The sequence below is a fragment of the Triticum aestivum genome, chromosome 1D, assembly GCF_018294505.1.
Source record: "Triticum aestivum cultivar Chinese Spring chromosome 1D, IWGSC CS RefSeq v2.1, whole genome shotgun sequence".
NCBI lineage: Eukaryota > Viridiplantae > Streptophyta > Magnoliopsida > Poales > Poaceae > Triticum > Triticum aestivum.
Window position 1 is genome coordinate 413,033,814 of NC_057796.1, and position 72,089 is coordinate 413,105,902.

The 72,089-nt window shown below is 45.7% G+C and overlaps 2 protein-coding genes across 2 annotated transcripts; one reads left to right on the forward strand and one right to left on the reverse strand.

Moving 5' to 3' along the window:
* Positions 1-25,155: 25,155 nt before the first annotated feature.
* LOC123182493 (ribosomal protein L11 methyltransferase) lies at positions 25,156-27,482 on the forward strand. Its single transcript, XM_044595072.1, has 7 exons — positions 25,156-25,624; positions 25,702-25,785; positions 25,951-26,091; positions 26,311-26,376; positions 26,526-26,693; positions 26,807-27,136; positions 27,245-27,482. The coding sequence occupies exons 1-7, from the start codon at positions 25,280-25,282 to the stop codon at positions 27,341-27,343; spliced, it is 1,233 nt and encodes a 410-aa protein (XP_044451007.1). The 5' UTR covers positions 25,156-25,279; the 3' UTR covers positions 27,344-27,482.
* Positions 27,483-27,924: 442 nt separating this feature from the next.
* LOC123182492 (glyoxysomal processing protease, glyoxysomal) lies at positions 27,925-33,125 on the reverse strand. The gene is made up of 14 exons (XM_044595071.1): positions 32,980-33,125; positions 32,829-32,875; positions 32,556-32,736; positions 32,415-32,465; positions 31,938-32,012; positions 31,328-31,444; positions 31,119-31,250; positions 30,911-31,014; positions 30,332-30,417; positions 30,163-30,257; positions 29,396-30,089; positions 29,065-29,266; positions 28,690-28,778; positions 27,925-28,601 (listed from the first exon to the last, which is right to left on the reverse strand). The coding sequence occupies exons 1-14, from the start codon at positions 33,043-33,045 to the stop codon at positions 28,366-28,368; spliced, it is 2,175 nt and encodes a 724-aa protein (XP_044451006.1). The 5' UTR covers positions 33,046-33,125; the 3' UTR covers positions 27,925-28,365.
* Between the last annotated feature and the right edge of the window lie 38,964 nt (positions 33,126-72,089).

The window sequence follows — 72,089 nt, forward strand, 5'->3', positions numbered from 1 at the left end:
TACCTATCCCTTAATATAGCTAGATATGTGTCACACAAACTCCTTCTCCCTACTAGCAAGATGCCCATGCGTTGCACGGAACATCAAGATGCATTTGTATGAGAAGTTTATCTTGTGGGAGAAAAGGATGAATGAGGGAATGCCATATTTGCAAATGCGGAGAGGGGTGTGGGTATCTTTTTGCAAAATTGCCATAATTTCCTTCCTGTCCGTCGGATATAAATCGGATGGCCTATATTGCAGGATGGCAGGAACACATCATCACCAACTCTGCTTTTTTATAAGAGTAGAGATATGTGAGTGTCACTGCCCCCCCCCACACACCCGCACTTCCCAACACCGAAGGAGTAGGGTGACACCTCGATCTTGATACTAATCTATCGACTGGCTTCTCTCTCAAACATACACACACACACACTACCCGGCACCGAAGGAGTAGGGTGGCACATCGATCTTGATAATAATCTATCTACTCCTCTTTCAAACACACACACACACACACTCGCTAGTTGTGCCTCTGTGCCTACCGCGCACACTCTCGATACGTCTTTCTCTCCCCCCAACAATGATAGCAGAAGGGTGACAACTCGATCTGATCATAATCTGTCAATTGGTTTCTCTCTCAAACATTGTGTCTCGGTGCCACGCTCGGTAGCCCCCTCGATATGTAGACTTCTCGCGCGCGCAGAGCTGTAGTGACGATGACGCTGAACCCAGTGTGCCTTGTTTTTACCGGCCTCATGTGATAGTTTTCACCCTGTTTTCTGTTAATTAACAAGACAACCTTTTCTTTGTTACTACTAGTGAATCTGAAATCATTCGGGACAGACATAAAATATATCACTTCAACCCAATTATCGCAGCAACTATTTTAAAAGAAATTAGCTAGCTGCCCGTGCGTTGCACGGAACATCAAGATGCATTTGTATGAGTAGTTTATCTTGTGAGAGAAAAGGTTGAACGAGGGAAGGCCTTATTTGCGAACGTGGAGAGACGTGTGGGTATATTTTTGCACAATTGCCATAGTTTCTTTCCTATCCGTTAGATATAAATCCGACGGCCTATATTGTAGGATGGCACGCACACCATCATCACCAACTCTGTTTTCTACTCCCTCCGTCCGAAAATACTTGTCATCAAAATGGATAAAAAGAGATGTATCTAAAACTAAAATACGTCTAGATACATTTCCTTTTATCCATTTTGATGACAAGTATTTCCGGACGGAGGGAGTATTTGTCTTTTTAGAGATTTCAACAAGTGACTATGACCGGACCTTACCAACATACTCAAAAAAGTAGTCCATAATTTTGATGTTACCCTTTTTTCTTGGCGGTGCAGTGCCATCTGGATACCTCATAAATAAATTAAGGACAAATATGACCCCTTCCTGAAAAGACATACGGAGCAAAATGAGTGAATCTACACTCCAAAATATGTCTACATACACATCCATATGTGGTAGTCCATTTGAAATCTAAAAAGACAAATATTTAGGAACGAATGGAGTATATATAAGAGTAGACATGGAGATATATCTCCAGCATGGTCTACAACAAAAATGTGCTGGGCTGGTTAGCGCCGGATGCTCGCAACGCGATAACATGAGTTCGAATTCTGTCTTTTAACTTTATATTTTTATATTATATATTACTCTACTTATTTAATATATACTTCTTTCGCTACTGTACTGACAGTGGAACCCACAGAGTACTTAGAATACAAGATTAAGGATGGACTTGTTCCTTTTTAACTTCCTGTACGAAGCTGTAGCCACCCTGCAAGTCACGTGTACACTGTACATGCAATTAAATTTTTATAGAGGGACAATCATACAGGAAATTAACTCAAATGGATTGGATGTCACTCTATTATTTCCAGCATAAAGAGCATCTCCAACGGCAGCCGGCAAATTTCCTCCCACTTCCTTAAGCGGAGGACGACATCAAACGCCAGCGGCATACATTTTTACAACTCTAACCAACCAGATGAAATTCGTGCAAACACGGACTGATTTCATATAAGCATGAAGGATTTCGTATAAAAAAGCCGGATCTTCATATAAACATGATGGGTTTCATTACATTTACATGAACTAAGAGGTGCCAATCCGGCTCTCTTCTATAATTAATACTCCCTCCGTCCGGAAATACTTGTCCTAGAAATGGATGTATCTAGACTTATTTTAGTTCTAAATGGCCGCCCGCAGATCCCTTTGTCTTCCTCATGTCCGTCACACACTTGCGGGGTCGACGAAGGTCCTCGGAAGAGACGAAGCAGCAAAGAAACCACCTGAATCCGCGGTCGTCGCCTCGGCGGTGGCCTTCATGGGTCCCAAGTGGCGGCGGACTCCCGTGTTCTACTTCTCCTCGATGATGGCGGCGGACACGGAGAAGCTGGCCACCGACTCGTCGCTCTTCACGCACCCGGCTTCTGTCTCTGCCTGCATGGCGCTGCCGCAGGCACGGGAGGCGCGGCCACCGCAGACACTGGTGGTGCGGTACGACGCGGCAGCGATGGCGCCCGTACCGGCGTGCTAGCCGCCGTGCCGGCGTGGAGCAACTCGCCACTCCTCATCGAGCTGAACTGGAGCGGCGAGTTGCTGAACCACGCGCCTGCTTGGGGCGGCAACTGGCTCCGTCGGGCCAAGCGAGGTTGGTGAAGCACCGAGCGGCCTCGCCCGTATCTGGAGGGCTCGGCGGGCCACCCAGCCGGGTAATATGCCGGAGAACGGCTCATCGGAAGCCATCGGAAGAGTGGAGAAAATGGTGAAGGAGGAGATGGGGAAGCGGCGGAGGGGTGCGATTCTTGCCCGCTGTCTGTCTGGCCTCGTGTAAATGAGGGCGGACGGTAGGAGCTTGGCCGTCGTCTGGCCTCGTTTAAACTGAGGGCGGACGGGAGGAGCTTGGCCGGTCTTGCATTTAATTCCGGCCCGCTCATGAACGGACGTGTGGCAGGAGTAGGATTCTCGGTTTGCATGCAGGTTTAACGGAGGGGTTTAATGGTGGCACCGGGCGTGCAGCGGGCGGCGCAGTACTATTCGATTTGACAGCAGTAATGAGCCATCAAATCACAAAGGCCCTCGCCTCTTGTGAAACCGACCGAGCTAGACTGCCCCGCCCTCTAGCCTTTTAAAAAATGTATATACTCCACTTTTGTACAGTAGTAGTATCGATGGATTGCGCCATGGAGTAAAACTTGAAATTAAATAAAAGAGGTACATATAGAGAGCGCTCGTCGCCAAATTATGCATATAGTACTATTAAAAAGGCTTGTCACAATAACGGTGTCCAGCACAAGTGCACAACCCACCCCTCAAATAAAACTAAGCACCCTGGAATTCTTTGACAAAACTAAGCACCCTGAAATTCTTTGACAACTAAACTACTGGCTATATGATGTTGGCCATATATATTGTACGTATATAATGTGAAGAAACGAGTGGTAGTACTATACCTACTAAAAGATGAAATGTAAGAAATACTAGTATGTACGTACTGAAGAGTTAAAGTAATAAGAAGAAACATAACATAGTTCTGCTGGGGGCTCAGCACAACACACCCCTCAAATTAAATTAAGCACACCTGAAATTAAACTTTGCAACTATTCCGGTAGACACTGCATTAGAACCACCATGAGCAATGACACTGCCACCTTACTCGGAGTCCTCGTCCACGTCCTCGAGTTCGTCCTTGTCCCTCTTCCTCTTGGCCGATACTTCTTTGCTTGAACCGCACACTTGGCTGTTGCTCTTCATCCAACCCTTGTAGATATTGAAGCAAAGGTAGCCATCCATTGCAGCGTAGTGGATGTGGTCTATATCTAGTACATTCCGCTGCCATGCATGACGATGAAACGTGTATGGAGGTTTCTCCAGTTTACCGTACGAAGGATGAACCATGGCTCCTACCAGGGTCAGCATTGAAGGCTGACGAGAGGACACCAGCCGATTCTTCTGGAGGTCGAAGGTGTTGCCTACAACGAGGCCTATCCGACACAGGACTTCTTTGTCGTTACCAAAGTCTACAGTAACGAATTTGACTAGGTTGCTCTCGAGGAAGTCCTTAAAATCCTGGCACTCAACGTCGGCATGGCATATGTGGTAGACCAAGCATAAGTCATGCATGCAAACCTGGATCACGGCGGGCTTCTTCCTCTCTTCGTCCTTTAGATCCTTCTCTTGTCCCAGGACTGTGGTGTACTCAACATCTAGCCCAGCGACCCACTCATCATCCGAGTCTTCGAACATGCGTCTGAAGCGAGAAAGGCATCCTTTCACCGTCGCGGAAGAACGGGTGTAGATGACGTCGAACTCATCGCCGGTGATGGTTCTAACCTTGTACTCACCGCCGATCGGGGAGATTTGGGACGCCATGGATTTGGGAGGAGGGTTAGGATTAGTGGAACTGCCGTAATGTGAATGGACGGGACGACTAGGAGCGAACCGCCGTAGTATTGAAGGACGTGCGGGGACGAGTAGGAGCGAACTGCCAGCGTGCGAACGATGGGGTAGTGGCTTTCCATTCTCCCATGATACGGGCTTCCGAGAGCCCTTGGATCTGAGATCGAACGGTTGCATGGCGTGATTCTAGACCTATGGGTGAATATCCTATTCTGGAGGGTTATTCTGCAAATTTTCAGCAACTTAGCATGAGACCGTTTGATCTCAAATCCAAGGGCTGCCAGCAGCCCGTATCATGGTCGCGCCTACCACGACCGTCGCGTCGCTCGTGCAGTCGCGCCCTTGGAGATTTAACACGGTGTGTTAGGCTATCTGATGTTGGCATGTCATACATAGTCATCACTTAGTCACTCATACTACAACAAGGTTTTGGCTATAAGGTTGGCTATAAGTGTATTTTTTTTACTTCTCTCTATCTCTTTCTTCGTACTCCCTCCGTTCCATAATATAAGAATGTTTTTGACACTAGTGTAGTGCCAAAAACGTTCTTATATTATGGGACACACGGAGTACTAGTATTTATTGCATTGCCAAGGAGTGACCTCTTCCAATGAAATGGTGTTGCTAAGTTTGCTTCATTTAATTAGCTATAGACTCAAAATTGTCTTTTCACCTAGGTACACGCGCTTAGCACCGTTTCTTCCTTGGGTCACCAAACTAGTCTCTCTCTTCTTGATTAACTTGCCACATCAGACTTTATGCCTATGTGGCAAGCTTAAGCACCTGTAGAAGCAAGTAAGTACAATAGTGCGCTTTACATGGCATTTTTGCATATGTGGAGGAAAGAGAGGCAAGGAAAAAGTGGAGAAGTGGGCTCTCATGCAAGAGCCAGCCTCTACTACATGGTGGAGCACTGGAAGAGGCAACTGTATGGAGGTGGTCAGGAATCGGGAGACTCACGCATGTCGTAGCGCCGCAGTTAAAATGATAATGGCAAGTCAAATCACGGGGCCCCACCTGTCCATCAGTAACTCGCTGTCAAATCACACAACCCTACGTTTGCAGCAGCCTACTCCCTCGTCTTCTCGCGTCTCTGTCGAACTGACTAGGCGGAACTGCCCCGCCTACCGCGCAGGAAAAGCCCACGCAGTATACTCCCTCCGTCTAGGTGACCAAGGTGGAGAGGAAAATGAGAGAACTTAATGTTTAGTATTTGCTAAGGCTGGTTGTAATGGTACTAGCCTTAGCAATTTTGATGAGGTGTCATAGAATTAAATGAAGAAAGAGAGAGAGTTGAGTACTATGTGTCATACATGGCAATAAATAAAGTACTACATGATACTAATATATGATACATGGCGCAGGAGTACTAAGTATTATTAATACAGTTTTGCTAGAACTCATCTAGATGAGATATAATTTGGTCTCATTCATCTTTTATAGCCATTGGATGTGATGCTATATAAGATGCGTGTGTGCTGACGTGGGTTGTATTTGTTCTTGTGCAACGAACTGACCACTGCATGTCATGTTTGATAGTCTCAAGTCATTAAAAGCATACAAGCCCCACATCTCTTCTTGGTTGATTCCTCTATTTATGTCAAAAAATAAGAAACAACGTGAGAGTTAATGCACCATGCCTATGTGCTTACTATTTGGTTTTCGTAAGATGACTTAATACTCACCTAGACGGAGGGAGTATTTGATTGACAGCGGGCGGCGCAGTTCCCGATACGGCTTTAATGCGGACGAGGGAGGGAGTAGCGGTTCCTGATATGTTGAACGGCCAATGCATCCTCCTTCAATTAATGCATAAGGGAAGTAATGGGAGGAGGTCCGGGAAAAGAGGCTGCATGATGTGAATGCAACGCAGTTTGCCCTCATTGCCCTCATATAAAGGCGCCCCTCCATTCCAATGCATCTACCACATCGTACGCACCTAAGCATTTGCCTAAGAACCTACACTAAGCGCAAAAGAGCTCACTCCAGACCCATGGCGGCGATGCGCGTGAGCGGCCAGCGGCTGCGCCAGATGGTCCACGACGCCAGCCTGCGGCATGGCGCCGAGGATCGTCTCCAGACGGTGTTGGAGACCGGCTGGTGGATGGCCGCCGTCGACGCCAACTACGACTCTCAGTTGGACCAGATGATCGTTGCCACCAGCAACAAGTTCACCGTCCTCAAGAAGCTCGCGGACGACATCGCCGTACTCCTCCAGCCCGCGCGCCCGGGCTCCTCATTGCCTGCCACCCTAATCGGCCTCCATGGCCGGAACCTCTTTCAAGCACTGGTGGCCCTGCGACTGCCCGCCGATGCCACGAAGAATGTCCACCTGGAGGTCGCACTCGCCGCGAGGCGCCTCGCCCTGCAAGAATTCGTCGACCTACACATCCACGTGTATGAGCAAATCGTGTACATAGGTATCTACAAGGCCAGTGAGGACGCTACGATGTTGGCCTTCCTCAACCGGCTGGAAGCCTTGGATGCCTTTGCTGAGAAGCACCTCGACCTCGCCACAAAAGCTGCCGCTCCTTAGCCGCCGGTCGGTGGCCCGACGCACTAAGTTGAGGAGGAGGAGGTCGTACGTTCGTGGATCCATCTTTCTTATTGCCTTCTGTAACCACCACTGCGATCGCATCATCGTGGCCTTAATTCTTATTGTGCTGTTGCATTCTCATTCCAGTCAATACCGACATGTGCGATCCCTTTGCTTAATTTTATGCATCACTGTAACTAGTACTCCATCCGTCAATTTATAAGTTGTGCTTACCTTTTCCATCAACTTCGTGCAACGCGCGGGCATCTTGCTAGAAACACTAGAATATGTCTATATAATTCGTATGTGATAGTCCATTTGAAATCTCAAAAAAAGACAAATATTTAGGTACGGAGGGAGTAATATATTAGGAGTATATCAAAACAATAGTGATTTTTTTCAAGTTTGTGAACAAATACTACTATTCTACTACTTTGGATCCGTCGCAACGCACGGGCACATTGCTGGTAAAAGGAAAAGGCCTGCCGCGTTCGCGTCGCACCCCCACACGCCCGGGAATCGGGAGTACAACACGGCCCGTCCGGCATGACACATAGCTTAGGGAAGGTGTGTTGCCTAGCATTTTCACTTTCATGTGGGACCGCCGTTGAGCAAACCGACACCCCGCCCGCCGCCGGGTTGGAAAAAAGAAACAAGGGGAAGATCTAGTTGTAGCACGGAAGCCAAGAAATTTGGTGTCAGACGGGGCTCGTTGATAGAGTAGGAGCATTCCGTACTAGTACTACTCCTACTAGTACCAAGTTTGTACTCCTAATACTATATTACTAGTACTACCACTATACAACTAGTAGGTACGTGCACGGCACAACATCGTAGGAACAAAAAACGGGAAGATCTTGTTTTGGGTGATTTATCTTTTTTTCAATCAACGTAGTATGAATAATATGATGTGGGGGGCACCCATGAAGCTTATGTGGCTTGGTTGCATGGCTACGGAAGGTTAGAGAAAAATAAATAGATAATGTGTTTAGAGTGCACTCCACTAAATAGATATACTTTGGATCCATTGCAACGGACCGGCACATCTATATCTATACCCCTATATAGTGTGTGAAAAACTTTGAAAGTTGGTCGTTGGATGAAGCCAATCCGACGGTACAAAGATGGCAAATCCGAGCACTACTGGCCGTTGGATATCATCCACCAGATTCTGCCACATGTATAATCTAGAAGACTCCATGGTTGAACTTAATTCATGACTAACTTTGCCACAACTAAGCTTAGGCAAAGTTATTAGTTCTTCAAAATGAGAGCCACAAGTTGGCAAGCCTAAGGGATTCTTGCCACATTTTTTGTGTGTATCTCATGTGAGGCCTTAGTGTCGCTTGCCTAAGGTGTGGCTTGAACCAAACACTCACCTAAGTTAATCAAACTTGCCTAACCTTACATTCCACCAAATTTTGCCACATGTTAGAATCCAGAAAGCTCCACATGTAGAAGCATAATGCACAAACCACCAGAATCTCATGCGTGCAATGCACGTGTACCTTACTAGTTCTAGTTGGTAGTAGTAAGAAACAAATTCCAGTTTTGGCACGAGCTCGTACTGCGGGAGCACCACAAGGCCTGCCGCAGGAGTTACATTTCCCTCTCAGGGCCCACGGGACCGAACTTCAGTGGCTTAGTGCCCGGCCTATGAGTCAATGACATGCGGACCTTAAATGCGGCTGGCCCACATGTCATTCTCATGGTGGTGGCGTGGTTCACGACTCACTCATTCGAGATGAACCGACCGGCGGTGGCGTGGCCGTGGCGAGGGTGCCACAGCTGGGCGTCGGGGCGTTACGAGGCGTAGATGGCCACACCGGCAGGTACTACCTGTAGTACATAAGTACTCCAGCTGAGGATTGATGACCGGGACGAAATGTATCACAACCGCTGGATGAAAATTCGATGGTGCGGGAGTACGGATCGGAGCACAGCAGCGGAGCAGGCAAACCGCGTCCAATCGGGTGTGTCTGTGGTAGAAAGTTGATGGTCGCCGTAGTTCAGCTGGCCCGCATGTCATGCACACAAAGGCAGAGGAGCGGTGGGGCCGAGAGGAATGAGGGGCACGTCGGGGGGATGAGGATCCCCTGACACGAACAATCCTACCATTCTATCACTGACATGTGGGACCCATAAGCGTGGGTCCCACCTGTCAGCGAAGGAAAGGCAGGGCGAGGCAGTGATAGCCACGTCAGAGGATCCATGTCCACGTCGGGGGACGTCGTGCCGTAGGTTGGAGCGGCGTCGTGGGAATCGCGTGTGGGTGTGGTAGTGGTAGAAACAAGAAATGTGATGGTCGCGTTGGTTCAACTTCCATGGACAAGTTGTCATGTCTACTGACACATGTATATCAAAACTAGAGTGTTTATATTTCAAGCACGTGAACAAGTATTATTCTACTACTTTGGATCCATTGCAACGCACGGGCCAGCACATTGGTAGTAGTAGTGTCCATCTCTATCTCTAGAGGCCTTCCCTCATTCATCCTTTTCTCTCACAAGATAAACTACTCATACAAATGCATCTTGATGTTCCGTGGAACGCACGAGGATGTTTCCTTGGGGGTCTCTCCAGCGCGGCATGGCCGTAGTTGCAAGTTGACGCCCCTTGAGATGCCGACGTTGAGGGGCACTCGGATTTCCTCCGATGAGCAAGTAAGATGAGTTTGATCACATAGTAAATGCATTCTAAAGACTACTTCCGTGTCCATTTCCTAATTCTCCCCTGCCCACTGTTTCATAGGTTAGGCTCGGTGCGAGTGGAGATTGGCTTGCATATGTACGGGAGGGTACCAACATCAATTTGCACAACATTTACAACGGTGACACCGTTCCCGTAGAACCTCTGTCCAACATTGGGATCAGCCATGCAACGGGCCACCGCATGAATTGGTACGATGGAAACACGGTGAGATTGAATAAGATAGCACGAACCTTGCACATGCCGGTCAAAGGCGGACCATGCTGTCTGCGGCCGATTTGTTGCCGTACGAGTAGGAAGACGCTATGCTCCTTTCTAACCGCATCTTCGCGGTGACAAACCAGGGGACTTATTTTGTATGGGACACATCCTACGATATACTCCCTCTCTCCCAGTTTATTTGTTTTGAATCTTTTCGTTTTATAAGTTTCAAAATCAAATTTAGAGCTCCCCATCACATGTTGAGATTACAATGTCCATTAAATCGTTGCGTGCATGTATAGTAAAGAAACAAATCTCGAGTTTGGCACGAGTTCGTGCTGCGGGAGCACCACAAGCCCTGGCGCAGGAGTTACATTTCCCTCTCAGGGCCGTCGGGACTGAGCTTCAGCGCCTTACTACACCTACCTTTGATTCAATAACATGTGGACCCGATAGGTGACTGGTCCACATGTAATGCTCCCGTAGGCAGAGGGGCAGTGGGGCCAAGAGGGGTGAGCCGCAGGTCGGGGGACGTGTGGTTTCATGGGTTCGAGTGGCGTCGTGGGAATCGCGGGTGGCTGTGGTAGAAACTTGATGCTCGCCGCATTTTAGGTGGCCCACATGTCATGCACACAAAGGCAGAGGGGCGGTGCGGCCGAGAGGGATGAGGCGCACGTCGGGGGGCGTGGTGCCATGGGTTGGAGAGGCGTCGTGGGAATCGCGAGATGAAACGTGATGGTCGCCGTAGTTGAACTTCCATGGACAAGCTGTCATGTCTACGGACACATGCACTGCATACCGATCACTGGAAGGAGTAGCAGAGAAAGCTATATATGCGGATAAATAGTTCCTTATAGTCAAGCGGACCCACGCTACTACTCTGTTCCAAAGACATGCACACCATCGAAATAGTCCATCTATACCAATATACACCGAGAGGGAATATTTTTTTTACAAGAGAGGAAATAGTTCATCCATCCATAATGCCCTCCTGCTGGTGCAGCCTTTTCTTCTTCTTCTTCTTCTTCTTCTTCTTGTTCTCATTCTCTGTGGGAGACGGCTTCGCAACAAGCTCTTTGGACCTTGCAGCTATCTCGAAACTCACATGGGCATCGAGGGCAGCATATTTTATCCGCTCGTACGTCAAGGGATAATTCTCCCATCCAGACGACCTTAATGCCACCGTCTCGTCACCCTTCTGAAGATTTGTACCGAGCACAAAATTTGCTACGTCGAATAGGGATGGTGTCTGTTTATCACAATCTTCTACAGGAATTTTGATTCTGGTTTGTAGGTCAGCGATGCTTTTCAAATCAAAGTTGTACGGCTCCAGCTTCTGTTTGTCCCCTTCGATGGCTGCCCCACAGAAGTATACGTCCTCCTGAGACAAGAAATCGTGAAGCTCACCTGGTATGGAGGGCGAGTGTATGATGTGGTACACCAAAACATCATCTTCGAGGCACAACTGAAGGACGGCGGCGCGCTGGATCTTCCCAGGGGCATGCTCCGTGTACTCTGCGTCGAGACCGATGACCCTCGTCTCTACCTTTTCGAGGGAGTTGGATACATTGTTGATCCACTGCCGAACAACCCTTGGGTGGACGGTGACGGTGGCAACTATGCGCATCGAGCCTTCGACGAGGACATGTTGGATGCTAAAAACCTGCATCTCGATCTCTTTCGCCATTTGGAACCGCTGGAATGGAGGGCTATGGTTTGGAGAATTAGGATTAGATGGCTAGTCTAACTGAAGTAGTAGATGATTATTTAAAGAGGTTAAAACAATGTGAACGCAGTGGGGTTTGGATGCAAATGAAGACGAAGGGGAGGTGAAGAAGCCGAGGAGAATCGGTTCCCCATGGAGAAGTAAATGGGAGAAGTGGCGTGCAGGCAGTTGATTAGACGGCTAGGTAGACTAAACGAAAAGGCTATGCGGGTAGACTGATGAGTCGTACCTATTCGTGTACGTGCCCATCCTTCCTGATAGGTGGGACCTATGCAAACAGATAAAAAAATGTGTCGTAGTTTTTTTTTGAGCGCGTGAGTGGGAGACACAACATTCTCTGGTTAAGGAATACTCCCTCCGTTTAGGTGAGTATAAGTCACGTTATGAAAATCAGGTTTTCCCAAAACCTTTAGGCGTGGAGCATTAACTTCCTGCTCGATCCCCTCCCAGCCTCGTTAGCCAGCGTTCTCTTCCTCTGCTGCCGCGTTCTACCTGTCCATTTTTCCTCTTCTCAAGTGTGGAACGATCTGCATGCCGTCCTTGATGCACCAGAACGACCACTGCATGCATCGCGGCAGGGCGTTGATTGGGCATGCACGAGAAATTGGTTCTGCTCGCAATATGGATGATACCTGAACGATGAAGTGAACAGGCATGCTAGCACGGGAGACCTATTTCCGCTATACAATACTGGAGTACTCATGTTCCTACTACTAGTAGTAGTACAACTGTGGTACACTTGATGGTCAAAATACTATTCATCCGGTCCTCACAGTGACGTGACAACGCCCTGCGCCTGACACTAGTCCAGGCGGCGTGTTCGGGTTACCAAAGTCAGCCTCACCCTGTGCACTGTGCAGTCTGTCACTGCCACTGTACAGCACATTGGCGCCTCGCCTCGTCTCCCTCTCCGCTCCCATAGCACCACTCCATCTCCATCTCCGTCTCCGTCTCCGTCTCCATCTCACTGTGCCCCCGTGTACCGTTGCCTCATTCGCCTCCCCCAGTACCACTATTCCCTCGCTAGCCGCTCCAGCACCGACATCCTTCTCCCCGATAAATCAAGCCCCCTTCCAAACTCCACCATGGCCGAACGCGAACCGCGCAACATCCATATGAGCCACGATTGGAGCAATCTCCCCAGTGACTCCTCGACCTCTGTTGTTCGTGTATGGACATGTTGAGCGCCCTGCGGCTGGCTGCATGCTCGAGGGACATGCACACGGCCATCATCGAAGCGAGGCCTAAGCTTTTCAAGACACCCTGCTTGCTGCTATCTGGTCTTGCGAGATTGGCTCACCATGATACAGAGGCGTGCATGATGCCCCTCGACTTCAATCCGATCTCCATTAGCCGAAACTTCTTTGCAGGTATGTAGTGGGTCACCGTACATCATTTCCCTCGACATCGATCCGATCACCATCGCCCGAAACTTCTTGGCAGGTATGTACTGGGTCGGCTTGAACTCCCACTGGATGGCTGCCTTCAGAGAAGACGGTAAAAAGTTGGTGCTCGTGAACTTCTAGACCTCCCATGAGATTATCCTTCCTCCGTTGGATTATATAGAGTATTACCATCGCGGTCCAAGTCATCTAGATTACTACATCAGTTGGACGGACCTTGTTTTGCAGAAGATTGTAATCTGCCAAGTGCCCACACGACATGCGAATTACGCAGACTTCAAGCTAATTGCCTTGTTCGACCGCGGACTCGCCTATCTTTACGCCAGTGCCTTCTTTAGCTGGAGACAACTCGGCTCGCAGTGGATCATCGTCAAAGCTGATACACACTTCTGTGATGCTATTGAACACAATGGCATCATCTACGCGATCGACAAAGCAGATGGCACCACGTATTGCTGGGACGGCGCGTGTAAGTTGTTTCCGTCTCATGTTAATGATGACGCCATGACACTGTTTGAACTTTTTGTGATGATTGGCATATCCCTGTTTGAGCAGAATTTGAGTAGAACTATGGCAATGTATTAGAGACGCCGTAAATCAGCTATATTTGGAATGAGTTAATTCATGCGATTGTGACCATGTCATTACAGCCAATTTGTACCCTGAATAATCAAACGGTTAGGAATATATGGATATTATCCTTATTTTACAGTAATCTATATACTACTACTAAATATGAGTGTGTATCAATGGCCATGTTAGTTTCCTCATTTTCATGATGTAGAAACATGCACCACACTGTTGGTTTCATCTAACCATACATTAGGGAAGTAAATGTGCATATGGAGAACTCTATATTTGGAAGTAGTGAAATCCTGCAATGCTTACCATGTGTACATACCTATATTCACCCTTCAGCAATCAATGGCTAGAATAATATCCTCACAAAAATTTTGCCCACAGAACACGAGTATATAACAATGCATGGTCTGTTAGTTACCTTGAAGAATTTGTTTGTGAGGACAAAACATGATTACTCCCTCCGTTCCCAAATATTTGTCTTTCTAGAGATTTTAACAAGTGACTACATACGGAGCAAAATGAGTGAATCTACACTCTAAAATATGTCTACATACATCCGTATGTTGTGTCTATTTGAAATGCCTAGAAAGACAAATATTTGGGAACGGAGGGAGTACATAACATGCATGACATGGTAGTTTCCTGTGAAGAATCGATTGTGAGATAACATGAGTATAACCATGCAGGGCACTTCTATATTTTCGAACCCATTATACATTTCCCTGTATTTTCCTCCCAGTTCCAACATGGACATATCAATGTTGTTTCTTGCATTATCCTACTCATACTCTCAACAATGCTGATCTTACATTAACAATGCCTGTCCTTTTTGATATGATGCAGTGTACCTACAGTTACTGCCCTTTGTAATCACACCACCTTTGCCAAAAACAGGGAAGCACAACTGGTTCCTCGCTCGATCAGACGACGACAAAAGACTGATGATCATTCGGACACATGAGCCGGAAAAGTTATATTGCAAAAACCTCACTTTATACAAGCACCGTGTAATACGTGAGTATCCGGACAGTGGCTGTTACGTCTATGAGCAGGATACCATCTTGTTGGGGCCTTTAGGATTTTTTAGTTGGAGGCGGGTAAACAGCCTTGGTTCATACTCTCTGTTTCTCGGACTCAATTATCCGATTAACCAGGAGATCACCGTTGGCAAGGACCTTGATGACAGAGAGGCTCTGTTTGCTGTGGAAAACTGTGTCTACACGGCGAGCCCTAGGAGTTCGGGAGCAAACTCCCCTGATTGTCAACGATACAGCCTGCAGCCAAAAGAAGGTGAGAATGACAAAGGCATCCAGATTAACTTTGATCCTTGGATGTCTCAATTACGACAGGCAGTGATGTGGTTCAAGCCTTCAGGTTGATAGGTAATTGGGCTGTTGCATCAAAAGGGTGGAGTACTGGTGTCTCCGGATCACTGGTCGCTGAAGCGGGGCTGCAAATTATGATGGTGTTGGATCATCTCTTCGAATGACTTTGTTGTCTTTGCTGGTGGTTCTGGATGGGTAGTTCTTTCTTTTGTTATGCATATTCCTTGTCATTTGGTCATCCTCGTATATGTCACTCTTACTATGTAATAGTTGCTTCTCTTTAGAATGTCATTCTCGTCTGGATCACGAGAGTCTGAGCGCTGCAGATGGGTGCATTTTGGTGGTGTAGCAAGACTTCTTATGAACTATCATGTCTTGCTGTTTATGTCAGTAGTAGTCACTAGTCAGTGTTTGAATGTTGTATATATCGTTGTTTCGAACTGTTTATTGTCTCGAACTACTGGTGGGCTAAATGAGGGCATCACCATTCTCCAGTGTTCAGAGTATATCTCCTTTTTTCAAGTTATATAATTTGAGCTCAGTGTCTTTTCGATGATGTTTGGGCCAGTGAGGTGTCGTTGAATATGGGCCGAGTAGTAATGCAATGCCAAACAGGTCAATTATGACTCTCAGACCGGGCTCTCAAAAGATCCTGAAAAAAAAGAGGTCGGGCTCTCCAAAAAAGAAAGAATAAGGACTCTTAGGCCGACATGTGGGCACCACCGGTGTTTTCGTGCGCTTGCGCGCCGAGAGCATATTGGCGCGTGCTCGAAATTCATGCTACCTTTTCATCCCCAGTCTCCCGTCCCTCCCCCACCTCTGGAATCTCGATTCCTACTCCAGTTCCCCCAAATCCCCCTCCTGTACTCCCTGTACTCAAGCGCACTATCATGTCGCCGGTCAACGCGGATCTCCGAGCCGGAGATCCTGAGGTCCGTCCTGCCTTCGGTCGCTGCGTGCTGTCGCTCAACAGTGGCATGGTGGCGCTTGACGACCAGTTTGCCGGCAAAGTGCTGATGGTAACCATCAACGGCGACCGGCCTCCCGTCTCGCCGGACGACCTTGTCAAAGCTCTTGGCATTGCGCACGGCATCCAAATAAGTGACTTGCTCGTCGAAGTCTGTCTGCCACCGGCTGATTTCTTCGTCAGGTTCCGGACAACTTTCGACTGCAGTCGTGTGTTCGAATCTTCCCGGCGTTTGTTCTGCGATGGCGCGCTGGTGAGCTTTGATCGGTGGCACCTAGGATGGGGCTCGGTGCCCTCTGAGCTTGAGTTTTTAACAAAGCTTACCTTCCACGGCATGCCTCGACGTGCTTGGAACAGCGAGTCCATGAACGAGCTTATCAACGACCTTGGAGGTGAGCTCGTAAGTATGTTTGTTCCTCCAGACAGCTGGGCTCTGACGGTTATGGCATGGATGAAGAAGCCGTCCACCATACCAAAGGTGATTGGTGTTGAGATACCGGTGCAGGAACCGGGGTTGTACTATTAGTCGCCACCAAGGCCGCCGCGGACCACGTTAGGGGTGTACCTGTATCGAGTGTTCGTGCATGTCGAAGAAGTGGTCAATCCATCAATCGAAGTCCTGCCGCCGCCGCTGGTGCCAGGGTCCGTCGATGACGTCCATTACAGGAGTCAACGTCAGACTTTCCCCGTGTTGCTCGGAACGATGGATGGCACAGGGCCTACTCCATCGCGCGGCGGAGGCCACAGCTTCTTTGGGAGAAGAGGCAGGGCTGGCTGCCTGGATGTGCTCTAATTTGAGGTAACAACTGAATCTTGTCAGATACTAGTTAAATCCGAGATATGGGTGTGAAGCACTGATATGCCAGTACATTTGATTGTGACCTGTTCTAATTTTGTACCTGAACTTTTTTTAGAAAGGGATGTACGTCAACTTAATGTGCTAGTAGAACTTATTGTGTTGTCTGTCTGTTTTCTTTGCACAACATTCAAGATATTTCCCCGTCATTGATAAAGACGATGAACCGTTATGTATGACTTCGTTGGTTTCAACATAGCCCTTCCCGTAGCGATCCACTGCTTCCATCCTGATTGTGCCGCCTGCGTGAAATTTTTGTATGCAAGTTCAGTGTGCTATGATGTTCTATATGATTGTGTCAACTATATAAGTTTTTACTGAGCATCAGCAATGCACATGGCTGAAAGATGTATTTACGAGCATCGACCGATGGGTCTCTCTCTCTCTATCTCTCTCTCTCACACACACACGCACACACACGCGCACACGCACAAGTGGGACCCGTTGAATTATTTATTTGCTCGTGACAGCTTTTAATTAGGTTCCACTGTAATCTAACTTTTTTCTTAAGTTATTAATTGAGCTCAGTGACTTCAAAAAGTTGTATAGAAGCCTTGTTTGGGCCTTTTCGGCGTCGCTGAATGTGGGCTGAGTAACCATGTTAGGTTGTACTGTACTACACAAGCCTTTTTTTTCAACATCAGCAATGCAACTGGGCCGACAGTTGTACACAATATCCGGGTCAACTTGTTATTCTCCGCCCCGCTGGGCTGCAAACTTTCCTAGAAGGTATGCATTAGGCTTAACAAGAAAATGGACTTTAAGCAATAATAAATGGGATGTAATTATAATAACCGGACAGTTACTATGCAACAAACACGTAATTAGTTTGAAAAATATATTATTTTTGGAATTTGAAAATTTTAATTTCATTACTTGTTGCGCGCGCAATATTTCGTTGGATTTTAACGTAATACAACTTTATTTTGAAATTATATTTAACCTGACAAGAAATTTCGGATAAAAATATTTCGGATCCCATCAAAATGTGGAAAAAAAATTTGAATTCTGTTTTGAGCGGTTGTTTGAAATTATTAATCGTTGTCCTAGCTAGAAGTTGGGCTGTACTTTTAACAAACTGTAAATGGGCTATAGTAAATTCCATTAGAATTAAAAAATGGGCTGTACATTCTTACAAATCGCAAATGGGCTATATGTTCTCTGCCAAATCCGAGCTGTGGGCCTACTAAGTTGACGCGTACCAAGGGCTTTGTCAACTTAGTCAATATAAACGATTCTAGCTGCAGTGATCGTACGATGTCCATCCAACGGCCGTAGTGCTTCTTCAACCTCTGGTCTTCTTGCTCCAGCCGCCCAAAGCAGCGACGGTCGTGTCGCGTGCTCCTGCCTCCCGTGGCCGGCTGTGATGCCGCGGAGGCCTCACCGCCCCGTACTACTCCCACCGCTGGCCAGGCCATCCCTCTACTCACCCACACCCCCTGTTATTCTGCGGCGACGGCAGCCTCACACCGCAGCCGAACCAGTGAACCCTCGTACTCCTCTCCGCGCGGGCTTCCACTGGTGCGTCTTCCCCGGCTCCGTGTCGTCCCCTTCCTAGGCCTCGCCGTCGTCCAGACCACCGCCCTGGTGCTCTCGGCGCGGCGTGGTCAACGACCGACTTCCATCGGAAGAGTACTGTACGTGGAGAGGCTGACAGCTGGGTCCAGGCGGCCGCAAGGAAGTGCCTCCTTATTACGCGCAAAATAATTATTCCTCCACCTGACAGCAGGGACCCACCGGACGGGCCACCTTATTTCGCGAAAAAAACGTTTCCCCCCTGACTGCTGGGACCCACCGGACGGGCCAGCGTATTTCGCGAAAAAACGTTCCCCCCGCTGTCAACTCGGACCCACCGGAAGTGCCTCCTTATTACGCACAAAAAATGAATACTCCCCCCGCTAGCTGGGACCCACCATGGTGGGAGGCTGACTTGTGGGCCTACTAAGTTGACCGGGAGGGGGGCCTACTAAGTTGACTGGGAGGGAGGCCTTTGTGAACTTTAGTCAATATGAACGATTCTAGCTCCAGTGACCGTACGATGTCCATCCAACGGCCGTAGTGCTTCTTCAACCTCTGGTCTTCTTGCTCCAGCCGCCCAAAACAGCGCCGGTCGTGCCGCATGCTCCTGCCTCCCGTGGCCGGCTGTGCTGCCGCGGAGGCCTCACCGCCTCCTACTATTCCCACCGCTGGCCAGGCCCTGCGGCGACGGCAGCCTCACACCGCAGCCGAACCAGTGAACCCTCGTATTCCTCTCCGCGCGGGCTTCCGCTGCAGCGTCTTCCCCGGCTCCCCGTCGTCCCCTTCCTAGGCCTCGCTGTCGTCCACCGCCCTGGTGCTCTCGGCGCGGCGTGGTCAACGTGGTCAAGGAACGGCTTCCATCGGACGTGGACTGTACGTGGAGAGGCTGACAGCTGGGTCCACGGCCGCAGCAAGGAAGTGCCTCCTTATTACGCGCAAAATAATTATTCCTCCACCTGACAGCGGGGACCCACCGGACGGGCCACCGTATTTCGCGAAAAAATGTTTCCCCCTGACTGCTGGGACCCACCAGCTACATCTTCGCACGCAAGGAAGTGCGTCCGGGCAAAAAAAAAGATTCGCCCCCTGACAGCTGGGACCCACCAGCTACATCTTCGCAGGCAAGGAAGTGCCTGACAGTCGGGACCCACCTGGTCGAAGCGTACGTAGCATTGTCATTCTGGTCGCGAACGTGTACGTACATACTGGTCGATGTAGAGGCGCGCACGTGTCGTACTAGAGGCGCGCACGTAGCATGTACACGTACGTCAAGCGGCCAGTGTGCAAGAAAGAAAATACGGCCACGTACGTACATACGGGCAGGGTCTCGAACGCCTACTCGCGCATACGTACGGCCAGGGCTCGTGTACATGGTTGGGTCGGAACGGAGAAACAGCGTCGTCGTCGTGTTCATGGGGAGCCAACCGGCTGGGTCGAAACGGAATGCATCGTCGTGTTCATCGGGAGGGCTTGAACGGAAAAGCCGATGGAAACGAGGCCTGGCGTACCGCAGAACGGAGGAAACGGCCTTGTGTTCGACCGGCCACATTTGAAACGGGATCCTGTTCATCGGGAGGGGTCTGGCGTACCGCAAAACGGAGGAAACGGACCTCCTACGGTCGAAACGGGGGTCCTGTTGATCGGGAGGGGTGTGGCATACCGCAAAACGGAGGAAACAGACTTGTGTTGGAGCGCTACGGTCGAAACGGGGGTCCTGTTCATCGGGAGGGGTGTGGCGTACCGCAAAACGGGACTCCACGGGACACTGTTCATCTCCACCGTCGACCCCCTCCAGCCTCCACGGGCTACTGTTCATCCACCGTCGACCTCCTCCAGCCTCCACTTGCGACTGTTCATCCACGGGCTCCTGTTCATCCAGCCTCCAGCATGCGCTACTCCACCGGCTACTGTTCAACCAGCCCTCTCCACGGGCTCCTATTCAACCACTCCTCCACGGGCTACTGTTCATCCAGCCCTCCACCGTCTACTGTTCATTCTGCCCTCCACGGGGTGGTCCTATTCATCCTGCCCTCCACGGGGTCCTGTTCATCCAGCCCCAACCGGCTCGATCGATCGGGGTCCTGTTCATCCAGAGGCAACACCACGGGGTCCTGTTCATCCATCCCCACCGGGAACTGTTCATCCAAACCCCCCCAGCAACGCTCACTGTTCATCCAGAGGCAGCATCAATCGGCTTCAGTTAGCAGCAGTAGCGAAGGAATCGCTCGATCGGGTTCAGTTAACAGCCATCGATCGATCGCTCGGGTTCAGTAACGCGTAGCCTGCAGTGCAATCGCTCGGGTTCAGTTAGAGCCCAACGCCTCACTCGGGTTCAGTTAGAGCCAACGCCTCGCACACACGCGCGTACCTGTACGAGAGAAACGCGCATCGCTCGGCCCCCGACCTCCCACCGTAACCGGGAACTCCCCGAAATTTTCCTCGCCCTCGCTTCTACCACGGTTTTTTCCGTCATGGACGGCCCAAATAATGTCATGCAGCTGCGTCTCCGGCCCGCCCAGGATGAAAAGCCCATTTTCTGTCATGATTTTTTGTCATAGAAGTAGGAGCCCACCACATCTATGATGATACCGGGTTTTGTCACAATTATCGTCATAGAAGTGTCATATGTATGAGAGAAATTTTTTTCGTTCGGCCCAAAATGTCACGGATGTGTCTTTTTTTTGTAGTGTCATAGGATACCCAAAGGAGACAGTTGGGTACACCTTCTATCACAGATCCGAAGGCAAGATATTTTGTTGCTAAGAATGGATCCTTTCTAGAGAAGGAGTTTCTCTCGAAAGAAGTGAGTGGGAGGAAAGTAGAACTTGATAAGGTAATTGTACCTTCTCCCGAATTGACAAGTAGTTCATCACATAAATCGGTTCTAGTGATCTCTACACCAATTAGTGAGGAAGCTAATGATGATGATCATGAAACTTCAGATCAAGTTACTACCGAACCTCGTAGGACAACCAGAGTATAGTCCGCACCAGAGTGGTATGGTAATCCTTTCTGGAAGTCATGTTACTAGACCATGACGAACCTACAAACTATGAGGAAGCGATGATGAGCCCAGATTCCGCAAAATGGATTGAGGCCATGAAATCTGAGATGGGTTCCATGTAGGAGAACAAAGTATGGACTTTGATTGACTTGCCCAATGATCGGTGAGTCATTAAGAATAAATGGATCTTCAAGAGGAAGACGGACGCTGGTAGTAGTGTTACTATCTACAAAGCTCGAATTGTCGCAAAATGTTTTCGACAAGTTCAAGGTGTTGACTACGATGAGATTTTCTCACACGTATCAATGCTTAAAAGTCTGTCCGAATCATGTTAGCAGTTGCCGCATTTTATGAAATCTGGCAAATGGATGTCAAAACTGCATTCCTTAATGGATTTCTTAAGGAAGAGTTGTATATGATGCAACCAAAAGGTTTTGTCGATCCTAAAGGTGCTAACAAAGTGTGCAAGCTCCAGCGATCCATCTATGGACTGGTGCAAGCATCTCGGAGTTGGAATATATACTTTGATAAAGTGATCAAAGCATATGGTTGTATACAGACTTGCGGTGAAGCCTGTATTTACAAGAAAGTGAGTGGGAGCACTACAACATTTCTGATAAGTATATGTGAATGACATATTGTTAACCGGAAATAATGTAGAATTTTCTGGAAAGCATAAAGGAGTGTTTGAAAAGAGTTTTTCAAAGAAAGACCTCGATGAAGCTGCTTACACATTGAGCATCAAGATCTATAGAGATAGATCAAGACACTTGATAAGTTTTTTCAATGAGTACATACCTTTGACAAGATTTTGAAGTAGTTCAAAATGGAACAGTCAAAGAAGAAGTTCTTGCATGTGTTGCAAGGTGTGAAGTTGAGTAAAGACTCAAAACCCGACCACAACAGAAAATAGAAAGAGAATGAAAAGTCATTCCCTATGCCTCAGTCATAGGTTCTATAAAGTATGCTATGCTGTTTACCAGTCCTATTGTATACCTTAGCATGGTTCTGGCAAGGGAGTACAATAGTGATCTAGGAGTAGATCACCGGACAGCGGTCAAAATTATCCTTAGAGGACTAAGGAAATATTTCTCGGTTATGGAGGTGATAAAAGAGTTCGTCGTAAAGAGTTACGTCGATGCAAGCTTTTTACATCGATCTAGATGACTCTAAGTCTCGATCTGGATACATATTGAAAGTGGGAGCAATTAGCTAGAGTAGCTCCGTGCAGAGCATTGTAGACATAGAAATTTGCAAAATACATACGGATCTGAATGTTGCAGACCCGTAGACTAAACTTTTCTCACAAGCAAAACATGATCACTCTTTGGGTGTTAATCACATAGCGATGTGAACTAGATTATTGACTCTAGTAAACCCTTTGGGTATTAGTCACATGGAGATGTGAACTAATCACATAAAGATGTGAACTAGATTATTGACTCTAGTGCAAGTGGGAGACTGAAGGAAATATGCCCTAGAGGCAATAATAAAGTTATTATTTATTTCCTTATTTCATGATAAATGTTTATTATTCATGCTAGAATTGTATTAACCGGAAACATAATACATGTGTGAATACATAGACAAATATAGTGTCACTAGTATGCCTCTACTTGACTAGCTCGTTGAATCAAAGATGGTTATGTTTCCTAACCATAGACACGAGTTGTCATTTGATTAATGGGATCACATCATTAGAGAATGATGTGATTGACTTGACCCATTCCGTTAGCTTAGCATTTGGTCGTTTAGTATATTGCTATTGCTTTCTTCATGACTTATACATTTTCCTATGACTATGAGATTATGCAACTCCCGAATACTGGAGGAACACTTTGTGTGCTACCAAACGTCACAACGTAACTAGGTGATTATAAAGGTGCTCTACTGGTGTCTCCGATGGTACTTGTTGAGTTGGCATAGATCGAGATTAGGATTTGTCACTCCGATTGTCGGAGAGGTATCTCTGGATCCTCTCGGTAATGCACATCACTATAAGCCTTGCAAGCAACGTGACTAATGAGTTAGTTGCGGGATGATGCATTACAGAACGAGTAAAGAGACTTGCCGGTAACAAGATTGAACTAGGTATTGAGATACCGACGATCGAATCTCGGGCAAGTAACATATCGATGACAAAGGGAACAACGTATGTTGTTATGCGGTTTGACCGATAAAGATCTTCGTAGAATATGTAGGAACGTATATGAGCATCCAGGTTCCGCTATTGGTTATTGACCGGAGACGTGTCTCGGTCATGTCTACATAGTTCTCGAACCCGTAGGGTCCGCACGCTTAAAGTTCTATGACGATCGGTATTATGAGTTTTTGTGTTTTGATGTACCGAAGGTAGTTCGGAGTCCTGGATGAGATCGGGACATGATGAGGAGTCTCGAAATGGTCGAGACGTAAAGATCGATATATTGGACGACTATATTCGGACATCGGAAAGGTTCTGAGTGATTCAGGTATTTTTCGGAGTACCGGGGAGTTACGGGAATACGGGAGAAGAAGTATTGGGCCTCATGGGCCAAGTGGTGGAAGAGAGGAGGCAGGACAAGGCAGGGCGCGCAGCCCCCCTAACCCAAACCGAATTGGACTAGGGGGCCGGTCCCCTTTCCTCCTTTCCTCCCTCTCCTTCCTTCTCCCTCTCCTCCTTCCTTTCCACCTCCTAGTAGGAGTAGGAAAGGGGAGTCCTACTCCTACTAGGAGGAGGACTCCTCCTCCTGGCGCGCCCTGCAAGGGCCGGCCAGCCTCCCCCTTGCTCCTTTATATACGGGGGCAGGGGGCACCCTATGACACACAAGTTGATCATTGATCTCTCTTAGCCGTGTGCGGTGCCCCCCTCCATCGTAATCCACCTCGGTCATATCGTAGCAGTGCTTAGGCGAAGCCCTGCATCGGTAGCTTCATCAACACCGTCACCACGCCGTCGTGCTGAGGAAGCTCTTCCCCGAAGCTCTACTGGATCGTGTGTTTGCGGGACGTCACCGAGCTGAACGTGTGCTGAACGCGGAGGTGCCGTACGTTCGGTACTGAGGATCGGTCGATCGTGAAGACGTACGACTACATCAACCGCGTTGTCATAACGCTTCCGCTTACGGTCTACGAGGGTATGTAGACGACACTCTTCCCTCTCGTTTCTATACATCACCATGATCTTGCGTGTGCGTAGGTAAATTTTGAAATTACTACGTTCCCTAACATCCCCCCCCCTCCCGCGGGATGGGCCAAACTTAATGTCGACGGCTCCTTCTGCCCGGAGACGAACATGGCCGGAGCGGGCATGGTGCTCCGGGACAGCTCGGGCTCGATCATCTTCTCGTCCTGTCGTCAACTACGGAGATGCGCGGATGCACTTGAAGCGGAGTTGGCCGCGTGTATGGAGGGCCTAAACCTAGCACTCCAATGGACGCCTCTGCCGGTGGAGCTTGAGACCGACAACCTAGTCGGAATCAATATGTTGAGAGGCAACACTGTAGATCGCTCTCGTTATGCGATGTTGATAGACCAGACCAGACGCCTCTTGAGGGGAAGAAGAGAAGTGAGACTAGCTCATATCTCTCGGGATCAAAATAAAGTTAAGTCATTTCCTTGCAAACTTTGGTAGAGTAGAAGAGCGCACTGTTGTGTGGCTCGGTACCGGTCCAGGTGTTGTGCCTGATCTCTGTAAGCAAGACTTTCAGTTTGGGTAATCAATAAAAGTTTTACCCTTTGCAAAAAAAGAAAAGAAAAATGAACTCTACATTAAATTATTCTTGCTTGTTCTTTTGCTTTCGCAACCGAAAAGACTCTACATCAAAAAGATCCAAACCGGCCGCCGTAGAACTGGCGAAGCAAACAACTGAGAAAAAGAAAGGGCCACGGCAGAAAACTGAAACGGGCCCTCGGCTGTACTGTAGCCACCGAAGCCACACGTTGCAGCACACGAAAAAACAAAATCAGCCGTGCTCCTCCGAACCCGCGCTCTACGCTTGGGGCGCACCGCACCGAACCGTCCGTTCCGCTCCGGCTCTCGGCGAGTGAGCCGCCGCCGCCACCGCCGAGATGCTGCCGCTAGCGCGCGCCCCACTCCGCCGCCTCCTGCTCTCCTCTCCCCTTGCCCTGTCGCTCTGCGCCCCCTACACGACCGTAGGCCGCCGCGGCCTCGGCGGCGGCGGCGTCTCGCCCCTTCTCCTGATGCTCTCCGCTCGCCCCTCGGCGTGCCGCGTCGGCGGGGGCTCCCCGGCCGCAGGGGCACCAACCGGGGCCTCCTCTCGAGGCAGGAGCTTCTGCGCCTGCGCCGTCAGCGTGGACGACGGGGCGCCCTCCAGCTCCGCCGCCGGCAGCGTCTACGACGACGTGGCCGCGCCCTACCTCTCCGTCCGCATCCGCTGCCGCAAGGAGGACGCCGTCAGTATTCCCGCTCTAGTTCAGAGCACCAAGTCTCTATCAGGGTTTTCCCTAACAGAAGTTCCATGTGTCTCCAGGAACTGCTGTCCGAGTCCCTCCTGTGCTTTGGCGCTTGCTCCGTCACGGTGGACGACATTACCGACGCTGCGAATCTTGACGAGGTGAGTTCATTCTCTCTGCATTTTGGGATTCGGTCGGATGATTTCCTGTGGTTCTAGCTAACACAATCTGAACAAGTTTTCAGCCTTACTGTCCATGGCTTGCTTGTTACAGATGATGCACAAGATTTGTCAAAGATCTAATGTGTGCAATCGTGTGCTGTGCAGATCTCCATAACCACCATATATGCACACGGGGAGAACGTGGGCTCAAGCATATCGAATGCTGCAAGCTCAGCTGGCCTGGACTACAGCCCAGCGTATGAAACCACTGTAGGAAAGCAGTGCGATTGGGTGACACTCGTGCAGGTTAACTAACACTCGGTTCTCACTTCTTGGGGTCTTGATATTCTACTTGTGCAACTTTTATATACATGATGATCTGAGAGTGAAAAGTCCATTGTTCTGTTTTGTGCCTTCATGTGACGAACGAATGCGAGTATCTGCATCATACTGATACGGCATGTCTGCAAATACACTGATTTTGGTTGGCAGATACTTGAAAACATTACTGTTATATGTCTGCAGGAAACGTATGAGTCTACTAAAGTTATCGATGACCTTTGGATCATTCCTAAATGGAAAACTCCCCCTGTATGTCTGCTGCATACACCATGCTCTTTTCCTTTTAATTTCTTTATTTATTTATAGATAAGTGTTGTTTTCGTTTATCTTCATCTACTTGAGTGCTTGAACTGAGAGTTACTTCGTCATGTGCCATGTCCATCTTCCTCCATCCACAGGATCCGCAGGCCACAAATATCATTATCAATCCAGGTCTGGCTTTTGGAACTGGGGAGCATCCGACGACCAAATTGTGCCTTCTTTTTCTGAAGGAAGTTATTAAGGGGGGTGAGCATGTCATGGACTATGGAACAGGCACCGGAGTGTTGGGTATTGCAGCTCTGAAGGTGCAATGTTTAAAACTGTTCTTGTTTACTACCAGCAAATGTTTTTTCAGGAAAAGACATGAGCAATATGCCTTGTTTCATGCTCTCATTGTTGGCTTACACTACAAATGCAGATGGGTGCTGCTCTATCGACTGGTATAGACATCGACCCTCAAGCTGTAAGATCCGCTCGTGAGAACATGCTGCTGAACGGTATGGATTCCGACAGAATGCTGGTTCACTTGGTACCGACAGGCGCCGAGCCTTCATGCTTCTCAAGTAGCATCGACAAATCAGAAGAGGAAAAGCCCGGCAGTAACCTTGAGCTGAAGTCTTCAAAGGGGACGCATGACATTGTTGCTGCAAACATACTGCTGAACCCCTTGCTGGAGCTGGTCGAGGACATAGTTGGATTTGCGAAAACCGGTGGAACAGTTGCCGTTTCAGGGATATTGTGTGAGCAGGTAAAAGGAATTTAACTATTTCCAAAATTTAACATGTCATTCAGAGCTTTGTTTCTTGGTTACGATGCTTCTCTTGGTACCTCACCAGTTATATCTCGTCTAATATAGGTTCCGAAGATCGAAAAGGCTTACTCCAGGTACTTGGACAACTTATCTGTATCTGAAATGGATGGATGGGCGTGCCTTCAGGGAACAAGAAGAGCATAGATTTATGCATTTCCTTTTTCTTCTTCTTCTTACATTGTAAAGGCAGATTGACCTTATTTTCCCGACTGGTGAAGGATTTTTGCCCCTACAGGAGGAGAATGTTTTGGCCTTAACAATTTGAACCATTTTGGTAGGATTACTTCGGTATTGTCAAACTATACTGTTCATTGTTTTCAATGCCCCTTCGGAGGTGTGATGCCTAACTGCTGCTTCTGGCCCACATGTCACTGACCCAACTGCATCTGCAGTTACGGCACTGAAGCTCAGTCTTACATCACTATCCGGCGAATGATAAGAGGACGTGTTGTTCACAGTGCATAAGTGCAAATAGCACATGGATGCTAGACAAACACTGTATAACGTTATTTCGCAAAAAAAATAACACTGTATAACGTTTGTTTCGTGCGCATCATTTTTATCACTACGATAGCGTGAGGAAATGTGTGGTAGTAGGATATCAAAATCCCAGATTGGTTCTGAGGACAAACCCAGATTGATTTTCATTATGAATTCAAAGGTTAAATGAATCAGAAAACATGTCGATGGTTTCAGGCTAACTGCAGACGCTAAAAAAGCATTGGTAGTACAACTCACGCGCAAATGGTAGAAGATTATCTTTTCAGTTAGTACAACCTGTATTGCTTCCAGTATCCTCGTACACTTCCTGAAGATATGTCCACTATCTGGAATCAAATTCAGCACACTATTGTAACACCCTTCTACTTGGAAACAAACTATACATGAATCAACATGCATCCTTTGGGGGGGGGGGAACTCATTCATTAGCGGCAGGCCTGGTTAGCAATCTCAATCTGTGAGTATGCTTTGAAGGCCTTGTAGCGGCAGGCCAAATCTTGTAGAACTTTCAGTGTTCAGGTTACCTGAACTTCGCCAAATTAGAGCCTGCCATTTTGGTGCTCAGGCTACCCGAATCCTTAGTTTTTCATTCTTTTCCTCCTCTGTACTCCTATGTATTGAGGGTACTAGTACTATCCATTTGTGCTTTGCAGAAATAATCCCATCTAAATTTTACTGGGAATCTTGTGTTTAAGGAAAGCCTCCAAATCACTTATAGATGTCAAACCTTCTTTCTGATTGGCAAGAAACTTTGAGAACTCCGAAACTTTCCCCTCTCCGCTCTTCCCAGGGGGGCTACTGAGAAATGGGAGAGATGATGGTGCTTGTGCCAGTGCCCACACTGATGAGAGCAATTCATTTGGTTTATCCAGCTGCTCCAAAATTGTGTAATCTCCATTCGCTGTACAAAAGGGGAGAAGGTTGACAAAAAACTCCTATATACCCTGGAAGACTCAGTTGACAAAAAAGAAGATGATTTGAACAAGCACCTGCATACTTGAAGACCATTTCCAGAGATTTGCAGGGGATGCTAAAATTCAGACGAGGTATTGTGCTCCCACCGCCATGCTTAGCATTGCTGCATATGTTAACAGAAGAAATAAGTGAATGGAAACGAGTATGTTGGGCCTTTGCCAGAATCTAGAAAACTAAGATGACTGCAAAGACAGTCTTACGGTCCCCAGAATGAAGGACAAAGGGAAGTGGGTCACTTTATAGGTGAAGCAGGAAAACACCAAGACAGCAAAGCTAGTTCCGGAATAGTACAAATCCACCAAAAGAATGGGTAATACTGATACAAACTGCATGCAATTTGACAGTGGTGACGTGGTGTCCACTAATACTGTTACAATGTTTGTGCATACCTTGTTATTAGTCCAACCATTCGACCATGTGAATTGACAATTACACCACCACTAGATCCAGGATGAACTGCCGCTGTTGTCTGCAGCATTACTGGCAGGTCCATATTGTCTGTCTGCACATTGCTAGGCAGATGAGAATGTTGAGCTGATGGAATTTGGACAACTTTCGAGACAACCCCAGAGGAAAGGGAGGAACATAGACCTACAGCCAAATACCCAAATAGCAACGTTATATTAAAATAAAGCAGTTAACGTACATGGCATATATTAAGCATCAATCTGCTGTAGGAACTATTTTGGAAACTATGGTTCTAAGGCTTATTAATATTACCTGATCGAGGTCCAAGAAGACCATGCCCAACAACATATGCAGACGACCCTGCTGTCGGACAAACAAATTCTGGTCTAATTGCACAAAATTCAATCGCGATCTTTTCCATTTGAAGCAAGGCAACATCAAGCGGCCCCTTGGAGATAAACACCACACTAGCACTACACCACGTCTGTTTCTCCCCATCATCCAAACGAACAGATATTCTCTTCTCTCTCTTGGAACCCAAATTAAAGAATGAAACCTCATGCTTAAAAGAATCTTCATTGGACATCTTGCAATGCTGTGACTGCAACAATTTATTTTCTCCATGTAGATATTCTCCAGCAAGTGAGGTGGTTTTATGTTGTAAACCTAAAGGTGAAGTTCTCCCAAATCTCCAAGGCTCCAAAAGATGAGCATTTGTCAGAACTAAGCCATTCTTGTTGAGGAGAATACCTGAAGCCCAAGTTGTATCACCAACCGTGACAAGAACAACCGAGGATATGGCCTCTCTGAGTGAAGGTGGAATGCTATACTGATTAAGGTCATTAGCTGAATTAGAGACAAACCTTCTATGATTATCCATGCTACATGATTCCACCATTTTACTGTCTGCACTTTTGTCATCAAGTAGTTCATTTGAGACTTGCTCAATTAGTTCCAGTTTGTTTCTGCTCCATGCAGTGCATATTCCCTCCCATGTAATCACAAGCTGTCATGCAGATACCTAAGTTCACATATCTTTTTCATGTGTAAAAGTATATTACAGACACCAGTAAACTCACCTGAACTTGTATGTTGCTGCCTCTCTGTCTTAATGGCTTCATCAGCATCCCCACAAGACAAGAATTTTTATCGAACACTGGAGCACCTTCCATACCTTACAATATTTGAAAATTTATTAACAGCTGACGTCATAAATGTATATCCTAACAGAGATAGTGATATCCATACCAGGAAGACAGTGGATGTCGGCCATCAGCAGCGCGCTCCTGACAGCGCCTGGAGGTAAGCAGTTTGCAACAGCACCGACTGATATACTGCTTACATAATAACATCAATATTATGAATTAATTTGACAATACCTCTTTGTTTTAGAATAAATGTGACATAATAAAGTGGATAATAGCATGCATGTCTTTCCGAAGGCAAAAACTAGAGCGGCTAATTGACAATGAATAAGCCTTCACGGCACATGCCTCAAACAGAATTAGACTATCCCTGTGTTTTTAGCTTCAGTGAGGACGTGCAAAGAAAAATTAAAGAGCAACACTTCAGAGTTTAGTATTATCTCCATAACAAATATGTAATGGCATCAAGTTTTCAACTGTTTGAAGACTCCCTCTGTAACTAAATATAAGACTTTTTTGCAGTTCAATTTGAACTGCAAAAACGTCTTATATTTAGTTACAGAGGTTGTATTACATTGATCAATAACATAAATCATGTACTCCATGTTCTAGCTGACTGAACTTACAAATACACTAGGTCCTATGCTTATTACTGAACTTAAGCAGTAGAGATAAAAATTACCTGTTGAAGAAATGGAATGGTGACAGGATGCCAAAGGGAGACCCCACTACCAGCAAAGAGTCCCCTCGCTGTGGCGTCGGTGGAACGTTGATATGTCTTGCATTCTGATCATCATTGACCAAGATCATCAACTCGATAAAAACTAAGTGCATCTTGTTCTTAGATGCTAAAGGTCAGTGAAATGAAACTGCATCATAATGAACCTTACACTTGATGTTAAGGCTGAGACTCCTAGTATAGCAATTCTTGTGGCGGACTTGGCTATTGTTGATGGGTCAACAGACTCAGCATAGACATTCTTCCTGTTATACTCAAGGGAGGATCCGGCGTCATATTCAACCTGATAATGGCTGATAACGGTAAGTCTTCCTTCGCTATAAATCAGGGCAGGCAAGTTTAGCTTGATGAATAGACAACCTGCTTCTGATTTACATCGGCCAGTGGCCAGCCAACATCCCATGACGAGCTTCCAATCAGTGAACCATCATATGTTAACAAGGATGATACAGAATCAGCAGATGCTGGGACATCAACCTAAAAGGGGAAACTGAGGTGCTGAGATGACAATGAATCATATTTTTCCATCTAATGCCATATATAAATATCTAGAACCTTGTAAAATATTACGAAAAAGAAATGCAGTTCTGATTATAATTATTAAGTCTAAATTCATGATTACTCTTTCTGAGCTCAAAGAACATCCTTTAAAGCCAAAAAGCATTTAAACAGCTATTGCCTCCATTGTTGTAATCATGTATGCCCAGTTGGTACACCTCTCGTATTACTAAGTAGCACTTCCTTTCAGTGAAGAATCGCACAAGCACTGCCCATTCTTATAGCACTAACGGGCAGTTAAAGGAGGGACTCTCCCCCCTTTAGCCTGCGGTTTTAATAGCATGAAACGAAAATCTACAGAGTTTATGTTGCTCAAGACAAAAGTCCCGATGAAGTAGTACTAGAATCTGGGTAAACAAAAAAGTAATAGTAGCAACAAATATACGTTTTCACATGGAAAAGAAACACCCACCATGGCAAGTAACTCAGCTGAAAGCCACTGGGGAGCTCCAGAATCTCCACGACTAATGTTCCCTGATTCCTCAGCCTGCATATGCCAGGAAAAGATCAGGATTTCAGGAAAATCTTCCTAAAAGTCATTCAGGATGGATATTCTCTGTGCAGTTCTTCAACACACAGAATTAAGAACAGGATATTTAATTTGATCTGCTAATCCTACAGCCCTTTACAATACTGTCCCATTGATCTGAAGTCTTAATAACCCCCCAAAAATATGCACCAATCTAAGCATCTGCCTTAATTTTCGCTCTTATGTGGCGATGGACAGCTTGACACAATTTATTGACCCAATTTCATTAATATGAATTCACATATTTCTTTCAAGGAGGCACTCAATAGACTACGTACTGTGTGATGCAAGTGAGAATAGTTAGCACATTACAATACTGGTATACAGCAAAAACACAGGGTCCCTGCAAAAGTTCCTCACCTCAACTAGCACATCAAGACGCGCCTCCGGTACTAACCTCGGCTGCAGTTCCTGCAGGCATTCCATCAAGCAACCAGCAAGTTAGCACCAGAATCACCCCAATCAGACATGAGTGAGTGAGCACGATACACCACAACCAACCTCGCTGGGGCTATCGCGCTGCTCCGCGACCAGGAACGCCTCGACGAGCGACGCGGCCGTGAGCGCGACGCCCCCGGCGTGGCCGTGGGACGCGCATATACGGGCGAGGAGCGGCGGCGGGTCCGCCAGGGCGCCCGGCGGCAGAAGGACGGCCGACGCCGACAGCGTGGTGGACCCCGACCTGGAACGAAACCAAGGCAGGTCACGCGATTAGGCTCGAATCCGGAGAGGAAATTGAGGAATCGGAGGGAGGGAGGGGAGCGGGCGCCGTACTGGTGGAGGTGGAAGGCGTGGCGGCGCATCTTGACGGCCTTGGGGTCCTGGAGGAAGCGTACGGGAGCGTGGCGCTTAGCGAGAAAGCTCGGGAGGCGCTGGTACGGGTTGAGGAAGAGGAAGATGAAGAGGGCAGGGGGTGGGTACTGACCGGGCCGACGATCCGCGCCATCGCCGAGAAGCTCCGCGCGGCGGCGGCGATCTCGCGCGGCTCCATGGTGGCCGCGGGGAGCGGCACGGTGGCGTCTTCCCCTGCGCTGACTTTGTTTGCTGGTTGAAGTGGGAACTGGACAAACGACGACTACCGTTATCCAGGTATACTCGTGCGGGTTAACATTCCTGCTCTTCCCCGGCCGACTTTTTTTTCCCTCAACAAACCGTACACCCGTGTAGCCCTACCCTTTTTTTTTTCATGAAACGGAGGCAAAAGGATTGCCTAGTTGATTAATTCGGAAGAAGAGAATTGTCCAGATAATTTATAAAAAACCGGATAAAAACAGATACAAACAAATGCATTCAACAACACCACGACCGCGTAGACGCCTCACCAAATGCTCCCAACATACAACAACCACAACCCTCAACACTTCTACAATGCGGAACCACGGGCGAGAAAACCGACAACGACAACTCGTAAGGCCAAAGCCACGTCAACGACATGACAAAGTGATTACTATCTATCATGAAATCGCGGTTCCCTTTTGCATCATCAATTATAGGAACCTCTGGCTGCTCACTTGACAGGAGAATCTTGTCTTTTACTCAAGGTCGCTAGCGTGTCCACCTTCATATGCTCCACTGATAGACTCAAACACAACTCCCTGAGCTCGGGCATGATCTGCATCACCGGAGCCACGAGCACGACGATGGACTCGCCCTCAGTGGAAGACAACATAGGAGGGGAGGTAGGCGTCGATGATGAATTGTCTCCAACACGACGGGAGAAAGAGCCATATAACTCCACCCTATCCTCTGCGGAGCAAACACCGACCGCGCAGAGAGAATGCAATGACATAGAGGTCTGCAACATAGTCGACACAAGGAAGAGTCTACTCAGAGTAGCCTTCGCTCGCTCCAAAAAGCTCCCAACACGCGCCAGACAGCCTTGCATCAACACAGTCTGACCAGCTAGAGCGGACTGCAGAGAAAACACACGTCCAAGACCCACGGCGAAGTGCCTTGGAGGGCAACGCGGATCTCATCAAACCCTCACATGGAGCAGGAGCGAAGGCGATGCACGACGCCGAGGCGAGACTCGGGTGGCACATCAAGGCATGGTAGTGAGCTTAGAGGACACCATGGGTTACAGCATCTGCGCGCATGGTGATCATTTTCTAAACAACGGGAGCACGGCAACAGATCTTTGCAAACAGACGCATGATGCCCATGAGCAAGGCATCTGTAGCATCTACCGCAGAGCCAAACGAGGATGGTGATGAAGTCAGACGACACGTGTCGCACCACGGTAGCACCTCCAGCCAACCCTCATTTTGTGTCCGTGTTATGCCCCACACACATCCCTCCAGAGTCAAGGGCCCTTGGTGGACGCCGACACTGTCTGGGGAGCCAACTCCTCGCCATCTTCTTCATCGTCATTAGCAGCGGAGGCCCACAACACCGCTCATGGTGGCAGCATCACAGCCAGTTCCTCTTCACAACCAATGTCGTCCCCAATGGCCGAGACAACTGGGGCTAGCTGCAACACACCCGAGGCGGCACTGACAATGGGATAGGGGCGGCAGGCGTCGGGGCCAAAGCAGTTGTCGACACAGGCTCGGAACTGGGCATGAACATGGCCTTCACACCCCATCCTACCTACTGAAACTGCAAGCTGGGGGCAGTCGCCGCGGGCGAGGGAGAACGCCAACAATCAGGATGGAGCCTGCAGCCAGTGCGCACAACACAGACAACGAAAGGAGGAGGGTGCAGGAGTGGGAGGTGCCACTGCAGTGGCGGCCGCCGTGAAGGATCGTGCGAGCAGCATTGCTGTGTGAACTAGGAGAAGGGGTGCCGCTGAGACAGGCATGGGAGAGGGCTCCGGGGGGCACCCGGATCCGGTCATGGTGGCCGCAATGGAGGATGGAGGCCAGAGATCCAGGCGATGGTGGCGCACGCCTAGCCGCCACTTATGTGGATGCGAGAGTGCCATAACTTCCAACGCTTGACGCCGAGCCAAGCCTTGCAGAAGAGAGAGGGCAAGTAGGGGACTTCGGATCTGGCCTGGTCAGCTGTAGAGCTAGCCGGAGAAGGGAGATCGAGGCGATGCCGCCAGGGGCGCTCACGTGACGTGGGTGCTGGCGCGGGAGCCCAACAACAATGCTCTGAGTTCCACATAAAAGCAACAATGCTATGCGCTACTTGTATTTATACGAGTCGAAAAACAATAAGACAACCTAGATAGCACACGTACAAATACATAAATTCTGCAAAGTTCAGATATTGTTCTCTAGTGATTCAAAGCGAGCATACTGCTCTAGAAGAAGGGATGATGACAAAAACTTCCGCTAAAGATAAACAGTTGTGGACACATCTATGGAAGCTCAAAGTTGTACCCAAGGTACATGTGTTCTGGTGGCGGGTGCTACGTGGTATTCTACAAGTTCAAGGCATTCTAAAAACACACACATTGCTACTTTGGCTCGGTGCAAAATCTGTCTTATTGTAGATGAGGATCTGATGCATGCACTTGTCAAGTGCAATCATGCGAAGCGATATTGGATGGAGGCGAGGGAGTGGCTTGAGATTAAGTTGCCTGAACTCCATCCCACTACCTGGTCTAGAGACATTCTTTGTAACCTGTGATTTGATGATTTATATGGGGCAAAGATCATAACAATGATGTGGTCGATTTGGACATCTCGAAAAAATATTACTCATGATAAAGCTAGTATGGATCAAGCCCATTCCATGAAGATGACCAGGGAAATGCTTGTGCTACTTGATATTCCTATTGCAAACTCTAAGATCTTACCTGGACATGGGTAGCGACCACCTGAGGCCGAGTGGACAAAAATTAATACCGACGTTAGTATTTCTTCGGAGGCACATATGGGAGGTATGGGAGGTGTAGCTTGATCCTCCACTACTTTTCTCGGAGCCTGGAGCAAGCCATGTTTGGGTGTCACCGATCCTAAGGTAATGGCGATTCGTGAAGATGTGGTATTTGCTCAACTAGGGGCTTTGCACGAGTATTCATTGAAATAGATAGTTTAGAGGTGGTTAATCTCTGGAACTCGCGCTATTCTTCACCCTTGGTTATAGCGCCAGTTTTGTTAGACATTGAAGGGTTAACTTTTAGTTTTAATTCCTTGTTGATTCAACATGTAATGAGACACTTTAACTTTCCAGCCCGCCTATGTGCACACCATGCATGCATGCACTCGGGAGGTGTCTGATTGTTGGATGGAGTCCCCTCTGAGTTTTCTGGTTACCAGCCTGATGGCTGATCATGCCAGAGCTCTTTTATCTGAATAAAGCCCTTCAATTACCACAAAAAAGCACACATACAAATATGGAAATATAGGGAGGATACAAGCCATATAGCTGGCTCCGCCATACAACATAGAAGACCCCAAACAAAATGATTTTGCAACACTTTCCTTGGTTTTCTCTCCTTTCGACTATAATGCTGTCAGTTTCAAAGTGCTAACTGAGATTTTTTGTAAGGAGTGACAAATGAATTTGATAATCTACAAGCGACCTATCCATAAGGCTAAACATTATACATATCCTCTACGTCTTTCTTAGATAAAATGTGGGGCAACCTTGACACTCCAATTGCGCTCCTAAGCTCGTCATGATAACCCTGAATCCCAACCTTATCTTCTCTGTTATTGATTGAACCTACTTATTCTCTAGATCAAACAAAGGATAATTTCTCAGAGATGTACTCATTTGTGTCCAACTCACAACTTAAAAAGAATGATAATGCCATATGACACTGAACTCACAATTTGATAAAACATACAATTCAATTCAATGCCACTATCTCATCTGTATGTACATTCATTCAAAGCCTTAAATGATGATAGTATGCTGATAGTTCATACATAGGAGAAAAGGGAGAAAAGCGACAACGATTTCAGATGTGCATACATTATCATCTAGCTCATAGATAAAAAATTCAGTAGAGATGAGTAGTCGGCCTAACGGCAGATGGAATTTTGTTTTCCCCCACCTTGCACATTCGTCAGCACAACACCATATAGTACTCCCTCATTCCCAAAATGTAAGACGCTTTTTGACACTATAGTAGTGTAAAAAGGTCTTAGATTTTGGGATAGAGGAGTATATTTTTCTTGAACTGCACATGTATCAATATTGTTTAATACCACCAGCATCAGAAATGGACATAAGTAGGAACACAAAATAAAGAAGGTTGCAGAAATCTTTGGAAAACGAATCAACGTTCACAGTAGAGCTGCCCAACAGAGCGGGCAGCATGGGCTCTGCTACACCACCACCTCCCGGAGGCAGTGGTGGTGGAGGACGTGCCCACACATGGGGAGCACCGCCATGTGCGCGCTGCAACAGAAGTCTGTAATGCAGATCATGCAAACCGTGTTGATTGCCCCCTCCAGATGGAACCTGGCGAGGGGTATCTTCAGTGCTCACAGCGCCTTCTCCAGGTTGACAAACTTGTAGAGGTGGTGATATAGGCCTATTAGTCTATGTAATGTTCTTTACAAAATAATATCCAATATGATAGAATTCTGATTAAAAATCCATCTTGATGATACTATCTCTCCAGTTCAGAGTGCGTTTGTACCTAGTAGGCTCATTACAGATAATAGTCTTTTAGCCTATGAAAGTTCAGCGTCAGTGGCGGAGCTTGACAAAGCTAGTTGGGGGCAGAAAAACGCAAAATCTGAATTTTGTGGGGCACAAAACATAGAACTATCACAAATGTGCAAAACTAGGGGGGGCATGCCCCCCTCGTGTTGCACTATGATCTTTTATTGCAAGGGAAAATAAACTTTGTATGAACTTGTGATGGTAAATAAAGAAAAGCGATGGACTACATAATAAAGTTTTCTATCACAAGGGGCAATATAAAGTGATGTTCCTTTCCATTAAGAGCTTGCACATCCAAATGAAAAAGGGCATGACAACCTCTGCTTCCCTCTATGAAGGGCCTATCTTTTACTTTTCAGTATTTACTTTTATGCAAGAGTTAATAATGCTCATCTCTATTCCACTCTTAATTATTCTCCACTTGGAAAGCATCATGTGGTAGGGAAAGATCCAGGCACATATAACCAGTTGGATGTAGGTAATCATGGGTTATTATTGTTGACATTATCCCCGAGAGAAATAAATTGGGAGCTGAAACTATAAACCCCCATCTTCCTATGTGTTTGACTAAAACTTTTTGCTCCAAAAATATGTAGTGAGTGTTAGCAACCATGGAAGACTGATAGTTGAGTATATGAATTTGCTAAACATAGCTCTTACATAGACTCTTTCTGAAAATATTGTTTAATATCACCAACATCAGAAATGGATATAAGTAGGCACACAAAATAACAAAGGTTACATAAATCTTTGGAAAACAAATCAAGTTCACAGTAGAGCTGCCCAACAGAGCGGGCGGCATGGGCTCTGCCCCGCCACCACCTCCTGGAGGCAATGGTGGTGGAAGACTTTCCCACACATGGGGAGCACCGCCATGTGCGTGCTGCGACAGAAGTCTGTAATACAGATCATGCAAACTGAGTTGATTGCCCCCTCTAGATGGAACCTGGCGAGGGGTATCTTCAGTGCTCACAGCACCTACTCCAGGTTGACAAACCTGTAGAGGTGGTGATATAGGCCTATTAGTCTATGTAATGTTCTTTACAAAATAATATCAAATATGATAGCATTCTGATTAAAAATCCATCTTGATGATACTATCTCTCCAGTTCAGAGTGCCTTCATACCTAGTAGGCTCATTACAGATAATACTCTTTTAGCCTATGAAAGTTCAGCATCAGTGGAAGAGCTTGACAAAGCTAGTTGGGGGCAAAAAAACACAAAACATAGAACTATCACAAATGTGCAAAACTGGGGGGGGGGCACGCCACCCTGTGTTGCCCTATGATCTTTTATTGTATGGGAAAATAAACTTTGTATGAACTTGTAATGGTAAATAAATAAAAGTGACGGACTACGCAATAAATGTTTCTATCACAAGGGGAAGTATAAAGTGATGTTCCTTTCCATTAAGAGCTTGCACATCCAAATGAAAAAGGGCATGACAACCTCTGCATCCCACTTTTATGCAAGAGTTAATAATGTTCATCTCTATTCCACTCTTAATTATTCTCCACTTGGAAAGCATCATGTGGTAGGTAAAGATCCAGGCACATATAATCGGTTGGATGTAGGTAATCATGGGTTATTATTGTTGACATTTTCCTCAAGAGAAATAAGTTGGGAGGTGAAACTATAAACCCCCATCTTTCTATGTGTTTGACTGAAACTTTTTGCTCCATAAATATGTAGTGAGTGTTAGCAACCATGGAAGACTGATAGTTGTGTATATGAATTTGCTAAACATAGCTCTTACATAGACTCTTTCTGAAAATATTGTTTAATATCACCAACATCAGAAATGGACATAAGTAGGCACACAAAATAAAAAAGGTTACATAAATCTTTGGAAAACAAATCAAGTTCACAGTAGAGCTACCCAACAGAGCGGGCGGCATGGGCTCTGCCCCGGCACCACCTCCTAGAGGCAGTGGTGGTGGAAGACTTTCCCACACATGGGGAGCACCGCCATGTGCGCGCTGCGACAGAAGTCTGTAATGCAGATCGTGCAAACTGAGTTGATTGCCCCCTCCAGATGGAACCTGGCGAGGGGTATCTTCAGTGCTCACAGCACCTACTCCAGGTTGACAAACCTGTAGAGGTGGTGATATAGGCCTATTAGTCTATGTAATGTTCTTTACAAAATAATATCCAATATGATACCATTCAGATTAAAAATCCATCTTGATGATACTATCTCTCCAGTTCAGAGTGCCTTCATACCTAGTAGGCACATTACAGATAATACTCTTTTAGCCTATGAAAGTTCAGCATCAGTGGAAGAGCTTGACAAAGCTAGTTGGGGCAAAAAAAAAACAAAACATAGAACTATCACAAATGTGCAAAACTGGGGGGGGGCATGCCCCCCTGTGTTGCACTACGATCTTTTATTGTATGGGAAAATAAACATTTTATGAACATTTAATGGTAAATAATTAAAAGCGATGGACTACGTAATAAAGGTTTCTACCACAAGGGGAAGTATAAAGTGATGTTCCTTTCCATTAAGAGCTTGCACATCCAAATGAAAAAGGGCATGACAACCTCTGCTTCCCTCTATGAAGGGCCTATCTTTTACTTTTCAGTATTTACTTTTATGCAAGAGTTAATAATGTTCATCTCTATTCCACTCTTAATTATTCTCCACTTGGAAAGCATCATGTGGTAGGGAAAGATCCAGGCACATATAATCGGTTGGATGTTGGTAATCATGGGTTATTATTGTTGACATTTTCCTCGAGAGAAATAAGTTGGGAGGTGAAACTATAAACCCCCATCTTTCTATGTGTTTGACTGAAACTTTTTGCTCCATAATATGTAGTGAGTGTTAGCAACCATGGAAGACTGATAGTTGAGTATATGAATTTGCTAAACATAGCTCTTACATAGACTCTTTCTGAAAATATTGTTTAATATCACCAACATCAGAAATGGACATAAGTAGGCACACAAAATAAAAAAGGTTACATAAATCTTTGGAAAACAAATCAAGTTCACAGTAGAGCTACCCAACAGAGCGGGCGGCATGGGCTCTGCCCCGCCACCACCTCCTAGAGGCAGTGGTTGTGGAAGACTTTCCCACACATGGGGAGCACCGCCATGTGCGCGCTGCGACAGAAGTCTATAATGCAGATCGTGCAAACTGAGTTGATTGCCCCCTCCAGATGGAACCTGGCGAGGGGTATCTTCAGTGCTCACAGCACCTACTCCAGGTTGACAAACCTGTAGAGGTGGTGATATAGGCCTATTAGTCTATGTAATGTTCCTTACAAAATAATATCCAATATGATACCATTCAGATTAAAAATCCATCTTGAAGATACTATCTCTCCAGTTCAGAGTGCCTTCATACCTAGTAGGCTCATTACAGATAATACTCTTTTAGCCTATGAAAGTTCAGCATCAGTGGAAGAGCTTGACAAAGCTAGTTGGGGGCAAAAAAACACAAAACATAGAACTATCACAAATGTGCAAAACTGGGGGGGGGGCATGCCCCCCTGTGTTGCACTATGATCTTTTATTGTACGGGAAAATAAACTTTGTATGAACATTTAATGGTAAATAAATAAAAGCGACGGACTACGTAATAAAGGTTTCTATCACAAGGGGAAGTATAAAGTGATGTTCCTTTCCATTAAGAGCTTGCACATCCAAATGAAAAAGGGCATGACAACCTCTGCTTCCCTCTGCGAAGGGCCTATCTTTTACTTTTCAATATTTACTTTTATGCAAGAGTTAATAATGTTCATCTCTATTCCACTCTTAATTATTCTCCACTTGGAAAGCATCATGTGGTAGGGAAAGATCCAGGCACATATAATCGGTTGGATGTAGGTAATCATGGGTTATTATTGTTGACATTTTCCTCAAGAGAAATAAGTTGGGAGGTGAAACTATAAACCCCCATCTTTCTATGTGTTTGACTGAAACTTTTTGCTCCATAAATATGTAGTGAGTGTTAGCAACCATGGAAGACTGATAGTTGAGTATATGAATTTGCTAAACATAGCTCTTACATAGACTCTTTCTGAAAATACTGTTTAATATCACCAACATCAGAAATGGACATAAGTAGGCACACAAAATAAAAAAGGTTACATAAATCATTGGAAAACAAATCAAGTTCACAATAGAGCTGCCCAACAGAGCGGGCAGCATGGGCTCTGCCCCGCCACCACCTCGTGGAGGCAGTGGTGGTGGAAGACTTTCCCACACATGGGGAGCACCACCATGTGCGCGCTACGACAGCAGTCTGCAATGCAGATCGTGCAAACTGAGTTGATTGCCCCCTCCAGATGGAACCTGCCGAGGGGTATCTTCAGTACTCACAGCACCTACTCCAGGTTGACAAACCTGTAGAGGTGGTGATATAGGCCTATTAGTCTATGTAATGTTCTTTACAAAATAATATCCAATATGATAGCATTCAGATTAAAAATCCATCTTGATGATACTATCTCTCCAGTTCAGAGTGCCTTCATACCTAGTAGGCTCATTACAGATAATACTCTTTTAGCCTATGAAAGTTCAGCATCAGTGGAAGAGCTTGACAAAGCTAGTTGGGGGCAAAAAAACACAAAACATAGAACTATCACAAATGTGCAAAACTAGGGGGGGGGCATGCCCCCCCTGTGTTGCACTATGATCTTTTATTGTATGGGAAAATAAACTTTGTATGAATTTGTAATGGTAAATAAATAAAAGTGACGGAGTACGTAATAAAGGTTTCTATCACAAGGGAAGTATAAAGTGATGTTCCTTTCCATTAAGAGCTTGCACATCCAAATGAAAAAGGGAATGACAACCTGTGCTTCCCTCTACGAAGGGCCTATCTTTTACTTTTCAGTATTTACTTTTATGCAAGAGTTAATAATGTTCATCTCTATTCCACTCTTAATTATTCTCCACCTGGAAAGCATCATGTGGTAGGGAAAGATCCAGGCACATATAATCGGTTGGATGTAGGTAATAATGGGTTATTATTGTTGACATTTTCCTCAAGAGAAATAGGTTGGGAGGTGAAACTATAAACCCCCATCTTTCTATGTGTTTGACTGAAACTTTTTGCTCCATAAATATGTAGTGAGTGTTAGCAATCATGGAAGATTGATAGTTGAGTATGTGAACTTGCTAAACATGGCTCTTACATAGAATCTTTCTGAAAATATTGTTTAATACCACAAACATCAGAAATGGACATAAGTAGGCACACAAAATAAAAAAAGTTACGTAAATCTTTGGAAAACTAATAAACATTCACAGTAGAGCTGCCCAATTGAGCGGGCGGCATGGGCTCTGCCCCGCCACCACCTCCCGGAGGCAGTGTGGGTGGAAGACCGGCCCACACTGTCACATCCCTAGTAATGGTATGACCTAGACTAGCTAGTCATGGGTGCATCATGTTTAAATTTCAATGAATTTGAAATGGGGACATGTGAAAGCCTGAGAGATCATTTGTGAAAATGACCAAGATAAAAATTGCTTCAAATGGGTCCAAGAAAATGTTCATGTTTCTCTCTGAAAATATTGGCGAGAGGTAAAATTCATACCAATATTTTTAGAAGCTCATAAATATTTATTTTGGACATTTGAGTTAATTCAATAATTATTTGCATTGGAGTTATATTTGTTATATATTAAATATAACTCCAATAACTCTGAAAGTTTGTAAGTGGCTTTGAATACTTTTTAAAAGGTCACATAATAATTTTCAGAAGTTTATGAGATGATCTGGTATTTAAGTAAAATCAAAACCCATTGCAGAAAATAGAAAACATAAATAAAATGAAAACTAGAGAGAGAGAAGGACATACCTGGCGCCCCACCGCAGCACAGCAGAGGCCGAGCCCACTGGCCTCTGCCAGTCACCACCAACCTCCCGCCAGGAGGACCAGGGCGTGTGCCCGCCGCGCCCTGGCACACGCTGGCCACCTCCTCCCTGCATGCTTCATCCCCGATGCGCCTAGGCGACGCCACACACTCAACCCCGACACCCCTGGCCTCATTCCCTCCTTCTCGTCTCTGTCTCGCAAGAACAGAGGAACCCGAGGGGAGCTCGTCGCCGCCGCTCGCTGTTCTCGCGTCCACCGGCCCCCCTCGCCCCGTGACCGTGACCAGAAGCTCCGCCATCGATCACCACGCCCCCAAGCCGAAGAAAAGGAGCCGGAGGGCTCTGCTTCGTCGCTAGCGTCCTTGTCTTCCTCCTAGCCTGCCATGGATCTTCGCCGATGATTCTTCGCCGTCTCCGCTTCCCCAAGCTCGCTAATCATCTCTACGTGACCGATGTGAGCTCCTGACTTGTTTCCCCCTATTAACGCACTCGATAGCGCCCCCTAGCCACGTCTGTCGCCGAACCCGAGAGCTCATCGTCGCCGGCCATGCTAGCGCTGTCGTTGCAGCCATTGAAGCTCGCATATGAGCGCGTAATAATGCTCAGTATGCCCCCAGGATCCTAACACACTCATCCGCTACTCCTGCCGCATGCTGCATCGCCGTAGCCATCGACAGCCGAACTCCGGCCGTCGCAGATGAGCTCGCCGCCGCCTACTTAGGCAACCTCCGACGAAACCAAGGGCACCAGAGGATGCGCGCGTGCACCAGCTTCACATAGGACCAAACCGCAGTCGATTTGGTCAACTATGGACGATTTTCCGAGCCGGCCCGGAGCCACAGACCTCGCCGGTGGCGAACCCCTGGCGAGTTTGACCCTGGTTTAACCACTGTTTGACTCCCCGTGAGTCACTGACATGCGGGCCCAGCCCGGCTAATTAACCTAGTTTAGGTCTAAACCTAATTAGTTTAATCTATGATTAGTACTAACTAAACCGGGATAGTTAGTTAGTAACTGACACGCGGGACCCACTGGTCAGTTTGACCTTGGCCGCTCCGTTGACCGCTGACGTCAGCATGTGTCATGCTGATGCAGTAAATCATTTACTGGATTTTGTTTAATTCTAAATAACCAGAAAAATCCAAAAAATGATTTGAACTTCAAAAAATCATAGAAATAATCTGTAACTCCAAATAAAATAAATTATATATGAAAAATTATCAGAAAAATCCAATCTTTCCATCTGTACTTGTTTCATGCATGTTTAAACAACTTAACATTGCTGTTCAGATCAAAACATGATAATGCACTTTATAAGTTCATAGTTTGAGTTTGAATTTGAACCTTTGGTTCAAATCAACTCAAACCCTTCTGTTGCTAGCTGCATTAGCTCAAATCACAGCATATTGCCATGTCACATTCATGCATCATATTGTCGCGTTGCATTGATTGTGTTTCGTCTCTGTTGCCGATAATTGCCCCCCTTCATTAGATGTTGTTCCGGCGATGAGATCGATGACACCGATGAAGAACTATACTATCTTCAAAAGTGCCAGGCAAGCAAAACCCCCTTGTTCATTCCGATACAATCCCACACTCTCTCGCTCCCACTCTCTTTTACTGCATTAGGACAACAACGATTCAATTGTTACATGCTGCGGTAGTTGAACCCCTTTTCCTCTGCATGACCTGTCATTGCCACAGTAAATAGATGAAACCCACTAGCATGAGTAGGAGTTGTTTGAGCCCTGATGTGCCTACTCATTCATGCTTGTTTGTCATGCCTGCTACTGCTTAGAGTTGAGTCAGGTCTGATTCATCGGGGATGAATTGGAATGTGGTGAACATGTCCTACTGTTGAGAGCTAAGTGTGTGAACTCGATTTGGTAAAGGTACCGGTGAGAGGCCATGTAGGAGTACATGGTGGGTTGTCTCATTGAAACCATCCTCAGGAACTGAGTTATGTGTTTGTGATCCATGAACAGCTACTACCACACATTGGGTTCCGGTAACTCGGCCCCTCTCGACTTATTAATCAACCTGATCTCTGTCCAGGAGTTGCAACTAGTTTCTGGTGTTTTTAGGTAGTGTTAGTAGTCTACCAAGTGGCACCCGGTACAGGTGGGCTTGGGACAGACTAGGCACAGTGGCACGGTGTACCAAGTGGCACCCGGATGGTGGGCTTGGGAACCCTACTCACATCGTTTGGGGCCGTGAGCGACACCCCGGCCGGATCTCCTTGCGGATGGAACCCGAATAGGCGATAAACCTGGACTAGAGACTTGTGTGGTTAGTCAGGTCGTGGCCGACTCCCTCGCTAGGCTTCCACTTGAAGGTTGCCGAGATACACGACGTGTACATGGTGGTAAGTGGCGAGAGCGTGTGTGAAGAAGTACACCCCTGCAGGGTTAACATGATCTATTCGAATAGCCGTGTCCGCGGTAAAGGACTTCTGGGTTGCCTGTACAGTTCATAGACAAGTGAAAGTGGACACTCTAAAATGCGCAAGATAAGCGTGAGTGCCATGGATGGCGTTCTCGTAGGGAGACGGGAGCGGATCCATAGTGGTGTATTGATATGGTGAATTTGTGGACTCGTGTGCGCCACCTCAAAAGAGTTACTTGCAGTCGTAGACAGGATAGCCACCAAGTCAAAGCTGGCTTGTTGCAGTTAGACTCCACCACCCCCTTTGTTGATACTTATGCATATGTAGATAGTTTTGATGTAAGTCTTGCTGGGTACATTTGTACTCACGTTTGCTTAATTTATGTTTTTGCAGAGAGACTTCAGTCTCGTTAGTAGTTCCGCGTGGACTTTGATGTTTAGCTTCTAACCTCAGCTACGAGCTTGTACCTTGGGAGGGTCTTGTAGTTAGTCAGGCTTCTCAGCCTTTTTCTTTTGTAGTTGTCTGTACTCAGACAAGTTAAGCTTCCGCATGTGCTTGTTGCTTGTATGCTCTGTATGTTGGGTCATCAGACGCATGTTTGAAATATCTGGCTCTTCGGAGCCTAATGAATAAATACTTGAGTCGTAGAGTTATGTTATGATGCGATGTTGTATTTACACATATCGAGCATATTGTGTGTATGATTGAAATGCTTGGTATGTGTGGGATCCGACAACCTAGTTGTTTATCCTTGGTAGCCTCTCTTATGGGGAAATGTAGTCTTGTGCTTCCATGAGCCATAGTAGTCCGCTACAGCCCGGTTCACTGGAGTCCTGCTAGCCCAGCACTACTGCTCCGGAACACTTGACTGGCCGGCATGTGATTCACTTCGTTCCTGTGTCTGTCCCTTCGGGGAAATTTCACGCGGTGAAATCCGGAGTCCTGCCTAGCCTGCTACGGCCCGGGTTCCCGGAGTCCTGTTAGCCCAGTGCTATAGCCCGGATTCGCACGCTGCTGACCGACATGCTCGATGTTGATTCATGTATGCCTGTCCCCGTAAGTTAGCACCACTTTGGGTTCACGACTAGTCATGTCGGCCCGGGTTCTCTGTCATATGGATGCTAGCGACACTATCATATACGTGAGCCAAAAGGCGCAAACGGTCCCGGGCCATGGTAAGGCGACACCCGTGGGAATACCGTGCGTGAGGCCGTAAAGTGATATGAGGTGTTACAGGCTAGATCGGTGTGACTTAGAATCGGGGTCCTGACAGCTTTGGTATCAGAGCCTGACTGCCTGTAGGATTACCAAGCCAAACTGGTCGAAGTCGTGTCTAGAAATGCTTTAGTTATATAAGGGAATTGATTGTGGAAGGGAACGTAAGGCTCTTTTTACTCCTTTACCTTATGCCCTTCTGATCTGAGTCAACCTCTTCTTTTCTACAGGGATTAAGAACTAGGCTTTCTCATCTTCTATCAGGATCACGTGTTACTAATCCGTAGACTCATAGGATTGATGGATTCAAGCCTCAGTTCAGTTCCTACTACTTCCTTGTATTGTCAGTTGATCTCAGAACCTTGATATTGCGATGTTAAGTGGTTATGCCACCATTTTGCAGGATGTCTCAAATCTTTTGAGAATTTATAGCCATTATGCTGTCCGAGTCACCCCAGGTTTCTAAATAGTCTGATGCATTTGCAAATCCCTTCTTTCCGTTCCTGATGTCCCTTTGGGCCAGTTCAACCACACTAATCGGTGAGTTGAGGTACTCTATTGCCTCGACATATATGTTGGAGCTATTATTATGACCCTAGGTGTTTTAGGGAGTCACCTAGTAATCTAGCCATGTTTTGTGTTCCCAGTGTGATGATTCTAGCCATCATTCTCGAAAGCATCCTGTGATGCCATTTAGTTAGCAGGCCTTCTATTTCTGGGTTCTTAAGCCCAAGATTCACTCTACTTACCTCATGTTGATGGTTTTTGCTAGTTCCTTTAGGATATTAGTAACCTTTGCAATAGTCCTCGAGGTCCGTGGTATTTCCTTCTTCCAAATACCATGAACTGCTTATGGCAGAAGTTCTCCTGAACCAAAAGATCACAATGAGAGTGCTCTTGATGAGTTCTCCATTATAATTGTGACTCTGCCACTCCTACCTTTCTGCATGGGTTATCCAGAAGAAATATGTTGAGCTTGTTTGACATACTAAATCTATGCATCCGCAACTCAGAAAACCATATGTTCCTTGAGTTGTATCTCTTTAGTTGTATTCTGACCTCTGTCTATCAATTGATAGCCAGGACTAGTTGTGCATTCGTGTTATCGATGCCTATTATTCTTGTGGTCCATCAAGCCATTCTATTCCGGAATGACTAGGAGAAACAAACTCTAGCACCTCATCCATTTCTTGGACTGGTCAAAGTAGTTGTATCTCGCAGATCAAAATGCCAATCCAGCTTTTGCTCTGTTCTACCTCGGAGTATTACCCCATTTATGTCAGGATTGTCATGAGAATTGCACCATCTCTCATGAATTCTTGATGCAGTGATACTTCTTTCCATCATTTTTCATTCCTCGGTTCCGTGTTGTCGCAACCGGAATGCCGACAAGTGAACCATGATGTGTGAAATCAATACTCCTAGAAACCGTGTTTCTTGGTAGTTAATGGACATTAATATCATTCTTAGCGTGTTGGTTATCGACACTATACTAGGATTGATCGTGCTACCTTGTCCTTATTTCTGGTGCACTCTTCGATCTTTGAGTTAGGATTGAATCCCTTGCTCTTATGATCATGTCGTCTTGCCTTGAAAAGCAAGATTATTCTCGAGCTTAGGGACATATCGGTGGTTCGTGATTTTCCGAATATCTTCTCGGAGGTATCACCAGGTTGTCACCTGATCGCTATGTTGAGTTCGTGATCAAGTTGGTTTCTTGTAGCCACCCTTTTCTCCAAGAATCTGTGTTGGATACCCCTGGGCTAGTTGGTTAAGCTTAACAACAACTTGGAGAGTTGGAAGATAAAAGCTTGTCCGACCACGCTCATCCCTAAGGGATATCTTGTATCTGTGTTGAAGAAAGATGATATCTTCATCGATTGATCCACGTGATCAATTGTCGGTGCTATTGTCTTATCAATCCTTTGATTTGAGTGTGGGCCATCGTCAAATCAAATCAGAACCAACGATGTTCGTAATGTTGTCTTACTCGTGGTTGATCCCTCGAGCATACACCATTACATCTTTTGGTCTGACCAATGCTATCACCGTGTTCACATGATGGTGGAAGTCCAGTGATATGGAAATTCTGATGAGTTGCTGTTGAGCCCATCAGCAGCATTTTGTCTCCCCCATGATTCATGTTGAACATTACACTAGTGTTGGAAACTTTATAAGCATTGCCCTCATGTCCCGTTCATGAAGCATATGTCCGGTTGAAAGATGTGACTTCCTCTAGTTAATGTGCATTTGAAGCAAGTTGCCACCGTGAATTCAAGAAAGTTTGTTTTTGCTTCCTCTGGAATCATCCCAAGTCAGTCATGCATATGTGCGAAGTATTCTGTGGTCTGGAGACTTGCAACCTTCATTCTATATTTATACATAGCACACCAAGCCACTGATTGATTTGTTCAAGGAGAAGGAGTTCCTTCATAAGAGCTAATCCGGACTTATGAATGCACTTCGATATCCTCGATGATGGATCCTAACCTGAACTCGATAGTGTTTTATTATAAGACTACTATGTGGTCATTCTTGTCTTGGACAACATGTTCACATGTATGTAGCATAACCAGCTCATGTTTTGGAGCTTGCTATCGTAGTTCATTTCCCGAGAATCTCGCAACGTTATCTCGTCGATTTGTGTTGCAAACTTTCTTTTTAGACATGCTGAGTCTGAAGTATCCTATTATTAACCAGATCTGAATCTCTGGCAGATATGATGGTTGGAACATTCCCAACAGTTGCATTTTGTTCCCAGCTTGCACCGCCATAGTGCCAATTCCCATGGGCTGCCCTTCTCAGCAGTTGCTGTCCAAGATCATCTTCAAAAGTGGACTTACCATGGGTCCCATCCATTTCTGATGATAAGCAAAATCATCCATTGCATTGTCTTCAACAAGGTAGTCCACATCATCCATTCTAGTCCGAGTATGTCATTCTTTTGAACTCCTTCAAATGATCGATTGTGATTGCCTTAGGCTGGTATAAAGAGTCTCAATGATCTCTATGTCAAAAGTAATTCTTTCTGCCACTTAAGGGAATAATTCTACGAGTCACCTTCCGTAAGGTGCCTCGTTATGGAATCATGGCAATTATTCCCTCGCTATCTTGAAACCATGCACCATCATCTTAAGCATGGTATTTTTTCCTACCCAATCGAACCGTTGTCATATTCCTCTTGTCATTGCTCTCGATGTGTGTCTTGTGTCTCAGCTCAAGAGATGATTCAACGTCTCACTCCATGAGTTGATCCTGAGTGCTCGACCTTCGAGGAGATCGATTCCTGTAGAGTTTCTTTCTGTCGTCGTCGTGTTGGATGAAGTTCTCGAAAGCAAAGACGTCAAGATCAATTTAAGGCAATGAATCAACATCTTCGAGAAATGCAATGGATCGTGAAGACTGTGTCAGTTCCGTGTCCCCTCTGTCTTCTTACCTCACGTCTTGAATCTCGGGACGAGATTCTTGTTTAGTGGGGGTGAGTTGTCACATCCCTAGTTTTGGTATGACCTAGACTAGCTAGTCATGGGTGCATCATGTTTAAATTTCAATGAATTTGAAATGGGGACATGTGAAAGCCTGAGAGATCATTTGTGAAAATGACCAAGATAAAAATTGCTTCAAATGGGTCCAAGAAAATGTTCATGTTTCTCTCTGAAAAGATTGGCCAGAGGTAAAATTCATACCAATATTTTTAGGAGCTCATAAATATTTATTTTGGACATTTGAGTTAATTCAATAATTATTTGCATTGGAGTTATATTTGTTATATATTAAATATAACTCCAATAACTCTGAAAGTTTGTAAGTGGCTTTGAATACTTTTTAAAAGGTCACATAATAATTTTCAGAAGTTTATGAGATGATCTAGTATTTAAATAAAATCAAAACCCATTGCAGAAACTAGAAAACATAAATAAAAAGAAAACTAGAGAGAGAGAAGGACTTACCTGGCGCCCCACCGCAGCCCAGTAGAGACCCAGCCCACTGGCCTCTGCCAGTCACCACCAACCTCCCGCCAGGAGGACCAGGGCGTGTGCCCGCCGCGCCCTGGCACACGCTGGCCACCTCCTCCCTGCCTGCTTCATCCCCAATGCGCCTAGGCGATGCCACACACTCAACTCCGACACCCCTGGCCTCATTCCCTCCTCCTCGTCTCTGTCTCGCAAGAACAGAGGAACCCGAGGGGAGCTCGTCGCCGCCGCTCGCTGTTCTCGCGTCCATCGGCCGCCCCTCGCCCCGTGACCGTGACCAGAAGCACCGCCATCGATCACCACACCCCCAAGCCGAAGGAAAGGAGCCGAAGGGCTCTGCTTCGTCGCTAGCATCCTCGTCTTCCTCCTAGGCCGCCATGGATCTTCACCGACGATTCTTCGCCGTCTCCGCTTCCCCGAGCTCGCTAATCATCTCTACGTGACCGATGTGAGCTCCTGACTCATTTCCCCCTATTAACGCACTCGATAGCACCCCCTAGCCGCGTCTATCACCGAACCCGAGAGCTCATCATCGCCGGCCATGCCGCCGCTATCGTCGCAGCCGCTGAAGCTCGCATATGAGCACATAATAATGCTCAGTATGCCCCCAGGATCCTAACACACTCATCCGCTGGTCCTGCCGCATGCTGCATCGCCGTAGCCATCGACGGCCGAACTCCGGCCGCCGCGGATGAGCTTGCCGCCACCTACTTAGGCAACCTCCGACGAAACCAAGGGCACCAGAGCATGCGCGCGTGCACGAGCTTCACGTAGGACCAAACCGTAGTGGATTTGGTCGACTGTGGACGATTTTCCGAGCCAGCCCGCGGCCACAGACCTCGCCGGCGGCGAACCCCCGGCGAGTTTGACCCGAGTTTGACTCCCTGTGAGTCACTGACATGCGGGCCCAGCCCGGCTAATTAACCTAGTTTAGGTCTAAACCTAATTAGTTTAGTCTATGATTAGTACTAATTAAACCGGGATAGTTAGTTAGTAACTGACACGCGGGACCCACTGGTCAGTTTAACCTTGGCCACTCCATTGACCGCTGACGTCAGCGTGTCTCATGCTGATGCAGTAAATCATTTACTGGATTTTGTTTAATTCTAAATAACCAGAAAAATCCAGAAAATTATTTGAACTTCAAAAAATCATAGAAAATAATCTGTAACTCCAAATAAAATAAATTATATATGAAAAATTATCAGAAAAATCCAATCTTTCCATCTGCACTTGTTTCATGCATGTTTAAACAACTTAACATTGCTGTTCAGATCAAAACATGATAATGCACTTTATAAGTTCATAGTTTGAGTTTGAATTTGAACCTTTGGTTCAAACCAACTCAAACCCTTCTGTTGCTAGCTGCATTAGCTCAAATCACAGCATATTGCCATGTCAAATTCATGCATAATATTGTCGCATTGCATTGATTGTGTTTCGTTTCTGTTGCCGATAATTGCCCCCTTCATTAGATGTTGTTCCGGCGATGAGATCGATGACACCGATGAAGAAGTATACTATCTTCAAAAGTGCCAGGCAAGCAAAACCCCCTGTTCATTCCGATACAATCCCACACTCTCTCGCTCCTGCTCTCTTTTACTGCATTAGGACAACAACGATTCAATTGTTACATGCTGCAGTAGTTGAACCCCTTTTCCTCTGCATGACCTGTCAGTGCCACAGTAAATAGATGAAACCCACTAGCATGAGTAGGAGTTGTTTGAGCCCTGATGTGCCTACTCATTCATGCTTGTTTGTCATGCCTGCTACTGCTTAGAGTTGAGTTAGGTCTGATTCATCGGGGATGAATTGGAATGTGGTGAACATGTCCTACTGTTGAGAGCTAAGTGTGTGAACTTGATTTGGTAAAGGTAGCGGTGAGAGGCCATGAGGGAGTACATGGTGGGTTGTCTCATTGAAACGGTCCTCAGGAACTGAGTTATGTGTTTGTGATCCATGAACAGCTACTACCACACATTGGGTTTCGGTAACTCGGCCACTCTCGACTTATTAATCAACCTGATCTTTGTCCAGGAGTTGCAACTAGTTTCTGGTGTTTGTAGGTAGTGTTAGTAGTCTACCAAGTGGCACCCGGTACAGGTGGGTTTGGGACAGACTAGGCACAGTGGCATGATGTACCAAGTGGCACCCGGATGGTGGGCTTGGGAAGCCTGCTCACATTGTTTGGGGCCGTGAGCGACACCCCGGCCGGATCTCCTTGCGGATGGAACCCGAATAGGCGATAAACCTGCACTAGAGACTTGAAGGTTGTCGAGATACACGACGTGTACATGGTGGTAAGTGGCGAGAGCGTGTGTGAAGAAGTACACCCCTGCAGGGTTAACATGATCTATTCGAATAGCCGTGTCCGCGGTAAAGGACTTCTGGGTTGCCTGTACAGTTCATAGACAAGTGAAAGTGGATACTCTAAAATGCGCAAGATAAGCGTGACTGCTATGGATGGCGTTCTCGTAGGGAGACGGGAGCGGATCCATAGTGGTGTATTGATATGGTGAATTTGTGGACTCGTGTGCGCCACCTCAAAAGAGTTACTTGCAGTCGTAGACAGGATAGCCACCGAGTCAAAGCTGGCTTGTTGCAGTTAAACTCCACCACCCCCTTTGTTGATACTTATGCATATGTAGATAGTTCTGATGTAAGTCTTGCTGGGTACATTTGTACTCACGTTTGCTTAATTTATGTTTTTGCAGAGAGACTTCAGTCTCGTTAGTAGTTCCGCGTGGACTTCGACGTTTAGCTCGTAACCTCAGCTACGAGCTTGTACCTTGGGAGGGTCTTGTAGTTAGTCAGGCTTCTCAGCTTTTTTCTTTTGTAGTTGTCTGTACTCAGACAAGTTAAGCTTCCGCATGTGCTTGTTGCTTGTATGCTCTGTATGTTGGGTCATCAGACCCATGTTTGAAATATCTGGCTCTTCGGAGCCTAATGAATAAATACTTGAGTCGTAGAGTTATGTTGTGATGCCATGTTGTATTTACACATATCGAGCATATTGTGTGTATGATTGAAATGCTTGGTATGTGTGGGATCCGAGAACCTAGCTGTTTATCCTTGGTAGCCTCTCTTATGGGGAAATGTAGTCTTGTGCTTCCATGAGCCATAGTAGTTCGCTACAGCCCGGTTCACTGGAGTCCTGCTAGCCCAGCACTACTGCTCCGGAACACTTGACTGGCCGGCATGTGATTCACTTCGTTCCTGTGTCTGTCCCTTCGGGGAAATGTCATGCGGTGACATCCGGAGTCCTGCCTAGCCTGCTACAGCCCGGGTTCCCGGAGTCCTGTTAGCCCAGTGCTACAGCCCGGATTCGCACGCTGCTGACCGACATGCTCGATGTTGATTCATGTATGCCCGTCCCTGTTAGTATTGCATTCTTGTATGGGACCTAGCGAGGCGTATCTTCAGTGCTCACAGCGCCTTGTCCAACTTGACAAACCTGTAGAGGCGGTGATATAGGCCTATTAGTCTATGTAATGTTCTTTACAAAATAATATCCAATATGATAGCATTCAGATTAAAAATCCATCTTGATGATACTACCCCTCCAGTTCAGAGTGCCTTTGTACATTGTACACTCATTACAGATAATACTCTTTTAGCTTATGAAAGTTCAGCATCAGCGGCAGAGCTTGACAAAGCTGGTTAGGGGGCAGCATAACACAAAACCTGAATTTTGTGGGGCACAAAACATAGAACTATCACAAATGTGCAAAACTGGGGGGGGGGGGCATGCCCCCTGTGTTGCACTATGATCTTTTATTGTAAGGGAAAATAAACTTTGTATGAACTTGTATTGGTAAATAAATAAAAGCGACGGAATACATAATAAAGGTTTCTATCACAAGGGGAAGTATAAAGTGATGTTCCTTTCCATTAAGAGCTTGCACATCAAAATGGAAAAGGGCATGACAACCTCTGCTTCCCTCTGCGAAGGGGGCCTATAATTTACTTTTCAGTATTTACTTTTATGCAAGATTTAATAATGCTCATCTCTATTCCACTCTTAATTATTCTCCACTTGGAAAGCATCATGTGGTAGGGAAAGATCCGGCATATATAACGGTTGGATGTAGGTAATCATGGGTTATTATTGTTGACATTATCCTTGAGAGAAATAAGTTGGGAGATGAAACTATAAACCCCGATCTTCCTATGTGTTTGACTAAAACTTTTTGCTCCATGAATATGTAGTGAGTGTTAGCAATCATGGAAGAATGCTAGTTGAGTATGTGAACTTGCTAAACATAGCTCTTACATAGACTCTTTCTGAAAATATGGTAAATTGCAATTGTTTCAATGACTGAGATCATAGTTTGTTAGTTTTCAATGAAGTTTGGTTCATACTTGGGAATGTGAATGAATTATCACTTGATTATGAGAAGTTTATGATGTTATATTGCTGCTATGACAAGGATCATGATGCTTTCATATCCGCAATTTGTTCTATCGACACCTCTCTGTCTAAACATGTGGTCATGATTATCAAGTTCGGCGTTCGCTTGAGGACAAGCTAGGTCTAAACTTGGGGGAGTTGATACGTCCATTTTGCATCAGGTTTTCCTACTATTATTTATTATGTTTTGGGTCAGTATTTCACATTATGATGCAATACTAATGCCTTTTCTCTCTTAATTTGCAGGTTCCGCATGAAGAGGGAGATTGTCGGTAGATGGAATTCTGGACCTGAAAAGGCTACAACAGAGTTGGGTATTCTGCGCAGCTCCAAATGACCTAAAAAATTACGGAGAATTGTTTTGGAATATATAAAAAATATTGACATAATAAATACCACGAGGGGGCCATCAGAGAGTCACGATCTTAGGGGGCGCACCTGGTGAGCTTATGGATCCACCAGCAGGCCTCTGGGCCCATCTTCTCCTATATGATTCTATTTGCCCTAGAATAAAAACAGAAGGACACTTTCGGGATGAAGCGTCGCCGTCTCAAGGCAGAACCTGGGCAAGATCACTCTTACTCTCCGATGGAGCGATTCCGCCGGGGATACTTCCCTTCGGGAGGGGGAAATCAAAGCCATCGACATGACCAACGATCTTATCATCGTGGGTGGACCAATCTTCATCAACATCTTCCCCAACACAATCTCATCTCAAACCCTAGTTCATCTCTTGCATTCAATCTTTGTACCAAAAACTCATATTGGAACCTGTGGGTTGCTAGTAGTGTTGATTACATCTCGTAGTTGATGCTAGTTGGTTTATTTGGTGGAAGATTATATGTTCAGATCCTTAATCATATTCAATAGTACACCTCTGATCTTGAACATAAATATAATTTGTGAGTAGTTACTTTTGTTCTTGAGGACATGTGGGAAGTCTTGTTATATGTAATCATGTGAAGTTGGTATTCGTTCAATATTTTGATGATGTGTATGTTGTGTTTGTAAGTGCATCTAGTGCCCCTTAGTGATTTTGGTGTATTGAAGACTTATAGGTTAAGGGACTAATGCGTTTGTGAGTGTACACAGATCTATAAGTCTATGAGGAGTTTGATAATTACAGAGAAAGTCGACCCCTAAAAATGAAGTTCTTCGACTGAAGACTTTGGATTTCTGAAGACTTTCTGAAGACTTTGAAAGTGAAGAAATTGGTGTGACCTTGAAGACTTGGTATTCTTTTGAGGAACATGAAGAGTGAAGACTTTTGTTTTCGTAGTTTCATTTTCTCCTTCTTGAGTCATAGGAAACACTGTACTGTTAAAGGGGGTCGAGGAAATACTAAGGAAAATTTTCCATGTGATGCTCAACTCAAAATCCTACACCTACCAATCCCTTCGAGTGAAGCCATTGGAAATCTCATACAGTTCAGTCATATTCTTCAGTGACGGAGACGAAGTTCTTCTAGTCTCTGAGGAATTTGTTCTAACTGAGGAGTTAGGAATTCGCCAGTGCGGATTGCCTACACAGTGAGGAACATGATAGCCCTGAGGAATTTGAACCTCAAATTTCCGATCGTTGCTGTGCTATGCGCCAGCTGTCCCAAAATATCTACCCACCTAACGGTCATATCATTGAAGGGCATTTATGTCTTATCATGCGGGCTGCTCCCTAGGCTATAAATAACCGCCCCCTACAACCACTAGCTGGTTGGCTGCTCCGAGAGCAACTGACACTTGTCATTTGAGAGCGTCCCATCCTCCGAGGACTTTGAGCGAAAATCATCAAGTGAGGAAAAACCCCAAACCCAAACACCTACAAACCCAAAGTGATTGTGCATCACTGAAGAGATTGATCCTGCATGGATCCGACGGTGTTACCTTTGAAGACTGTGCTTCTTCCAGACGGTTAGGCGTCATGGTCTAGAGCATCCAAGAGGAAATTGTGGATCGCCGAGTGACCGAGTTTGTGAAGGTTCGGAAGTCACCTGAAGACTTACCACGAGTGATTGGACGAGGTCTGTGTGAGCTTAGTTCAAGGAGAATACGGTGAGGACTGTGTGTCTGGGACTGGGTGTCCTCAGGTTTAAATACCTAGCCGCTCCAACCAGATGTACAACTGAGACAGCAGTTGGAACTGGTCTACCAAATCAATGTCTTCACCAAGCCAACTGGTTATATTTCCTCAACTCTTTCATTTCCTCATTCCCGTGTTGTGCAATTGTTTACATATGTGTTTGAAGACTTTGACTGAAGACTTTCTCAATTTCCTCAGTTCAATTTCCTCAGTCTGTTTGTCTTCATTCTGTGTGATCCTGTGTTTATGCTTTCTGTACTCTGTGCTTGTTTTCATTCATCATGATGACTATGCTTGTGTTCTGCTATGCATACTTTTGAGTACTTATTCCACTGCAAGTAGTTCTTCGCTATGGAATTTCCTCACCCACAAATTCCTCAGTGAAGAATTTATAAAAATCGCCTATTCACCCCCCTCTAGTCGATATAACGCACTTTCAATTGGTATCAGAGCAAGGTACTCCCTTGTTCTGTGTGATTTTGGTTTAACCACCTGGAGTTTTAGTTATGTCGGCCGCAGGTATGATCAAGGTCTCTGCTGGGTGTCCTACCTTCGATGGGATGGACTACCCCTACTGGAAGAATAAGATGCGAATGCATCTTGAGGCAATTGATAACGATCTTTGGTATGTTGTGGAAAAAGGTGTTCCCTCTGTCTCACCCTCACTGAACGCTGCCGATGTGAAGAGATTCAAGCAACTCGATTCTCAAACGAAGAATATCATATGTGGCCATCTGAGCAAAGGACAATATGGAAGAGTGAGTGCTTTGGAAACTGCTAAGCTTATCTGGGATAGGCTGTCCAAAGTAAATGAAGGAGTCTCAACACAGCGTGACTCTCGAGTTGATGTTCTTCGCAATCTCTTCAACCGCTTCAAAAGACTCGACAATGAGAATGTTCAACAAACCTTCGATCGCCTCACTGACATCTCAAATGAGCTTAAAGCACTTGGTGCCACTAACATCACCGACCACGAGGTGGTGAAGAAACTGCTGAGATCGCTTGATTCCTCATTTGATACTCTGGCCTTGATGATACAAGAGCATGCTGATTACAAGTCACTTGATCCCGCTGATATCCTCGAAAGGCTAAACACTCATGAGTTCCAGCTTGCTGAAAAGAGAGATCTCTATGGTTTGAGCTATGGCAGATCACGTGCATTGAAGGCCAAGGCAGTTTCTGAGTCTGAAGATGAAGACTCTGAAAGCAGTCTTGGTGATCCTGAAGAACTGAGCCATGATCTAGCACTGCTTGTGAAGAAATTCCAGAAGCTCTCAAGACGTGGTCGCTTTGGAAGACCCTCAAGGAGCAATGATTCCTCATCCAGTGAATACAAGAAGAGGCTTTGTCACAAATGCAAGAAACCAGGACACTACATTCAAGATTGTCCTCAGTGGGAAAAGGAATCAAAGAAGAAGAAATACAAGGACTACAGCTCTGATGATACGAAGAAAAAGAAGAAATCCTCAAAATCTTCATCATCAAAATCCTCAAAGTCTTCATCTCACAAGAAGAATAGCTCCAAGAAGGCTCGGTCATTCATTGGCAAGGAATTGGACTCTGAGGCTGAATCTGAAGAAAATGAGGAAGAGGAGGCATCTGAGGATTCCGAATCCGGCGTGGCAAGCCTAGCCCTCGCTACTGCATTCGTCAGCAAGTCTATCTTCAACTCTGAAGAAAATGACCTCACCAACAAGGCTGATGAAGGCAATGATGACTACGCTCCCACCTATTGCTTCATGGCAAAGGGTGCCAAGGTACTCAAATATGCCTCATCTGAATCAAGTGAAAATGAATCTGATGAAAACCTTAAGCCTAGCTATTCTAAACTTGCTAAGATTGCTGTGACACAACAAAGGGCCCTTGAAAAGGTTCAAAACATGCTAGACAAGAGTGATGATATGTTGGGTGAAGAAATGGATCGCACTAAAACCTTGATTGAAAATCTTCAGAGACTTCAGACTAGGTATGACAACCTTCAAGGTCATCATAACACTCTCTTATCTGATCATGAGAAGCTTTCTTATGAATTTCTTCAAAGAAAGCAAGATCTTGAGAAGCTAAGAGTGAGTTATGAAGATCTTCAGAAGGAGCGCGATTCATTACTTGCTCAACAAATCAGCGCTGCTCAGGAAGAATTTGTTCCTCCATGTTTGAAATGCATTGAACGTGAATCTGCTAATTCTTCACCTGAATGTTCAAATGCTTCTAATGCTACAAATTCTTCAACTGTCTCTGCTATCACTAATTCCTCATCTGAGGACATTGCTAGTATCACTAACGATGCAGGGCTGAAGGAATTGTACATGATAGGCATGTACAAAAGCCTCAAAGGGCATCAGACTCTTTGTGATGTGCTTAAAAAGCAGATCCTCAACAGGAACCCTAGAAAAGAGGGTATTGCCTTTGAGAGGAAACTCAATGCTGATGGTACACATTGGAAGCCTGAGCAGTACCCCAAAACCTCATGGGTTGCTGCAAAGGGACCTCCAGTTGATCCATCTAATTTGTGTGGCTTTACATGTGAATCTTCTCATTCTTCTGATGAGTCATTTGACTCCAACTATAAACTGTTCAAAAATCAGAATGGTGAAGTATTTGCTAGATATGTTGGCACTAACTGCAGGAACGGTTCCCCTATGAAGAAAATTTGGGTTCCTAAAAGGTGCCTTGAAAGTCTTCAGGTGAATGTCCTCATGACACCACCTGTGAGGAATAGGAACCCCAGATCAAATTCTTCATATGGATCCAAGTCCTCATACGGACCAAATTCCTGACATGGATCAAATTCCTCAAAAGGATCAAAGTCCTCATATGAACATCATTGTGCTAACAACTCTGTTTCGCAGGGTAGAGCCAAGGGCTATGAATATGAGCATTATTCTTCTAATCATTATGTTCATAAGTCCTCGAAGAATTTCTCTGCTTATTCATATGCTTACCCTAACTCCTATTATGTGAAACAAAATGGATTGGCTTCTATGCCACCTTTGTCTTATGGAGCTCGCAGAGTGATGAACTCTTTGCCACCCCTTCAGATGTGGGTGGTGAAGAAAAAGAACTAATCTCTTATGCAGGGTCAGGTCTCCAGACGTACTTTAACGTCTGAAGAATTTGCTGGGGACCTGACAAAGTGCCTGAAAGGACGCAGGCTAATCATGAAGAAATGAACTTTCATTTCTCACGTCCTCATACTGCTTTATCTGTTCTATTGCTTGATGAAATTGATCTGATGAATTGATGTCATATTCTTCACTGATGAAGTATATGAAGTTCGTAAGCTGCACTAATTCATCTGCAGGATGATCAACCCAAAGCCACTGAGTGGGTCCTCGATAGTGGATGTACAAATCACATGACTGGTGACAAGAATCTATTGATTGATGCTCCCTTATCACCATCGCATCTGAAGCATATCATCTTCGCTGACAAAGGTAAAAGTCAGGTATTGGGTCTAGGTAAGGTTGTGATCACAAAGGATCGACACATGGACAAAGTCATGCTTTTCGAGTCCTTAGGATACAACCTCATGTCCGTCTCAATGCTTTGTGATCTTGATATGGTAGTTGTCTTTGGCAAGTATCGTTGTGTTGTGGTTATGGAAGCTGACAATTCCAAAGTCTTCGAAGGATTTAGGAGAGGAGACTTGTATATTGTTGATTTCTCTACAGGATCGCAACCAGCCGTGTGCCTACTTGCAAAAGCTCCAGAAGGATGGCTATGGCATCGACGACTTGGTCATGCAGGCATGAGGAATTTGCGCACGCTTGCAAAGAAGAAGCATGTCATTGGCATGGAGAATGTCAAATTCCTCAAGGATCACCTGTGTGGAGCTTGTGAAGCTGGAAAGATGACCAAGCCTAAGCATCCAGTGAAGACTATCATGACCACTACTCGACCATTCGAATTGCTTCACATGGACCTCTTTGGTCCAAACCATTACTCAGCTGTCACAAATGACGCATCTCTCTATGGGCTTGTTATTGTTGATGATTACTATCGTTACACATGGGTACACATTGTTACTTACAAACATGAAGTGCAGGAAGTCTTCAAACGATTTTCCTCGAGGGCTTCAACCAACTTTGGTGTGAAGATCAAGCACATCAGAAGTGACAATGGAACTGAGTTCAAGAATTCTGGTCTTGATGACTATCTTGATGAACTTGGTATTACTCATGAGTTATCTGCTCCTTACACTCCTCAGCAAAATGGCGTCGTGGAGCACAAGAACATAACTCTTGTTGAGATGGCTCGCACTATGCTTGATGAGTACAAGACACCTCGTCACTTCTGGATTGAGGCAATTTATACTGCGTGCCACATCATCAACAGGGTATATCTTCACAAATTCTTCAAGAAGACTGCCTATGAACTCCTCACTGACAAGAAACCCAATGTGAATTATTTCAAAGTCTTTGGTGCTAAATGTTGGATTAGAGATCCTCATCACAATGCTAAATTTGCACCAAAAGCACATGAAGGTTTTATGCTTGGTTACGGAAAGGACTCGCACACCTACAGAGTCTTCAACACCGTTCTTCACAAGGTTGTTGAAACTGTAGATGTGCGGTTCGATGAAACTAATGGCTTGCAAAGAGAGCACCTACCCTCTGTGATAGATGAACAAGCACCTGAGGAAACTATCAAGTACAAGGCTATTGAGGATGTCATTCCTACCGAAGAATCTGCTGAAGAATTCATTCCAGAATGTGAAGAACGTCAAACTAATGCACCTGAAGAAATTGCTGAAGAAAATGGTGCTGAAGAAAATGCTGATCAAATTCCTCGACGACAACCTACTCATCCTCGCGTTGCAAAAGAAGTGCAAGTTGAGAAGATCATCGATGACATTGAAGCACCAGGTCCTCTCACACGCTCAAAAGCTTCACATTTATCTAACTTTTGTGGGCACTATGCTTTTGTCTCTATCTCAGAGCCCACTAAGGTAGATGAAGCATTTCTGGAGCCTGAATGGATTCAGGCCATGCAAGAAGAATTACATCAGTTCAAGCTCAACAACGTTTGGGAACTGGTCAATCGTCCAGATCCTCGCAAACACAATATCATTGGCACAAAGTAGATCTACCGCAACAAGCAAGATGAAAATGGCCTTGTGGTGAGGAATAAGGCACGGCTAGTAGCTCAAGGCTACACACAGGTTGAAGGAATTGATTTCGATGAAACTTTTGCACCTGTTGCTAGACTTGAAGCTATTCGCATATTACTTGCTTATGCTAACCATCATGATATCACCTTATATCAAATGGATGTGAAAAGTGCATTCCTCAATGGTAAGCTTGAGGAAGAAGTATATGTTGCTCAACTGAAAGTGCGTTATATCGACTAGAGGGGGGGGGTGAATAGGCGATTTTTATAAATTTTTCACTGAGGAATTTCTGGGTGAGGAAATTCCTTAGCGAAGAACTACTTGCAGCGGAATAAGTACTCACAAGTATGCATAGCAGATCACAAGCATAGTCATCATGATGAAATGAAAACAAGCACAGAGTACAGAAAGCGTAAACACAGGATAACACAAGATGAAGACAAACAGACTGAGGAAATTGAGAAAGTCTTCAGTCAAAGTCTTCAAACACAGAAATGAACAATTTCACAACACAGGAATGAGGAAATGAAAAAGTTGAGGAAATGGAACCAGTTGGCTTGGTGAAGACAATGATTTGGTAGACCAGTTCCAACTGCTATCTCAGTTGTACGTCTGGTTGGAGCGGCTAGGTATTTAAACCTGAGGACACCCAGTCCCTGACACACAGTCCTCACCGTATTCTCCTTGAACTAAGGTCACACAGACCTCGTCCAATCACTCGTGGTAAGTCTTCAGGTGACTTCCAAACCTTCACAAACTCGGTCACTCGGCGATCCACAATTTCCTCTTGAATGCTCTAGACCATGACGCCTAACCGTCTGGAAGAAGCACAGTCTTCAAAGGTAACAAGCGTCGGATCCACGCAGGATCAATCTCTTCAATGATGCTCAATCACTTTGGGTGTGTAGGTGTTTGGGTTTGGGGTTTTTCCTCACTTGATGATTTTCTCTCAAAGTCCTCGGAGGATGGGATGCTCTCAAATGACAAGTGTCAGTTTCTCCCGGAGCAGCCAACCAGCTAGTGGTTGTAGGGGGCGGCTATTTATAGCCTAGGGAGCAGCCCGCATGATAAGACATAAATTCCCTTCAATAATATGACCGTTAGGTGGGTAGATATTTTGGGACAGCTGGCGCATAGCACAGCAACGTTCGGAAATTTGAGCTTCAAATTCCTCAGGGCTATCATGTTCCTCACTGTGTAGGCAATCCGCACTTGTGAATTCCTAACTCCTCAGTCATAACAAATTCCTCAGAGACCAGAAGAACTTCGTCTCTGTCACTGAAGAATATGACTGAACTGTATGAGATTTCCAATGGCTTCACTCGAAGGGATTGGTAGGTGTAGGATTTTGAGTTGAGCATCACATGGAAATTTTTCCTTAGTATTTCCTCGACCCCCTTTAACAGTACGGTGTTTCCTATGACTCAAGAAAGAGAAAATGAAACTACGAAAACAAAAGTCTTCACGCTTCATATTCCTCAAATGAATACCAAGTCTTCAAGGTCACACCAATTTCTTCACTTTCAAAGTCTTCAGAAAGTCTTCAGAAATCCAAAGTCTTCAGTCGAAGAACTTCATTTTTAGGGGTCGACTTTCTCTATAATTATCAAACTCCTCATAGACTTATAGATCTGTGTACACTCACAAACACATTAGTCCCTTAACCTATAAGTCTTCAATACACCAAAATCACTAAGGGGCACTAGATGCTGTTACATCAACCCCCAGGTTTTGAAGATCCTAAGCATCCTGACAAAGTCTTCAGACTAAATAAGGCCCTCTATGGCCTCAAGCAGGCCCCTCGGGCGTGGTATGATACTTTGAAGGAATTCCTCATGAAGAAAGGCTTCAAACCTGGTTCACTCGACCCTACTCTTTTCACTAAATCATATGATGATGAATTGTTTGTATGCCAAATATATGTTGATGACATCATCTTTGGCTGTACTGACCAACGTTATAGTGATGAATTTGCCTATATGATGAGTGAAGAATATCAAATGTCTATGATGGGAGAGTTGAAATTCTTTTTAGGTCTTCAAATTTGTCATCATCGCAATGGCATATTCATATCTCAGGAGAAATACCTCAAGGATGTACTGAGGAAATTCGGCATGCAAGATTGCAAAGGCGTCAAAATTCCTATGCCCACAAATGGCCATCTGTGCACTGATGAAAATGGTATTGACTTCGATCAAAAGGTATACCGCTCCATGATTGGTTCTTTATTGTACTTATGTGCATCTAGGCCAGATATTATGCTTAGTGTTTGCATGTGTGCCCGATTTCAAGCTACACCGAAGGAATCACACCATAAGGCTGTGAAGCATATTCTTCGATATCTAGCTCACACACCAACACTAGGATTATGGTACCCCAAGGGCTCAGCTTTTGATCTCGTTGGATATTCTGACTCTGACTATGCTGGTGATGGTGTGGATCGCAAGTCAACATCTGGTACATGTCATTTCCTCGGACGATCTTTGGTCTGTTGGTCCTCGAAGAAACAGAACTGCGTATCACTGTCTACTACTGAACCTGAGTACATTGCTGCTGGTTCTTGCTGTGCTCAATTGCTATGGATGAAGCAAACTCTCAAGGACTACGGCGTCAACGTGAAGAATGTGCCTCTCTTCTGTGAAAATGAGAGTGCCATCAAGATTGCTCACAACCCAGTTCAGCACTCGAAGACAAAGCACATTCAGATTCGTCATCATTTTCTTCGCGATCATGTGTTGAAGGGCGACATTTCTATTGAGCATGTGAATACTGAAGAACAGCTAGCCGATATCTTCACAAAGCCCTTGGATGAGAAGAGATTTAGGAAGTTGCGGTGTGAGCTAAATATCCTAGAATCTTCGAATGTTCTTTGAAAAGGACACTCATCCTAACACTTATGCAAAATTGATGACTTAGATGTGCAACACATGAAGAAACGTTTTTCTTCAATCAATGAAGAATAACACTCTAAGTGTGAAGAAATTAATGAAGAATTTGATTCTCAGAACCCTACGACAATTGTACGCGGTGTCTGAAATCATCATTCTTATACGGTGGGTCACGCCACCACAAAAGTTGAAATTATTCAATTTGAGTTTTCCTCAGTTTTTGAAATTCCTCAGTTGTTCATATTCTTCAACTTTGCAAAATCTTCACTGTTTCCGTCGTTTCTCTTCATTGGCTATATAGATATATATATATGAGTTTATGTCCTCTACATCATTCACTTATGGCTAATTCTTCAAGTTGCTATTTCTGCTAAGTGAATGTGATCGGACCCTTCCCCCTCTATGCTATACTCAACCCAATCTATTCACAAATTCTTCATGTGCGTTCTATTTGAAACTCGTTCAAAACCTTCACTGTGTCCTTGTCAGCTGAAGAATTTGCGAACGAAACTTTTAACTTATCTTATCCAAATTTTTGGCTTTGCCGCTCAAACCGTTCCGCTTCCCACGATATACTTATCTATTCACCCACGATCTAACACGATCTCCACCTCTCAGTACGTGGGTGACACATGTCATGCGAATGAGAAGGGTCAGGGGCACGTTCGTCCAATTTCTTCGGGCGAACCGTTTTTCACCGTGGCTATAAATACCCCCTCTCCCCTTCCTCACTTCTTTTACTCCGCTCGACCTCTCTCCAGCTCTAGCTTCTCAAACCCTAGCGCCGCCGCTACATCATCGTCACCGGTGAGGAAGAGCTTCACTGCCTCGACCTCGTCGCCGCCGTACTCTCGCCGGCCGCGGAAATCTTCACTCCGCCGCCGCCGTAGCCGTCTTCCTCCGCCAAGTTAGGGCGTGGAAGATCTGCACAGACGAGCTTCACTTCTCCACATCCCAGTTCGTCGTGTTCTTCGTTCAGGGTAATTAAAAGTTACTTTTACTGCCCACTTTGATTCAAATGTTTACTACAAAATCTTCAAAGGTGTTTTTTCTTCAAATTCTCACACACTAAATACCTCACATGTCATCTGCTCTTGATTCGTTTCTCTAAGCATCACTTTTCTTCAAGATTCCTCAGTTGTGTGGATCTTTGATCTATACAACTCTGGAACCTAAGACAAAGAACGCTTAGTGAAATTCTTCAAGACTCATATGGTAAAATTCCTCAAACTTTTTCTTATTGAAAAACCTTCTGAGAACGCATATGACCTCTCCAAATTCCTCACAACTATACTCTGTTCACAGGTACTCATTCCGCTGCTGAATCACTAGGTTCTCATCAACTTAACTCATTTGCAGCGTTCCTTGAAGAAAAGTTGCATACTTCTTCAGAGAGTTCAATTGTTCAAATTCCTCAACTAAAGAAAATGGCTAATGAAAAGAGGCCACAGAAAGGAGGAAAGAAGCCTGAGGTCAATACTGACTTTGAAATCCCTGAGGACATTTATGCGGGGTACTGCACACCCCCTGATGAAGATAAAAATCAGCGCAAGGTGCGCATTCAGAGGATAGAAAGGAGATGGGAAAAAGAGTGGAGGGAGTACATGTATGTGACTCCAAAATACATGAAGAAATTTGCTGTTACTCCTCCATGCTCAAGACCTCCATTGGCACCTGGCCAAGAGGCAGATCCCACTAGCATCAAGCGCGGTGAGGATTTTCCTGAAGAATGGGCCAAGCGCCAAGCCAAGTTGGCCAAACAGGCAAAAGATGTAGTGAAGAAATTCAACAAAGATTCCACTGCTGTTGCTGCTGCTGCTGAGGCCTCTGTACGGCCGAAGAAATCCATGGCAAAGAAGCCTGCACACAAGCCAAGTGCCTCTTCGTCAATGCCCTCACGACCAATTTCCTCAGCTCAGCCCTCACGACCAATTTCCTCAGCTCAGCCCTCACGACCAATTCCTCAAGCCGCTCCTGCTCCTCAAAAGTCCTTAGCTGCTCCGACAAAATCCTCAACACCTGTGCATCTTGCCACGTGCCAAAGGACTACAGGCATCTCTATTGCCTCAGGAGCTTCAGCTAGTTCCTCAGCTGCACCAAAGTATTCAACATGACCCTCTCTGCTGAAGACAAAGACAACTGCTGGACGAGGCTCTCGCCCAAGTCCTCAGAAGAAGCATGTCGCCTTCCAAGTACCGTCTGATGAAGACGAAGCTGATGATGAAGAACTTGCTGAAATCATCAGAGACAGGCAAGTCAGGGCCGCTAGAGCCAAGGGCACAGAAGTGCCACTGCTTTTGGATCCAAAGCTGATCCTCGACTATATTGATCTCTGGCACAAGGACCCAAACACTCCTATGCCTGATTTCAAGTTGACACCTGGCCAAAGTCACATGCTGACCCATTTCATCAGTGAAGAAAAATGGAAATATGAGAAGGCCAGGCAACTCAAGAAAGCATAGTACAGGAAGGAGAAGTTCCTGAAGAACAATGTTGTCTCTATGACAACTGATGAACTTGTAAAGCTCCAGTCTGAAATCAAAGTCCTCAGCGATGATTTCAACGCTTACTATGCTGATTGGAAAGGAGCCAAGGTCAGGTTCGTCAATCTGACGAAGACACTCACTTCAAGTGCCGCTGCCCCTGTGCATATTGAAGTCACTCAGGCTGAAGCATCTGCTCAGCAAATTGAAGAACATGCCAGCACCGCTGATGACAATCAGGCTGCTGAAGATAATGTGAGTTCCAGGGCACCCACTAGCGGTGCACCTGAAGAAAATGAAGAGGTCAGGGCAACTGCATCAGTTGTGCCTGAAGAAACTGCACCAAATTTCTCTGCTCCACCTGCGCCTACTCCAACTCCAATCCTTCCATCTGCATCAGATGTGAAGAAGATCAAGGCTGCAGAGCGTGCAGCAGTGAAGAAAAGGAAAGCATCAGCTTCTTCAGATTCTTCTGCTCCGAAGAAAATGAAGCCTATGACCAGCTCTTTTGCAAACCCGATTGATGCTGTTCCAATCTCAACCATGCCATCAAAGGACCTTGTTCCTTTTGGTGAAGAATATGTGATCCCTAGCGGATCTGATGAAGAAACTCCTTCTGCTGCTACGTTAGAGTAGATGGATGAAGAAATTGAAGTGGATGAAATCCCTTCAACCCCAGTTGTTTCCTCGCCTGTGCCTCAGTTTACTGCTGAAGAGGCCGACGTTGAAGAAATTGAAGATGAAGATGTGGACATTGGCTGTACCACACCTGTGATGAATGATGACTTTTGGGAAAGTTAGCACCCCAATTCTCCACTCTTCACTCCACTGTAGCAAATTCCTCAGTCCCCAGTCACTACAGTTCAAATGGGATCTGATGAAGCTCAAGAAGACATTCCAGCCGCTAGTGCTGAAGAAACTGAAAATGAAGAATTCAAGAACCAGGCTGCCACTGAAGAGGAAGCAGAAATTCCTCAGCCTGAAGAACCTGAGATTGTGATTCCTGAGGTTGTGATGCAACTCACTGACACTCCTCTGCCCAAACCAAAGGATCCTTTCTCCAGGAAGCAAAAATTCAAGACTGATGCCTTCTTTGGCGAGCATGTATTCTTCACTGATTACAACCCTTATGACTCTGCTCGCATAAGGAAGAGGCGTTTATGGACTGCCAGCCAGGCAAATTTCTATTCCTCAGTGCTGTTCGACAAAGACAAAGTCTTCGATCATGAGCACATTCCTCACGTGGACATGGAATCTCTGCCGTGCTTCGTGCCAGTCCTCAGTGTTCTTCATGATGCTGGACTATTAAATTTCTGCACTGACATGTGTGATTGGAATGAAGAACTTATTCTTCAATTCTATGCAACGCTGCACATCACCGGAAATTCTGAAGATGTGAATTCATGGGTGTTGGACTGGATGTCTGAAAACACTCACTACAAGGCACCAGCTACTGAATTGCTTCGTGCCTTACCTCTCAGTCCGCCCCTTGAAGGTGCTTGTTGCGTCTACAATGAACCTGAGCTAACCGATCACTACATGCATGTGCCGATGAAGCCTTTGAAGCCAGATCAGACCTCATGAACAAAATTCCTTGTGAAGGAATTGCTGTATGTGCCTCGAACTGTCTATCGCATTCTGACGAAGACATTGAGTCCAATCAAGGGCCACGACTCAAATGAAGAAGAAGTCGTTGGCATCATGAAGAATCTGCTTTTCAATATCATTCATGGCATTCCCATCAACTTCCATGATTTCTTCATGAGGACTCTGGCCAATGTCACCATGTCACCACTTGAGTTGAAGCCTTATGCACCTTGGATTATGAGATTCATCATGACAAGGTCTTCACTCAACTATAAAGCTGATACACTGTACCATTGTAGCTACTTACCCCCAATTGAAGTCCTCAAACGGACATTTTCCTCAGCTGATGAAAAGGGCAAGGCTACTGCTGTAATTGATGAAGGCAGTCGTCCATTGGATGGACAATTCCGCAAGGCTGCATCCTACTCCACCAATGATGACTCTGCCACCCATGACTCTGCCGCCAACGCACCCAAGCAAAATCCTCAAGGCACAACACCCAGGGTGATGACTGACCGTGAGCTACTCCTCAGTCTTCACCAGAAGGTTGATCGCAATCATAAATGGGTCAAGCGCCAGTTTGGTTCAATTCTTCACAACATGACTGCTACCCACAATGCAGTGAAGAAAAACCACTACTACCTTCATGAAATCCTCAACCGCACCTGGGCTGTTCTGTCTCAAGTCTATAGTGAAGAAGATCTGAAGACAATGGGTCTCAAGGACGATCTTGACTGGGCTGCACCTCCTCCGAAGAAGTACAAGAAGGTCAAGGTTCCTTCCTTGGTGGCCAGCTCCTATTCTTCATCACGTGACACTGATGAAAATGAAGATTTGGATGACACTGCGGCAGGCCCTACTCCAACAACCGACCCCAACAATGCTGACGCTCCTTCATCACCTTGATATTGTTCAGGGGCGTTAGTCCTCATTTTCGACCCTTTTGGTCATTTGATGACAAAGGGGGAGAAATTTGAGTTAGTCTTCAAGCGGGTCTATCTTATGGGTGTTTTTTTCTTCTAAAGTTACAACTCTCGTTCTTCTGATGACTTTGTTGGATCGAGTTGTAAACTTAAACTCTATGGTGGCCTGATACTTTTGCTGTTTCTTCTGCATGCTTATTCCTCATTAATGTTATTGCACGCATGCTGAATTACATCAGTCACCATATTTCATCATGCATTTCAAACTCTTCATATATTATGTCAAATGCATGTATGAATTACAAGATATAGGGGGAGATCTCCATGATTCAACTCTTCAAGTGTGCATTGCTTCAAAAGCAAATTCCTCACTATGCACATCTTCAGGGGGAGTTATTCTATATCTTGCAATCAAATTCCTCAATATCAGTATTTACACTTCATATGTTTATCCCCGTTGAAAACTTAACCTATATTGTCATCAATCACCAAAAATGGGGAGATTGTAAGTGCATCTAGTGCCCCTTACTGATTTTGGTGTATTGAAGACTTATATGTTAAGGGACTAATGTGTTTGTGAGTGTACACAGATCTATAAGTCTATGAGGAGTTTGATAATTACAGAGAAAGTCGAACCCTAAAAATGAAGTTCTTCGACTGAAGACTTTCTGAAGACTTTGAAAGTGAAGAAATTGGTGTGACCTTGAAGACTTTGGTATTCTTTTGAGGAACATGAAGCGTGAAGACTTTTGTTTTCGTAGTTTCATTTTCTCCTTCTTGAGTCATAGGAAACACCGTACTGTTAAACGGGGTCGAGGAAATACTAAGGAAAAATTTCCATGTGATGCTCAACTCAAAATCCTACACCTACCAATCCCTTCGAGTGAAGCCATTGGAAATCTCATACAGTTCAGTCATATTCTTCAGTGACAGAGACGAAGTTCTTTTGGTCTCTGAGGAATTTGTTCTGACTGAGGAGTTAGGAATTCGCCAGTGCAGATTGCCTACACAGTGAGGAACATGATAGCCCCGAGGAATTTGAACCTCAAATTTCTGACCGTTGCTGTGCTATGCGCCAGCTGTCCCAAAATATCTACCCACCTAACGGTCATATCATTGAAGGGCATTTATGTCTTATCATGCGGGCTGCTCCCTAGGCTATAAATAGCCGCCCCCTACAACCACTAGCTGGTTGGCTGCTCCGAGAGAAACTGACACTTGTCATTTGAGAGCGTCCCATCCTCCGAGGACTTTGAGCGAAAATCATCAAGTGAGGAAAAACCCCAAACCCAAACACCTACAAACCCAAAGTGATTGAGCATCACTGAAGAGATTGATCCTACGTGGATCCGACGCTTGTTACCTTTGAAGACTGTGCTTCTTCCAAACGGTTAGGCGTCATGGTCTAGAGCATCCAAGAGAAAATTGTGGATCGCCGAGTGACCGAGTTTGTGAAGGTTCGGAAGTCACCTGAAGACTTACCACGAGTGATTGGATGAGGTCTGTGTGACCTTAGTTCAAGGAGAATATGGTGAGGACTGTGTGTTCGGACTGGGTGTCCTCAGGTTTAAATACCTAGCCGCT

Bases quoted from the DNA above. Each gene is read 5' to 3' on its own strand.
- LOC123182493 (XM_044595072.1), top strand. From the start codon at position 25,280: ATGCTGCCGCTAGCGCGCGCCCCACTCCGCCGCCTCCTGCTCTCCTCT. The intron at 25,786-25,950 runs GTGAGTTCATTC...TGTGCTGTGCAG, and splicing joins ACGCTGCGAATCTTGACGAG to ATCTCCATAACCACCATATA. The intron at 26,694-26,806 runs GTGCAATGTTTA...CTACAAATGCAG, and splicing joins TGGGTATTGCAGCTCTGAAG to ATGGGTGCTGCTCTATCGAC.
- LOC123182492 (XM_044595071.1), bottom strand. From the start codon at position 33,045: ATGGAGCCGCGCGAGATCGCCGCCGCCGCGCGGAGCTTCTCGGCGATG. The intron at 31,015-31,118 runs GTAAGGTTCATT...AATGATGATCAG, and splicing joins TCTCAGCCTTAACATCAAGT to AATGCAAGACATATCAACGT. The intron at 30,258-30,331 runs GTATGGATATCA...AAATATTGTAAG, and splicing joins CGACATCCACTGTCTTCCTG to GTATGGAAGGTGCTCCAGTG.